At 44.8% G+C, this 72,089-nt stretch overlaps 1 long non-coding RNA gene across 3 annotated transcripts; it reads left to right on the plus strand.

Moving 5' to 3' along the window:
- Positions 1-10,889: 10,889 nt before the first annotated feature.
- Positions 10,890-45,419, plus strand: LOC109283651 (uncharacterized). Of its 3 annotated transcripts, none has more exons than XR_009461726.1 (3): positions 10,890-11,012; positions 37,609-37,817; positions 40,786-45,419. It is a non-coding gene; the product is annotated as an uncharacterized LOC109283651 (long non-coding RNA). The 3 variants fall into 3 exon arrangements; XR_002090914.2 differs by having other exon boundaries at positions 43,630-45,419; XR_009461727.1 differs by lacking the exon at positions 10,890-11,012 and adding an exon at positions 16,689-18,584.
- Positions 45,420-72,089: the final 26,670 nt, after the last annotated feature.

Genomic DNA, 72,089 nt, shown 5'->3' on the forward strand with positions numbered 1-72,089 from the left:
AGACCATTTAGTTCTAGCTGCTCTTAACATTGCCTGTTTTTTTGCTGCCCAGCATATAGATTGTGACCAAAGGAAGAAAAGGAACGGCTATTAGGGCTGTGCAAAATGGCACCATTCCGTTTCCTTTCAAAGTTTTGATGAAACAGCATTTCATTTTGAATTCTGTTTTGATTCAAAACTGCTTTTCCATTTTGTGTCATTGTCCCAGGGACAACGGGACTAGAGGGAGCCCCCGGCCCAGGGCCAGGGGAAACACTCACGTATGCTCCGCAGGAGAGCGGAGCAGTGACAGCGTGCAGGCCAGGGAACCACCCGTGCAGCTCGTTAGCCGCACTTTCATACGGCTGGGGCGGAGAGACGTCAGCGAGAGGCGCCGCTCAGGGGAAATAAAACGTGGCCCCGAAGGCAGAGGCGGTGTGCGGCGGGAGGATGTGGAGCCCGGGAGGAAGCCCGGGAGTGGAACCGGGCCCCCGCAAGGGGCCTTGGCCGTGGGCCGAACAGGCTGCAGCCGCGCCGGGAGCAACGGAGGCGGGGAGAGCCGCGCCACCGGGGAAGAGCGGCGAAACTGACGAGGAGCCGGCAGAAGCTCCAAGGCGGAGCCCAGAGAGAGGGCCAGCTGGAACCACCGGTGAGGTAACTGGGGACGTGCTGGCAGAGGCTCCGGGGAGCCGGCGGGAACCCCAGTGAGGGAACCGGACGGGAGCCGGCGGAAACCCCGGTGAGGGAACCGGGATAGAGCCGGTGGGAATCCCGGTGAGGGAACCAGGGAAGACCAGGCAGAGATGCCGGCAGGGCGTCGGGGAAGAGAGCCGCAAGGGGCAGAGAGGGTCCTCGACGTCCAGTCCTCATTCGGGGACAAGGGACAGAAGGTCCACAACCAAAGGTGGCGTTGGCCAGGGTGTAGGGGAGGTCGGAGCCCCATGTGAGCCCGCCCAGGGGTGCTTCAGCGCTGGAGGCCGCAGTGAGGGGGACCCCCCCTGCTGCGGGCCCAGCCGTGACCGCGGTCGGCGAGTTCCGGGGACTCCCCAGCGAAAGCGGGGCAGGCCCAGTTAGCCACCCACGCAAGAGCTGCCCGGGAGCACCTTCTGGAGCAGAGGCAGGCACAACGTGGTGGCAATGGTGGGATCATGGAGAACCCCAATCTGGCGACTTACGCCGACATGCAGGCCCCGGCTATGGGCCCCGTTGATATTCTCGGGCAGAACCTGCAACTGCTGACCCAGATTCTGGGCTCCCAGCAACAGATGTTGGACCAGCAACAAGAATGGCGCCAGCACAGCCTGGCATCCTTTAAGATGCCTAAGATGACTAAAGAGGATGACCCGGAGGCGTATATTGAGGCCTTTGAATGGCACGCCCTCGTGGTAGGGTTGGATAAGAGATACTGGGCCATCCAGCTGGGGGCCTTAGTAGTGGGCAAGGCCCAAGCCGTGTATCGGGCCCTGTCGAGGGAGGATGCCCTGGACTATGAGTCCGTAAAGGAAGCCATCTTATATTGCTTAGAGATCAACCCCGAGCACTACCGGCGCCGATTCCGAGCTAAGAAAGGCCACGAGATAAGACAGCCAAGAGTGTTGTTACAACAGTTGCGCGACTTGCTGGATAAGTGGGTGAGCCCAGAGGGGCATGACCAGGAGGCACTTGCCGACCAGATCGTCCTGGAGCAGTTCCAGAATGACTTAGAGGAGCGGACACAACGATGGGTCCGGCAGCGTACCCCACGGAATTGTGAGGAAGCTCTGAGGTTGGCCGAAGCTTTCTCTGCCTCGGAGGCGTACTACCCCAGGGAGAGAAGGAGCCAGGGAAACCTCGGTGGCGGCCCCACGAGAACCGGAACGCAGGCGTCCGCCCGACCGAGGGACTCCCAGGGATACGGTATGTTTCCGGTGCGGGCAGAAGGGCCATTTTTCCAGAGAATGCCTACGGCAGGCCACGGAATGGTGGGCCCTGGATAACCGAACAAGAGCCCCAGCGGAGCAGTGGCAAGGTCAAAACCTCGGCGAGCCTATGGACTGCAGTTATGCGGTCAGCAGAGGGAATGTGGCTTGGAAGCGCCCGGTTGTCACAGCGTGGGTGGAAGGCCGCCCCGTGCAAGCTACCTTGGATTCGGGATGTGCTCAATCCCTCGTCAGGGAAGATTTGATACCACCGCATGGTCGGAAGACAGCTTCCCCCGTGAGAATTGCCTGCCTCCATGGGGATGCGAAGCAGACCGAGCGCCAATGGGTCCGCCTACAGGTAATGGAGCATCAGGGAGAACTCCTGGTGGGCGCGATGCCCCGGTTAGCCTGTGAAATGCTCCTGGGGCGCGACTGGGCACCGATATACGATGTCCTAGACAGGGTAAGGGACGCAGAAGGGGCCCGGAAAAGGATCCAGAGCCGAGAGGGCTGGTTGGGCGAGCTGGAAGAAGACGAGGGGCCAACCGATGAGGCGAATATGTTGGACCTTGACAACCTCATGAGTAGTCTCCTGTTCCGTGACGCCCAGGAGAAGGATCTGGAGATTGGGGCGCTTTGAGAACAGGCCCAAGGTACCCAGAGGGCCTCTACGTCGACACCGGAAGGACGAGCCCACTTTGAGGTAAGGGATCGACTCCTGTACCGCCTACGGGGGGAGGAGGTTGAGGGTCCGCAGCTAGTGGTGCCCGCCCAATTCCGCCAGGCTATTTGGCAGTTGGCGCATGCGAGCCCCGTAGGGGGGCATCTGGGCCGAGACAAAACCCTCGCGAAGGTGAACAGATGGTTTTTTTGGCCCGGGATGAGGGAGGAAGTAGCCCGCCGGTGTGCGGCCTGCCCCATTTGTCAAAAGAGAAGAACCGAACGCCCTCCTCGGGCCCCCCTCCAATCCATGCCTGTTATTACCACCCCGTTTGCGAGGATTGCATTAGACGTCGTGGGCCCAGTGCCCCGCAGTAGCTCGGGTCACCGATATATTCTAGTTATCGTGGACTATGCCACCCGATACCCGGAGGCAATCCCCCTGCGAATGGTGATGGCACCGCGTATCGCGGAGGAACTAATAAATTGGATAGCCCGAGTGGGGATCCCACAAGAAATCCTGACAGACCAAGGGAAAAATTTCATGTCTGGGGTTTTAAGATCGGTATGCCGGACCCTTCAGATAAAGCAGCTCCGCACCTCGGTCTACCATCCCCAGACCAATGGGCTGGTAGAACGCCTTAACAGAACCATAAAACGGGCATTGCGCTGGTGCATACAGGGGGATCCCCGGAAATGGAACCTCCTCCTCCCCCTAATACTATTCACTCTCAGGGACACCCCCCAAGAATCCACAAAGTTCTCACCGTTCGAGCTGGTATTGGGGCATCGCCCGCGGAGCCTATTACAGGTCCTAAGAGAAGAATGGGAGCGAGGAGAAGGACTCTTCCAGGAGCCGAAGACATACCAGCAGATGTTCCAACAGAGGATCAGATTGGCCCAGGATCTGGCCCATGAGAACCTCAGGGAAGCCCAAGCCCGCCAAAAGGGCCAGTATGATCGCCGGGCCAAGGAGCGAGAATTCAAACTGGGGCAGAGGGTCCTGGTATTGCTCCCTACGTCCACCAGTAAGCTCCTAACGCAGTGGCAAGGGCCGTTTGAGATCCTCCGCTGGGTGGGGCCCGTAGATTATGAGGTTCACAGACCCGGACACCTCCGGGAGAAGCAGATCTATCACGTGAACCTCCTGCGGGAATGGCGGGATCCCGAGGGATGGGCAGCCTTTTCCGAGGCTGAGGACGAAGAACTAGGACCCCAAGGGCCAGAGAGAGGGATGGAGCCCGCTCCAGAAAATACCCTAGTCAGGCTGGGGGAGGAATTAACTCTGGCACAACAACAAGAGCCCCAAACCCTGATAGATGAATTCAGAGGGGTCTTTCGTGAAGAGCCCGGCTGGGTTCGGAATGCGTGCCACGCCATAAAAACACCCCCTGGGGCAATAGTGAGGGAGAGGTGGCGACCCATTCCCCACCATCTCCTGGGAACGATCCGCAAAGAGGTTGAGTCCAAGTTGCAGCTAGGAGTTATCCGGCCTTCCAGAAGTCCCTGGAGAAGCCCCTTGGTACCTGTGCGTAAGCCGGACGGATCATTAAGACTGTGCGTGGACTACCGGCGCTTGAATACCATGGCGGTCTTTGATGCATTCCCCATGCCCCACGTGGCAGAACTAGTAGAAAGGATAGGAGATGCACGGTATATATCGACCCTTGACATGGCCAAGGGATTTTGGCAGATTCCGGTAGCCAAGAGAGACCAGTGGAAAGCGGCATTTGGCACCCCGTAGGGGCTGTACAAATTTGTTAGGATGCCTTTTGGATTGCACGGCGCTGCCGCAACATTCCAACGTTTGATGGATCAAATCCTGGCGCCCCACACCGAATATGCAGCAGCGTATATAGATGACATCGTCATATACACCCGGACTTGGGAACAACACATGGGAGCCCTTTGGGCCGTCCTCGCAGAGTTGAGACGCGTCGGCCTAACCGCAAATCCTCGGAAGTGAGCTTTTACGCAGAAAGAAACAAAATATTTGGGATTCTTGGTCGGCAGGGGCACAATTAAACCTTTGGCCGACAAAGTAGAAATTATCCGAAACTTTACGGGCCCACAAGATTGTCGCCAGTTACGGTCCTTCCTGGGACTAACCAACTATTATAGGCGATTCGTACCCCATTTCGCAGAATTAGCAGCACCCCTGTCGGGGGCCCTCAAAGGGTGGAAAACGGGAGTAGTCAGGTGGCCGGAGGAGATGATACAAAGTTTTGAAAAGTTGAAGAGGGCATTATGCAAAGACTTCATAATTCATACCCCTGACTTCCAAAAACCCTTTATCTTGCAGACAGACGCCTCGGAGACGGCGGTGGGCACAGTCCTCACCCAAGAAGAGTGGGGGGGAGGGGGCAAAAGACCTGTGGCATACGCGAGCTGCAAGCTACTACCAGCAGAAAAAAGGTACGCCACTATTGAGTGCGAGTGCCTGGCAATTCGGTGGGCGGTGGATTACTTCAGGTACTACCTGATGGGCTGAGAATTTACACTAGTGATGGACCATGCCCCACTGAAGTGGCTAAGTATGGCCAAGTCCGATAATGCTCGGATCACCCGGTGGGCGCTAGCGCTCCAACCGTATAAGTTCCGCGTTACATACCGACCCGGGAAAACCAACACCGTGGCGGACTTCTTGTCTAGGTGTGGCAATGAAGACCAGGCTGGGGACCAAAAGGATCCAGGGAAAGGGTGGACCAACCCTACAGGTACGACCCGCAGGGGAAACAAAGCAGCGCCCCAAGGCATCTTAAGGGGGGGGTTATGTCCCAGGGACAACGGAACTAGAGGGAGCCCCCGGCCCAGGGCCAGGGGAAACACTCACGTATGCTCCGCAGGAGAGCAGAGCAGCGGCGGTGTGCAGGCCGGGGAACCACCCGCGCAGCTCGTTAGACGCGCTTTCATACGGCTGGGACGGAGCGATGTCAGCAAGAGGCGCCGCTCAGGGGAAATAAAATGTGGCCCCGAAGGCAGAGGTGGCGCGTGGCGGGAGGACGTGGAGCCCGGGAGGAAGCCTGGGAGTGGAACCGGGCCCCCGCAAGGGATCTTGGCCGTGGGCCAAACAGGCTGCAGCTGCGCCGGGAGCGACGGAGGCGGGGAGAGCCGCGCCACCGGGGAAGAGCGGCGAAACTGACGAGGGAGCCGGCAGAAGCTCCGAGGTGGAGCCCAGAGAGAGGGCCAGCTGGAACCACTGGTGAGGTAACTGGGGACGTGTTGGCAGAGGCTCCGGGGAGCCGGCGGGAACCCCAGTGAGGGAACCGGACGGGAGCCGGCGGAAACCCCGGTGAGGGAACCAGGGAAGACCTGGCAGAGACGCCGGTGGGGCGTCGGGGAAGAGAGCCGCAAGGGGCAGAGAGGGCCCTCGATGTCCAGTCCTTATTCGGGGACAAGGGACAGAAGGTCCACGACCAAAGGTGGCATTGGCTGGGGTGTAGGGGAGGTTGGAGCCCCGTGTGAGCCCGCAGTGAGGGGGACTTCCCTGCTGCAGGCCCAGCTGCGACCGCGGTCGGCGAGTTCCGGGGACTCCCCAGCGAGAGCGGGGCAGGCCCGGTTAGCCACCCGCACAAGAGCTGCCCGGGAGCACCTTCTGGAGCAGAGGCAGGCACAGTCATCAAAAGCGTGATGCTGTTTCGAGGCTGTTTGACTTTTCACCCATAGGCTATAATGGGGAGCTTGAAACAGCCTCTCTCATCTGGCAGGCAGATTGGGGCCCAACCCCAGGAGGGCTGCGGGGGCTGTGCCAGTCCTTCCAGGGCTGTGGGCCCCCATCTGCCTGCCAGATGAGGGAGGGATGCCAGCTGGGACCGGGGAGGGGAACTGAGCCCCATCACTCAGTTCCCCTCCTCAGTGCTGGAATCGATCGGGGAAAGGAATTGGGCTGAGCTGAGCACTACCATGGGGCTGAGGAAACAAACGCACGCCAGCTGGGCTGAGTTCCCCCCTCCCAGCGCAATGATCAGGCTGGGGAAATGAACACATCCCAGCTGGGCTGAGTTCCCTTTCTGAGCCCCATGGTTGTGTTGGAGAGGGGAACTCAGCCCAGCTGGGCTGAGTTTATTTCCCCAGCCCCATGGTTGCACTGGGGTTTGGAACTCAGCCCAGCTGGGCTGAGTTGCCTTCCCACCTGACTGTAAGGCTGGGGGGGCAAAATGAGCAATCGGGCTCAGTTCTGGCCCAGTTCCCCTCCCCAGTGCTGCAGTCGGGCTGGGGAGGGAAACTGAGCAATCAGGCTCAGTTCCCTTCTCCAGCCCGACTGCAGCACTGAGGAGGGGAACTGAGCCGGTGCTCAGTTCCCTTCCCCTGTGCTGTGATCATTTTCCCACAGCCCAGCTGCGGCAGGTGGGGAGAGCCTGGGCTGCGGTCCCTGCCTGGCTGAGCCTGGAGCCACTGGGAGCACAGCCATGGTTCTCCCTTGTCTCCCACCACCTGGATGCTGGCTGCTTCGAAACATTTTGAAATGTTTCAACTAGCCTCATTTTGTTTCAAGGCTGTGTCAAAGTCTTTTGTTTCATTTTGATTTTGCTGTTTTGAACTCCAAATGAGTTGAAACAGTGTCAAAACAAAACAGCTGGTGAAATTTCACACAGCCCTAATGGCCAGGTCATCACTGTCTTGGAGTGACTCAGCTACTAGAAAATGGGACACTGACAGACAGCATAGTTCAGAATCTGCTTAAATTTGTTCTGGGAAATTTGACTGAGGACTAAGTTAGAGGACTATAAAAAAGTGACATAAATTACCTCTACCAGAACCACCGCTGGTCTTGAGTTGAGTACTGCCTGGTCAGATGGGACAATCTGGCTCTAATAAATGATTTACCCAAGGCAGTAATGGGCGCTAGTGTCAGGCCTTCCAACTTTGATGCTTCTCTAAGCATTTTCATCCTAGCTCTTTCATATTACAGTATGTTCTTCATCACAGGTTAAGTTAAATGATCTCACTAAAGGGGAGGACTGCAAAACACAAGTGGACTTCTTACATCTGGAGTTTCTGAATTCTCATATTCCAATTAAAAAACTCAGATTTTGTGGCAGGAGGGCAGGGTAATGCATAGGAGATAGTAAAAACTATCTGATCCTGAGAAGCTGGTTTAACGAATGTCTCCAGCAAACACTGAGAAGTCTGGGGGACATTCTAACACATTCTGGCTGACTATGACCCTCAAGGTGTCATCTGTCAGCCAGGTCTAGCTAACATACACCACCATACTGGCACTGCTTTTTCCTTTCCACTGAAATAGCCTCAAAGTCAGGGACTATTGGAGTAAGTGGCACAAAGAGAGGTTGTTAAATCTCCATAATTGAAAGAACAGCTTATACAAACACTTGTCAAAGATGGTTTAGACAGGCATGATACTGCCTTGAACAGGGGTTTAGAATAGATGACCTCCTGAGGTTCTTTCCAGCCCTGTTTTTCTGTGACCCTAATAAAGCAACTGATAACATCAGTTCTATATCTACTGAAATCTCTGTAGATCAAGTGAAATCCCTAAGTAAGGAAGATCTAGCTTTGTTTTGGAGCACATTAGAGAATCTGGCCCTAAGAGTTTAAATTCACAAATAAAACATGAAAATAAATGTAGCAAGGGGAATAAATTCTCCACCTCAGCTGTGCATTAATTAACTGAGTGTTTGACTTGGGGGAATAAAGAGTTGCCCTTCGCTGTTCACAGCACTTTCCTTTAACCTACTCCTTTTGTATATCCTGAACTTGTTGAGCAACCAAAGCTTTAACTGCCTGCTAATTTTGTGTTGGGTCGAATTAATTTTGAAACCAAATTAATTAAAGCAGATGAAGCTTTGTTTATCCATTATTCATGAAGCTTGTTGGAACAGGAGGGAGTGCATTAGCTTTATTTAAGGTATTACTTTGCTTTAACGAACTCTTTTTTTTGTCCTTTAATGTGCCGTTTGCTCAAAAGTTCAGTTTTGGAGTGTGGGGGAGTTAGTGGTCTAGTGCAAATAATGTAATTAACAGATTTAGTTTGCTTTAAAAGGCTGCAACTAATAGGCACCAACAGTATCTGTATCAAACAATAGTGTTCAAATGGAGAACAAGTGTGGGTGTCAAGCTCTGGAGCAGATTTCATTCCCAGCTGGTGGAGCTGGAGGATGCAGGGCATAAATACACTAGCCAGAAAAACCACAAATCTCATAACAAGTTGCTCAAAGAGGAAAGAACTATAAAATTCTCAGGATTCAAATACCAACTTCACTGGCGCAGATGTCTACAGATGCCTAACTCTTGGCTCTCAAAACAAGTGCTCTACTCCCAGCTTAGTTGCGGCTTGAGATCTCGGGGTGGCCAGAGAAAAAATTGCAAGGATACACTGCAGGCAGACCTCAAGAAAACAGATACTGATATTGAGAACTGGGAGGAACTGGCTGCTAACGGGCTCCAGTGACACTGCAACCTCATCCAAGTGGCAGCTTGTTTTGAGGTAAAGCATCTTGCCCTCAAAGCAAATGAGAGAGAACAGAGGAAGGAAAAGGAGAGGAATCCCAGCCTAAATCCTACTCTCCTCTGTAACTTCTGCAAACAGATCTGCGGCTCAAGAATTGGACTCTTAAGTCACCTCAACGAGCTGTGGTAGAAAACATCCTTGAATCAAGGGATTGCCGATGCAACGGATGGCTCAGTAAAGGCCTCTGCTCCTTGTGCAGCAGTGGTTACAAACGCCAATGGAATATTTGGCTCCATAAATAATGGACTAGAAAATAATTGAGAGCACACTAATATCATTATATACATAGGTGGCACACCCTATTGTCACTGGGGACATTGCATTCTATTCTTGTTGCCCTGTCTAAACTAAATATAGTAAAAACAGAGTGCTTCAGAGATAAGAATAAATTGAAGCATAGAACATACTTATGAAGAGAGACCAAAAAAAGACTGAGCACCACAATGAACAGCCACAATCTTCTGGCCCTACAGACTAGATCCCACATTCAGGTGTGGTCAAAGGGCTGAACCTATCATGAGGGGAGGGGAAAGGTGAGGGGGTAGCTGTGTGCCAGATCTAGCTGTGTGCTGCCCTGACCCACGTGCAGCATCCGACATCAGAATGACCCCATGCCAGCACAGTCTAGCATGCAGAGCCATGTCATTTGTCCTGTGTTTCTCTCCAGTGGGGTCAGAAATTAGCAGCTGGGGACCAGTGGCAGCCATCCCACTAGGTTCCCATTGCACCTGAAAATTTGGCAGTAGGGGAGCGGCAATTAATGCTGCCATTTCTCCCTTACTGCCAGTTTCTGGACTCATGGGGAGAGCTACAGGCTGTTTGACATGGCTTTGTGGGCTGGATTTGGCCCATGGGTTGAAGTTTGAGCACTACTAGTTTGGAGTCATGATGAGTCAGGTCTTATTTACACTTTAACTTGTACTAACTTAATAAATAGAGTGGTTTTAAAATCAAATGAGTTAAGCAAGTGTAGACATTCCTGTTTTGGTTTAAAATGGATTGAAGTGTGAAACAAATAAACCACTTCTTAAAACTGAAACAAACTCATGTAAAGACATCCAAGTAAGTCCTTTTCCTTTTTTTCATAGTACAAAGAAAATTGGAGAGTCTCAAAAATGGAAAGGCAACACATTTAAAATTGATAAAAGGAAAAAAAAATATTTGAGTTCTGCAAGTTAACCATTGCCACAAGATTTTCCTGAGGCCAAAAGTAGGCTTTGTAAAAATATTAGACATTTCTACAAAGCATGAAAGGCACTTGACTATCTTACAGAGGACACAATTATAAGGGGTCTAAACCTCATGCTTCAGGGCATACACAAATCATTGTAACAAGGAATTAGGGGGAACCCCTTTTATGGGCAAGTCATTCCATTTCTGTTCACTGCAAGGTTTCATATACTTGCCCCTAAAACTACTGTTTTTGGACAATGCTAAAATGAGTTATTGGTTATCTACTGTACTTTTATGCCCTGCATGACTGTGATACTTGAGCATCCATGTGCAAAGTTCTCCACATTTTACAGATTGGGGAAACTGAGGTGCAGAAAGATTAAGGCCCAGATTCTCAAAGTGTTTTAGGTGCCAAAATGCTGTGAAGGATCTGGGCCTAAATGACTTGCCCAAAGTTAAACAGGAAGTTGTTTCCTGTTTAGCCACTTGAACACAGGTCTGTCAAGACCTGCTCTGTTCCCTAATAACTGCATCATTTTCCTTCCTGGGACTAGATATGCCTTTGTTCTGCTATAGTACTTCTTGGGTGCCTCCTCTGAGAACAATTCAGTCACAAGGTTGGGTGTTGCTGAGCAAAACAGAACACAGAGAGAATGTAAAGCATTAGAAAGTTCAAGGTAAAAAAGGGAGATGACAAGGAGAGAGTTACATTCCCTTTTCTTCTCTGTATTTTTACCAGCACTTCATTTTCAAACAGCTGAAGAACGGTTGTAAAGCGATGAGAAATCATCAGAACCAGGACAAGAGAAAAGAAGAGACAAGAGGCTGTAAGTACTGAACACTGGGGTGGTGTTTGCACCGAGGCCACAAGATAAAGACTTCTACAACTTAAAAACCATGAATCATTTAATGAGACTATACATCTGCTTTAGTTATCATTATGGTCAATGATATCCAATAACTTCTATTAAGGAGATTATTGCTGGAGGGTGCATGCTGTTTACGAGCCCGTAATTGCTGCATCTTGATCTAAATAAACTTGGGAACTGAAAGCTGAAGTTTTTATAGGGAATAAATTCCTTCAGCCTCAGAGTTTATTAGCTGAGGATATGGTTATAACCTGTAAACAGGAAGCGCTGAAGTTATCATCCTGTCTCACCCGTCTCAACCCCTTCTCACACCCCTGGCTTCTCATGGCTCTCACAAATGGTGTGACCCTAGCCCTTTGAAAGGTATTTGTTCTTTTTGAACAACTATTTCCCCATTTTGCAGCTTCTCCTCATCCCCACCTTTAGTCATAGTCCTCTCTCATCAGTTTACAGGATTTAGAAGTCAAAAGTCATAGCAAATTAGCTAATTCTCAACTTTGAAATAAAAGCGGTAGATGGGCTACATTCCCTGAGAGTGGCTGGGGGGGGCCGTGGGGGGGAGGGGATTTTCAACTGGCTTTAAAACGAGTTTGAGTAAATTAATCGTCAATTTGGTTTGGGATGCTAGTATAGAAACAAAGACGCTTCTCACACTACCTCACTTGGGGTGAAATCACAACTCCTTTTAAGTAAATTGGAGTTCTGCTACTGACCTCAGTGGAGCTGGATGTCATCTTTTGCCTCTGACTGGGAAGACAAGGAGTGTGTCAAGCCAAAGAACCGAGGTGGCCATACAGGTTCTCAACCAAAAGGATGAGGAGCTGAATAACTAGAGTACAATTATTTGCATAATCACAGGAGAAGTAAAAAAAAATCACCACACTGTCTACATGTAAATCCCTGCATGCCTTCTGGCTAAGGGCTATTAGTAGCCAATCAGGTTGCAGATATTTGCATATTGTGCTGCTATCAAATAGCCAGTCGACTGTGCCTAACTGTACAGAATACTTGCATTCTGGCCTGCTGAAAATATTCCACTGCAGCAGACTGTAATTGTTATTAGCTAGTGTTATATGTTAAGTAGGGGAATATTTTAATATAATAACTGTAAGCACTAAAATGGTGTGAATAATTCATAGCAAATTATTTATTCGATAAATTTAGCCTCTTTTACTCTTCAGTTTTCCAAATGCAAATTTACTATTTTCTCAAAATGTATTTATTATTCAGAATTACTCACTAAGCAGTTTCTGGGAATACTTGGTCTGCAGAGTCTTCTGGGTTTGCTAGTTTTGAATGAGCCCATAAGCTTCATGGCTTTATTTTTCTTTATTGCCTGAATGATCAAAACTTCTAGTTGGATGTTTCCATGAAGAGAACATATGCTTTAAGAGCAAGACAGAGTATTGCTTGTTTTCGGTACTACTCACAATGTACATGGTGCTGTACAAATCTGCAGGAAAGTACAGTCCCTGTTAGAAAGATCTTTCACAGGCTGGATGAAGAGAAAGATGGTCTTGAAGTTAGGACATTGGTCTAGGAACTAAAAAATATGAAAAATACAGATGATTCAGTTTCCCTACAATCCCCGCCCCCCCCTTTTTTTTTTATTCACTAGGAAATTAATTTAATCTAAATCTAGGATTTAATTTCTACATTGGGACAAGGCAATAAAAGGTTAGTGTTGATCATATAGGCTGTCCAATTTGGTGAGAATGTATTATCAGGAACTGTTCATGGTTGGATGGAATTTTCCTGGACACACAATGAAAGCATTAATGTTTAATGATCGGCCATCAGGGGAAGGAGAACAGGCAAAACCAACTTCGACTTCCAGCTGAAGCAAAAAACTTGGTGTCAGCAAACTGTCATGAGAATCTAGCTAGCCAGTAAAGATGGAAAAAGAAAAATCCTAGAGGCTTTGGACTAGAGAGATGGGTAACATGGCCAGAGTCAACCCTCATGGAGGCTTTGCTTTGCAGTGTCATAAATTTCATAGACATTAAGGCGGGAAGGGAGCTCGCAAGATCATCAGGTCCAGCCTCCTGCCCAAGGGGCAGGAAGTCAGCAGGGGTCAAATGATCCCAGCAAGATGGGCATCCAAGTGTTTTTTGAAAGTATCCAGAGTAGGTGCTTGCACCATCTCTGGGGGAGTCTATTTCAGGACTCAGACAGAAAAGAAGTTTTTCCTTATGTCCAGCCAAAACTGGTCTTCCAGGAGTCTGTGACCATTGGACCTTGTCTTCCCATGGGGTGCCCTGGGGAACAGACATTCTCCCAGTTCCTGATGAGCACCTCTTATGTACTTACAGACTGCCACCAAGTCCCCCCTGAGCCTTCGCTTCTCCAGGCTGAAGAGTCCCATGTCTCTCAGCCTCTCCTCATAAGACCTGCTCTCTTGTCCTCTAGTCATTTGCGTGGCTCTCCTCTGGACACTCTCAAGCTTCTCCACATCCTTTCTGAATTGCAGAGCCCAGAACTGGACACAGTATTCCAGCTGTGGTCTCACCAAGGCCATGTAAAGTGGGAGGATGACTTCCTGCGTATTGCTTGAGATGCATTGGTAGATGCAGGCCAGAGTTTGGTTAGCTTTGCCAGCTGTGGCATTGCATTGGTGGCTCATGTTCACCTTGTGGTCAATCATGACCCCCAAGTCTCTTTCGATCATGGTGCTAGCGAGAGTAGCACTGCCAAGCCTATAACATGTCACCCTGAGGACCCTAGCACTTCACATTCCCATTGGCTAAATAAGGCTCCCTTTGATTTGAAAAACCTTTCAGAGAGGCAGAAGAGTCAGCAGCTAGTTGCATTGCTCCCCAAAGGGACAAAGTCTCAAAGGAGTTCCAGTTCTTTAAGACTGGCTGGAAGAACCATAGTGAGGAACAGTTGTAGGGAAGCCAAGAGACCTAGTCCTAGCGTAGATGGGCTGTTGTCCTCACCCTTTGAAAAGTCCAAGGCCCAGCACAAAAAGAGGACCACTCCAGAGACATTATGTAATGGTCTGAGGTATACTTCTCCCTGAGAAAGAATAACAATGATTCAGAAATTCTGCAACCCTGGGCTTTTATCTTCCTGGGCTTCAGTTTCTGGTCTGTAAAATGGAAATAATAATGTCTTCTTGTCCATTAAGGCTATAAACTGAGATGGATACTGCCTCTTACTATGTGCTTGGACAGTGATTAACAGGGTGAGGCTGAAATACAAATAATAATGAAAGATGATAGGCAAGGGAAAATGGGTTCAGCATGTAAGTGGAGGGATTCAGTGACAGTTGATTCTATCCTGACAACAGGTTATTTTAACAGTTCAGTTCATTTTCCACCATTATAGAAATTCTCCCCATCTAAGTTCTCACTTTGCTCATGTCCTCTATTATAAATAAATGTCCTCTATTTATTATTGCTGTGGATGGTCCTCCCAACATGGTGGTAGGGTTCTGCTGAGTCATTTCCAAAGAGGTGCAGACATGGCTGTAGAGGAGAGTGGAATTTGAGGGAGTCTGGTTAGGTGCCATGTTGCTGGGGAAAGGGTTGGATGCTGTTGGACAGAGATGCTCCTAGCAAGGCTCTGCTGGGGTTGCTATTTGAAAGTTGTGGACTCTGTCAGGAGTGCTGAATGGGGAGCGAGCTGGGGTTTCTTCCTCTTCATTCCTATACCTCCCTCTGCTCCAGGGAACATCACCAAGCTGAGTAGCTGACTCAATGAGATGAATAGTGAAGACACTGTCAAGGCAGGTTGGTCCTTAACTAGGATGAGAGAAGCAGACTTGTAGCAAAGAAGGATGCAAGACATTGCAAACAATGGAAATGAGCAAAATCTCTCTTTCTTGTTAGCCCTAAACATGCTCCTCTGGCATCTTAACAGCTGCCAAGGCTGGGCAATTTTGCTTTGGCTGTCATCCCCCTTCACAATCCACCTGAGCTCCCCACCTCCATTTGGTGGAGGCTACTAGTGGTCTGTATGAAGGTGCTCTTGCTCTGGTATTTGAATATAACACTGCATCAGCTGCATGTTTCTAGGGGATCGCTCATCCACCTCTTCCACACAGGGCAGTACTCCAGTGACATGTAAACCTGAGTTTTAAACAGGAACTTACGGGGTAGTGAAGGACTATGTCATTTCTCCTCCCAATTGCTGAGTGATCCTCAGTACATCCCTACACAGACAGCACTGCTCTCCGTCAGCAGAGGGAGTCTGCTTTCTATGGGAAGCTGGGGGAGAAAGCAAATACACTGGCTAAGCTCCACTGACAGTAGAATACAACTCTATTTTGTAGAGTGCATTTCTTACAAATAGCATCCCAAGACACTTATCAGAGTTAAATAATACGTAATAGCAGAGGGAGAGAGAAATTAAGAGGTACGGGCAAAAGGAGAAGAGAGGTTTTCAGATGAGATTTGAAAATAGATGGAAAGTCGATGAGGCAGAAAGATACAAAAAGGCTGTTCCAGATGGTGGAAGTTACAAGGGAAAACAGGCTTTCACAGTAGTCGCTGCATGAACGTGTTTAGGAACAGGGAGATGACCCTGTGGTCCTGGGGCAGAAAAAATGAGGGAAAAGAGTGGAGGGAGGAGGTCTACAACTTAGGTCTCCGAGATCCCACGAGGGGCTAAATAAGGACACTGGCTGTGAGCTGGTTCCTGAAATGAACAGGGAGCCAATGGAGCCTGGGGAGGACAGGGACAATGTGGCTGTACTTCTTTGTATGCATGAGAAGGCAGGCACAGCAGCTTTCCACACAGACTGTAATCAAGGGAATTTAAAGAAGATGGAGGAAGTAATAAAGCAAGAAGATGAAACAGGTGAAGGGTGAGGAACCGGCATATGTAGAGGGGAATTTCCCCTGCTTCCGCTGCAGTCTCAAGGGGTCAGCTTGAGACATGTCAAATCCAGAAGGCACTGGGCATATACTCTGGTTTGCTGGCCCTTGCTGCTTTCTCCTTTTTGAACAGATGTTCCATTGCAAGCTGGTTGCAAAGTTTCTTCAGGGAAGCAGCCCTCCTTTAATCTGATAAGCAGTCAGATGCAAGAGCATGGACCAGGGGGTACTTGAAGGTCTGTGGCTTTCTGTAACAGAAGGAACAAAGTGCTATTATCTGTGGTTCTTTGTGTATTGAGGACTGGGATAAAAACTGAGCACAGCATGTGCATATAGTATTAATAAATGAAGATGTGAAGGAGAACAGAGGAAAAATACTTGGAGACTATGTTTTGTCTAGCCACAAAGGACTAAGAAGAATTCCCCAGGGGTGAAGCTGTAAGTGAAAGAGTGGGCATGTTCATGGGATTCTGGGAGCTCAGGGTTGCTCTGTTCCCCACAGGTAGCTCAGGGTTTCTCTGCCTTACAATGAAGACTAGTTCAGCCTTGGATCAACTCAGAATGGAGACGATACAAGGCTGTCTTACACCCATCCTTGCGCTCTCTTCTCTGGGGTTATGTCCTCTGTTCTATGCCTCCGAGGAGTTACAGCTCCAAGTCTGCCCCCTATTAAAACTTCTCTAACATCCAGCTGTGCCACCTCTTTTCTTTTAAAGGCAGCTGGACTAATCTCCAGTGACTTGTAAACCCATGGCACCATTGCAAAAAAAAAAAAAAAGTGGTTTTCCAACCAAACTGATGAATTTTAAAGGTGGGGATGGGGATAGGAAAGGAGCTGGTGAAGGCAAAAATATGAAGAAAGATGGTAGAGGGTGGGGAAAGGAGAGAATGTGCAAGAAAGACTCTGTGTTCAAAAGCTGACAAAGGAGGGATAAAATGTAAAGCTATGCCAAGGCCTGAAATTGCAGAGCAAGAAGAGCTGATAAAAAACAAACAAAACATTTTTAGTCATCAGGCTAAAAGCCATCAAGGTACTTCAGACATGGGGTAAGAAATAGCTGGCTTGAATTACTCACCCACACCCTTTCTTTCTTGGGCATATCTCAGAAAGTATTTGGTGCCCCAGCAGAAGCAGATGAGGAAAAGGCTCTACAAGAACCAGGTGCTAGATGGGAGAGTGAAGGCAGAACAGAAGACTCATGGTCAGAGATGGCCAAAATTCACCGGTGAGTCAAAGTGAGGAAGAACAGGGATCTTCAGTGAAGCATACAAGTGATTATTACCAGCTGGAAACTGGGGCATAAAGTAAGCTGTCTCACATATAACCTGATATAGAGTCCACAGAAGTCAGTGGGAACTTCTAAGGAAAAAAAAAAAGGTGACTCTGGAACAGGAGGGAGCAAGACAATAGTTCATCTACAGGGGTGTGAAAATCAAAAGGAGTGAGGCTTGGAGATTGTGTGCTGAAGGAACACCCAAAAGTTTTGATTAAGCCAGGTCCTTAACCTTACTCCTCATTGACAATGGAACTCCCTATGGGGCATGATTACAGGTTTGCCTTTGTTCTTTCAAAAGTTATTGACTTCTAGAAACCTGGAGGAAAATGTAATTCTGGAAATAAATATATGACTATAATTAATATTCTAATAATAAGAACCCCTTAAGTGTTCTTTCACAGAGAAAAGCTGCATAGAAGCCCCAGGCTCCTTCCGACATGAAAGACATGACATTGTCTTTTTAATTGTTTTTGTTTTTTTGATATTATGCATATTGAATCCACTTTGCCTGAAACCACTGGGTCAGGAAAAAGGCTATAAAAAATGAAGGTGATGGGTTTCATAGAGACAGAAACCTGAAAAAAACCTTTTTTTGCTATTATTAGACAAGGTTAGAGTCTTCTCCTAGCTAAATTCTGACTCAGAGAAGTATAATGACCCTAAAATCTCTCCGCTGCTTCACGGGACACTTAGGTCACGTCAGTGTGTGATATTAAAGAAGCACCCTATTTCATTCCAGAAGTGTTTGCAGTTTAAAAATGGAAGAAGAGATTTGCCGCATGGTTGGTATATCAATTCATAAACTGTTCTGAAATCCTTTGGGGGTGCAAGACGTTATAGAAATGCAAGATATCATCATCTTTGGGCCAGAGAGCTCCGATTGTTTGTGCAAGCAAGGAGGAATCAGATCTCGTCAAAATCCACTGGGTGTGCTGAAATGAGGGAAGATGGAAAATGCAACAATCTGGATCTTTAACCCAAGTCTGCCTGAAGCAGCTTTAACTCAGGCTGGATACAGGCAGCCCCTCCTCCCTTCTCATCGCCACAGAGGGCGGTTTTTAGACTAGTATCAGATGCCTTCCCACTGACAGAATAGTTTCTGAAGACAAGGAGAAGTGATCCCCCACTTTCTGTGGGTTCTGGCAATCTACTTATGTAGGACGCTGCACCTCGTACCCCTTCCAAGGACACCTTTCCCCCTGCCGACTTCGCCCCCACACCTTCTCAAATGAAGAATTTGAACCCTGCTAAAGGATCCCCAACAGGAAGAAAGAGTTTATTGTTTCTGTGAATTCATTTCCTTCCCGGATTTGAAGACTGATAGACTCCTAGTGTGGAAAGGAATATGCCAATAAAGCAATTGTCCTGATTATCAGAGGGATACACTTTGCTGGGAGATATTTACTTTTATTTAATTAAGCTGCTTTAATAAGGTAAGCACCACACAAAGCATTTAGCAAACTCCATTAAGGTAAGTTTGACTCATCATTTGGCAGCATGGAGAAACAACTGAAAGAGAGTACAGGGCTGCGTAGCAAGATATTTATCCCAGATGACAACAAATTATTACTTAGAGAGCCCATAGTGTGCTGTTAGCATGCTCTAGCAATTGCCACACCTGGACTTGCTTCCTCAGTGCAACCAACAGGGCATTCCTCCACCCTTCCTCCCCCTGTACCTCCACCAGCTGCATCTGAGGTTGTGCTTCTGCCCCTCTGCCTCTCCAGCAAGGCTTGGGCAGTGTTGTGTGCCTCAGTGTTTCCGCCTAGACAGTGGGAATGAACCCTGCCTCCCCAGGCTGCTGTGAGGATTAATGATGCCTCTCCAGCTACTAAGCCCTATTCATGCCTAAACCAGGGGCTTCCAACAGCCTAATCCATGCAGTTGAACAATATTTAAGGAGGCCAGCATGATCCCACATGCCAAGACCTGTGTGGGGGAAGAGAATAGCACAGCCACAACTCATTCCTGGAGAGAGGCATGATAGACTGTTCCGCTAGAATCAGGTACCCAAGAGATTGAAGCTGAAATAAGCTTTTTATAGCACTTAATAGAGCAATACAAATTGTTTATGAATAAGACAGTAAGACAAGTAGGTAAGGCTGATCAAACCAAATAAGCAGAGGTTCACTCATAATAGAATTTTAATATTTGAAACAGCATGAGATTCATCATAAATCTAAGTCCTAAAAGCCTATCATAGTGATTTTCAGCCCAGGTGCTGAGGTGCCATGAGATCTTTTAAAGGATGCCACAGGCTTCCACACAATATAAGTGTTGTTAGGTGTGCAAACACATACATGCGATGCCCAAAATAAACCTAGAGATTTCAAACTGGAATCCATAATGGCAAAAACATTCTGGTCTGTTGTAGTCTTCTTGAGTTCTTTGCAACAGAAGAATTGCTGTATCATTTTTCCATAGCCAAGAAACAAATGAAAGCTAAGAGCTAGTGTCTAATAAGGGGTGTTTTGAGTCTAAACAGGTTGAAAACCAGTGGTCTAATAGATGGCCAGCCAGTTTGGGAAAAGGAATTTTTACTTAGCCTCAAAAGGTAAGATTTAAAGGGGTGCTTATCTTGGTTTGCCTGCAGATGGGAACTTTAAATGACCTTTGGCAGACTTCTGACTTGTCTTTCTTATACCTTCTGAGCTCTTCTCACCTATGACATTCTCTCGCCTCTGCCTTTCCTTTGCTGATTCTTCTCTTACCCAGAATCTGTTTAAGTGGATGAAAGTGAATGCTATGCTATATAACCATTAAGCGACTTAGACCCTATTACAGTCTATGGGTTGCAAGCCCACCTGCATGTACACTGCAGAGGGGAACTAGTGCACTGGTCTCCTCCCTTTCCTATTCTTGGGGGGGGGGGGGGGGGTTTGCACTGCAAGGGGAGGGAGGGGGCAGGGACCAGCCACTGGCTTTCCAAGGGGGAAGGATTCTTGTGCATAGGCTCTACCTCTCCAAGAGGCTGCCCCTCTCAATAGGCTCCAATCATCTAGCCTATTGAGGATTAAGTTGTTTTCACCATCCCTTCACCAGCCTGTGCCCAAACTTTCCCCCTATGTTACTTCCTCCTCTGGCTTGGTCCAGCCTTAGATGTGTCCCCTGTAGGCATTTCTCTTTCCTTCTTTCTGGAGCAAGAGACAGGAGGCAAGCTCTCCACTTTGCCCATTTTCATTTCTTACCAGTAGCCCTGAATTTTTTTTTTTATTTTTTTTTGCTTTAACAAACCTCCTTTAAAAATACGCACTGTTGTCTCCATTCAGGCAGGGGCAGAAGACAGCAGCTGCCTGGCCCAGGGACACAATTACACTCCAGTTGTTAGAGCTGCAAGTCACCAGCACTCTCCTGTTCTCTGCTTATGTGATGGAAACTCATTTAATAACTCAGCATGGAGGGCCATGCAGCTTCCCTTCCCATTTCAGAAAGGAGCATGTGGAAATGCAGCAAGCTGAATATGCAGATGCATTGCAGCTGCTTCTCCCTTCAGTTATTGCTGTTTGACTTTCAGCATGACCTTTCCAAACAATCATTCATGCTGTCTTTCTTCCTGTGCCTGTGTGCACTCTTACTGCTGAGCACTCACAGGGCTGGCATGAAGCAGATGGAGAGAGGATCTTTTCTGCTATGACTTTTCTAGCTTTTATGTCCCTGTCATCTCTCATCTTGCTTGGTTATTTTGTTTTTTCCCCCCCTTCTACTTCACAGTCTGGTTTCTAGGAGCTGTGAGATTTACAGCACAGGGGAAGAGCAGTGCTATAGGACACAAAAGGGTGTGAATGAGCCACAGAGTTCTGTATCCTGCACAAAGTGTTGTTCAGGAGTCACTCAGAGCCAGCCAGCTCTAACAGATCTGCGGCATTCAGTGTCTGAACTCTGCACAGCACCGTGTAATATGCACGATACAACAACCAGGCCTGGCTGCCTTGTGCCAGAACTTCTTGAAAAAGTTGCAATTCCCCTCATCTTCCTTTTCCAGGCAAACACTGCCACAATTATCAATAGCATCATCATTCACATGTCAAGTAATTCTAAACAATTACCTAACCCACATAGCAACATCCAACTTTTTTCTCAGGTGTCTAATGCTGTCACATGGACCAGCAGGTCCCCTCCGTACCACTGCTGTCAAACTGTGGTAAAAATCTAATAATTCTGACTTAGCTGAGCCCCAGGACATGACAGTCTCGGCCTGCTGTGACTGCTGTCTGTCTGAGACCTTTGCAGGCAAAGGCTGACTTGCTGCTCCTTGTTTTCCTCCTTCATGGGATTTGGAAAACATGTCATCTGTTTCTCCATTGTATCTGATGTGATGGCGCATACAGCTTCACATTGGGGTCTCTTCTGACCCCAATGTGATCATCATGATCATGGTTTTTCATACTAGAGGTATATGCCTTCTCATGAAGTGGTGTCAGGTCTTGGATCCTAAATTACACTGAGATTTTTGTTCTGCTTGACTTGACTCTCTACATATTTTCAAGTCCTTAGTGACTCTGACATTGATTTCAAACAGTAGAGGCATTCTGGTCTTCAGAGGTCCGTTGAATAAAGTGTCATCAAGTGACAACCCATACTTTGGTTTTTCTGTACTCCCACTTGCCTGGTTCATCAAAGATGACACTAGGCACTTGGACAGCATTAAAGAAAAGTACATTTCATGTTGCAAATTGGTATGACTTCTTTTGAATCTGGTGAGAGCTAAAAACAGAGCTAAAAAAAGTGCAAGGTGCTTTCTGGTATGTGCCAGCAACACAGTCCTGCGTACATGTACATCCTAGTATTTCTCCTCATTGTGTAGTGGGGCTGAAAGAAAGGAGGATTGCTGGAGTGTACATTGACTCCCTTGGCATTTTGAAAAAGGAGTTATCTAGGTGTTGTGGCTGCCAGAGTGTAGATTGTTGGATGTTTTGCTGCATAACACTTTGAAGCCCTGGCGTTCATTGTCTAAGAAGCTGCAGGATGCTATTGCATATCCTGATAGATCCCCTGGGTCTATCATCCTTTCTTCCAGTTTGCCCCTTGCTCCCTGGTGTCACAGGTGCGGATGGGGTATGGTGGCAGAGAAGTTAGTAAGGTGCCTTACTAGAGATCTAGAGGTGGACGTTCAAGCCTTTCTCTGGGATTATGCCAAAGTTTATGCCCAAATTGATCCAGCTGTAAATGGGTACCCAGTCAATCAGACTGGGGAATCAATGGTATCCAGATGGGATGCTGACCACACCACTGTTTTGTGTGATTTGCTGTATAAAAGCAGGCTTGCCTTGATCATACCAGTCCTATGAGCCACTATACTTGATCTTAACAAGCTCTGGGCAGGCAGCTCTTGAAAAGCTCTGAGAAGTGCATATTCCACTATCCATCTTTTATTCTTCTTTATCTTGGCTACTCTTTCAACAGGTGTGGAAGCAGTGAGTCTGAAGGATAACCCAGCCAAGGTCATTGATCAACCAGCCATTGTTAGATAGCAGACATGAAAAGATAAGTCTCATAACTACCTCAATTTTGCCATATAGATCTACATTAGGAACATGAACAGGGGCAGGCACTGTCTAATTTTCCCCCTCGGGATAATGCAACAGCACATAACATGTACATAGAGGGATACTTTTTCAAAACCTTCTATTTCTGCATGGCTAGGCACAGAGGTTTGGGAGAGGTGCAGAGACATTGGCAGAAGTGTGGCTAAAAGTGGTGATCCTGGAGACATATTACTCAAAGAGTGCAAAAGACCCAAGAAGGGAGATGCTCGAGATGGCTCAAGCTTGCACAAGACCATATTTTCCCAGACCATTAATGGTGATGATCCTCCACAGAGCTTACTGCAAAGTGGCTTGAGAAGGTGTGTAACCATGGTGGGGGAACAAAGCTGCTCTGTGTAGAAATGCATGGGGGAAGACAAATAGTATTTGCCTAAACATTTTAGTAGAAGCTGTTTAGGCCAAGATAGCGGCAAAAGTCTGCAAACTGAAAAGTCATATTGCCTGACTAGTCCCATGTGCCCATTCAAACCTCCCTCCTTCTCTTCCCCCTCAAATCAGCAGCAGTCCCTTTCCCGAATCTATGCACAGTAGTCAGGAATTTTGTCTTGTACTTGAAAATCTACATCCAATAAAGTTTGCATCGGACACAGGGTTGGGAGGGACCTTCAGAATCAATGCATCACAGTGCTGCAAAATCATGCCATCTGAATGACCCGTTACTTGATTACTCTCAAGTCTTCTTTTTAATTATGATTGTTTTAAATATATTTAATTCAAATGCTCAGATATTGTTTAATATGCATTTCTTTTCCAGTTTCAAATGTGCTGAATTAGATTTGCATTGTTTTTACTAGAAGGTTTTTTCTTGCGAAAGTTTTTACTTTGAAAACATCAAAGGCTTCTGCTAAAGCGTGTATTTGGCAATGCTTTTTTTGGTTGCTTAAAGAATTTTTCCCCCCCACTTTGTCTCTCATTACCAGTGCATGCTCTTACAATAAAATTGGCTTCTTTAAAACTGAATGCCTTTGTTCTCTGCCCATGGGCAATTTGTCACTATCTTGGGAGAAAGGGCAGAGGCAAGAGAGAAGGTCTTGAAACAGTAGCATAATGAAGGGACGGCAACTGGGGCACTAGCCCAAGGAACTGACCCTGGGGTGGGGCACAAAAATAGCAGCAGTTGTGCTGCTGGCCCAAACACCACTACACTGCCAGTGACACTGCCCTGTTTGTCACAGCTGCTCAGGCTTCCCATTATGCCTCCAGGTTCACGTCAGGGGATCTGAAAAAAGTTTTAAAAGGGCATTAAAAATGGGACCAGTAAATCGCTTAGGAGTGCCAGGCCCCACCTGAAATCTTTTTCGATTTTGGCTGGGTCTTAAAGAGATCCCATCAATGAGCATCTTGTTACTCTGCAGTTCTGGGATGTCTTCCTCTTGGTGTCAAAAGGTGTCTGCTACCATTTACAGGTGGATGGGGTTTCTGATCATTTGGGTATCTAAACTTTGTAATGCAGCAACAGCTCTGGGGGCCCCACCCAAATTTTTGCTGCCCTCCAGCTCCAGTTCTATCCCCTTCGTTTGGCATTGCTGCTTCTCTGTTCACCCCAGCATCTGTATCACCACTGCAGTGTTTGAATATGCATCTGTGAAACCCAAACAGGCTTGTACTGCTCTGCCTCCCACAGCCCAAGCAAATCCAGGACCAGGACTCCTTTCCTGGAACAGGCAACAGCATGAGAGTAAGCTGGAGCTTTAGCTGTGGGTTTCTACAAAACAATATCTGAGCGCTTGCAGACATGAGCTAGCAGGAAGAGAGGCATTCCAAAACACATTGGGGATTTTAACAGGGGAGAGAGATAGATTTTCAAGGCATTGTGATCCCCTGGGCACTCAAAATATAACTAGAGCAGCCATTGCAGTTGAAACAGTAGCATTAAGAGATTGTTACCAGAGGCTGGCTGTACCAGTACGGGTAATGCAACATCCAGCGATTGTGCTGTCAAAGAGAACCAAGAAAGGACTTAAATCCCTTGAAAAGTAAGTTTAGTTTACCCCAAAGTTCACTGTTTTGTCCTTAGGACACAAAATTGAGTGTGGATGCATGCAACGATGGGCCAGCGGAGGGCAGGGTTTTCCCAAGTTTTCGTAGTCTAAACCAGGTTCTACTGTGTATTTGTACAGTAGAGCTCTGTTGCTGTCTGGCACCTTTAGGAATTAGAGAGCAATAATGGCCTCGGTCACTGGATTGAATGAGATCTTTTTCTCTCCCCCTTATTCATATTGTACAAACGCAAACACCCTGATCCTAAACTCCAATCTGCCCAGCCAACCTTAGTTTGTCATGGAATCCCACTGAAATAAAAGGGGCTATGAGTGGTCTTGGTAGTGGGAGCCAGGTTGCAGGTCTGTGACCTTAGTCATTAGGGCTACTTCTTAATTCCTGACCTAACTTCATCATCTCCCTATGGATGCTTTTCTTTTCTTTTAGTCCACTTCAGTTAGACCCTTACTAGAAACCACTAATAAAGGAGGGACATCCTGTGCCCATCAGATAATGGTTCCAACTAGAGAACCTCTGCAATATTACAACGTAATACACAGATCTTGTGCATGTACTTAATCTTATTAGGCCACTGATATCAATCCTGTGGCCTCACTGAAAATTTCTACGGACAAGTGAGATACCTGCTGTCAGTCATGATGGGAGGTGCAATATAGTTGCATCATAGCAGAATAGTGATTGGTCCATGTTCAAGTTTATGCATAGAATAAGAATCGGGTGGACAAGCAATGCCCTTGTCAGGTCTATTATAAAGAGCACTTCCATGTCCCAGGAGGCTGCCTGTGCAATGTACCTCTTGTGATCAGGGATATATAATTGGTAATGGAGCTGTTTCTTTACAGGGATGATGACACCTTGCAGGTATCCAGTAAATTTACCTCCTTCTCAAGTGTAGAAGTGAACTGTCCCCGTGTCCTATGTTAGTCCCTACTATAAAACCCAGAATCCCCCACAGCCCTGACTAAGCTGATACAAGCTTGATAAAATGTAGGGTTGTGGTCAATACCCTGCCACAAGCCTTATAGCATAATAGTGCTTTACATCTTTACATCTAAAATAGTGCTTTAAAATAATAGTGCTTTACATCAGACCTGCTCTATTTTGTTTATACTCTTTAATCCTCTCTAAGTGGAAGTTCTACCATTCACATTTAAAAAGTTATACCAGTTTAGCTCCACTTCATTGGCATAGGAGTAGACAGACAACAAAAATCACATTGTCTCAGGTGACACGTCTTCCAGAGCACTAAGTCTCCTCTTCCTTTTTGAAACAGTGTAATATTACATCTATCCACAGCCCTAGAAAGACTTTCTTTTAGGGGTACATGGCTTACTTGATAGTATACAATAAGGGACTTAAGGAGAAAGGGTGACTGCAACTCTTGGTGCTCTGCTAAACCAGAGAATTCCCATCTCTTTGGTTTGGATAAGCTCCTAGTTTCCTGACCTTAATCACTGTATCATTCCTGATGTTCTCACTCTGGGACTCAGAACAACATGGGGAAGACGCTCTGTGGGTAGACTCCAGTCTTTTTTTCATATACAGGCAGCTTTGTCAGTCTGCATTGCAGATCCTAACACTAAAGTACATACAGACACTTCCTGTACATCTGAATTGCTAGGGACAGAGGGGTTATACACATAATATTCGAGAGGACATTGCACCCCATCTTACAGAGAATGCTTCTTAGGATAACTGCAATCCTCTGCAGATAAGCAAGAATACAATATGCTTACACCCAAGTATAGTGAACCACCCTCCAGATGAGAACACACTCTTCAAAATAAAGTCAGTGGTTGTTTCATTACCAAGTTTAACCAAACAACAGCAACTTGAGCTCTTAGATTGTAAACTCTTTTTCAGGACCATATCTTCATCTGGACAAGACAGAGAGACTGGTGAACACTTATTAGTGTTTAACAGATAACAGTAATGAGTAACCCCTTCAGGGCAAAACACCATGCTACATGTCTCCTGTCCTACTTACACACACACACACACACACACACACACACACACACACACACACACAGCTTCAGTTCACTTGGGATAATTTTAGATTCCTGACAAAAAGATAGGAGGGTAGGATTTGGATAAAATAAAAAATAAAAAAATCAGCAAATATATCTATATTACAATTTTATGCTATTACCCGTTCCTGGAACATCCAAGTATCTAATTCAGGTTATTAACACTTTGTTGCCAGCCCATTTTCACAGGCTGGGCACTCAGGGTGGGTTTGACAAAATCTATCAAATCTTTACCCATTATGTGAACCCCTTCAGGAGGTGCTTTCCAAAAATCTGTTTTGATAGCTGAATTCAGTTGGATGAGTGAAACTACAGCTTCCCGTGAAGAATGGCTAACATGTGATGCATAATATAAAACCATGTTACAGTTAACGGGACAGATACTAAATAAAGCAAAACTTGTAAGAATCGTTTGTTATACAATGCTAAGAGATCAAGTTATTGTATTAAACTTAAGAGTAGGAGAAACAGTACTGTATAAAATAAATCTTAAACAGCGAACACTTTTATATGCAATCTCAGCAGCTGTAAAGTTAGTAAAAAAAGTTTCTGTTCAGATAACTGAGGATGTACCATAATACAGTTTCACTTTTCAGTAGGCAAGCTTTCCCTAAGTTGTCCTTTTCCCAGACCTGAATCAATGCATCTAGAAGCAGCAACAGCAATACAATATTAAACCACCTGAAGATCAAAGGAAATTGTCATTTGCTTTGACCAAATACTAAGGCATTGAAATATAGCGCTAAAAGAGCCAGCTGCTACCTCATCTGGCAGTTGCTAGGACAAAGCGGGGTTTTTGAACACTTTCTGGTTGCTCTCCACTTAAACCCAACACATATTTGGTCTTCTTTATACAAGGCAGCCAAAGACTGTTTGATTTACCTTCTATCTTTTTAGTTCCATCTTTTAAGTGTTGTATAATGAGCACAGTGTAGCTCTGTAGTCTAAGAACAGACAATTAATTTTCTAACAACTTGTGAAGTAATACACATGTAGGTTCAAACATCTTTCAGATTCTCCTAGGCAGAAGCAAAAAATATAATCCTTTACTTCTGTTCCTCCTACTCTGGCATTTTTTTTATGTCTGTCTTAATTAGATCATGCCAGTTCTAATTTGAAGATGCAGATCTTTGCGGGGGGCTGGAATGGACAACACAATATACTAATTTTGGACAGGGATGAATATGTCCATTTCCATTAGAAAAAGAAGGAATGAAGTAAAGTGAAGGCTAAAAAGGAACCAATACCTGCAGAGAAATTATATTTCACAGCTGGGATGGTCATTCTATCAATGTGCATTTAGGATTTCAATTAGAGACATATTGGCATGAGGTGTGCAGCTGTATTACCTTGATTATAGGGACTAATTGAACCTAATTCTAGTTCAAGGAGTGGCTGGGAGTAGCCAGTGTACATCCATTTAATAGAAGGGAAAAATGCTATAATACATATATCAAAATGAATATGAAAACCATATATATTTTGCCCATATACTCCCTTCCCTGGCCTCTTACTTTCTAATTCTGCAAAGTTCTATGCAAGTTTCCCTGTGAATGATCCTACTGAAGACAATAGTTGTGTAAACTTAGGTACCTGCATAGGAGTTGTTAGGTTAAGTGCACAAAGATCATTTCCTCAGACTGTAAATTGTCTGGGGTAGGGATTATCTGCCTAGGTAGACAGTGCCTACCTAGCACATTGGTTCATACTACCATGCATACATACACTTCAGCATGGAGTGATGGAAAATGGTCTTACTATGAGGAACTAGGCCTTAAAACTGGTTTTGAATAAGCCTATTTTGTGACTGTATGGGTGCATCTACATGTTGCCCTACAGTGATGTAGCAACACACTACGGTGACATAGCAATCACGTGGGTCTACATGTGATTGATAGCTACAGCGCCGTAGTGGCATGCTTCCCGCTTATAGTACACTGCTACAGCAACATAGAGGGGAAATCTAAGCACGTCAGCCGCTTGGTTCAGTATGGGTGGTTACTGTATGCTGCTTTAGTACTTCCAAAAGGAAGTACTAAAGCACAGTGCCATAGCAATGTCGTCATATAGTGATGTGTGGATGTGCCCTATGAGGAGGTTTTTAGATTAACACTGATCTTTGGTTATTGCCATATATCATTTACCTCCCTTATTACTGCAAGTTATTCACATATGGAATTCTGACTTGAGAAACAAATTATAATTTAGCACCCTCTCCCCCCTCCCAGCCCCCTCCAAAAAATAAAAAAAGAATCCCTTTTCAAATTAAGTTTGCACTGCTTTGGTCTCCCTTAAGGAACTAGTAGCTCTGAGCAAGTACATGGTTTACTGAAAGCCCATGCATGCATGACCAGGTAAAGGTTTACTTCATTTTTTTTTAATCCAGGATTTTTTATGGGATCTCTCCTAAGCATCCTCTTACCTGACTTCATCTTTGTAAGTATCCATTATATACAGATCCCTTGCCACAGATGGAGAGAAGAAAGATAGCCAGAATGCTGGTAGCAGGAGTCTCATTCCAAGTGATGTTTCTTCAGTCCCTTCTCAGCTTCTGCAAAGACATGAGCAACAGAAGTGGATCTAAGTAACTGAAGCCTGGACTGATCTAGATTGTCTCCATAAACATAGTAGTTACATTTTTACAGAAAGGTGTAGATGAGCTTATCTGATCTTGAGTTTTCTTTGGCCTTCTTCAATTTCATTTCAGGCCTTATTCTAGAAGAGAAAAACACTGCTCATGTTAGCTGGTGACCTCCTCCTAGCTATGGGTGAAGGTCAAGCATCCCTCACTATTGTTTTAGATTTGACTGTGCCTTTAATACTTTGAATAAAGGATGTTAGTACATCTATGATGGTGGCTTTTTGGGGGTCTAGTGTAAAACTATTTCACTGGCTGTACAGTGCTTGGGGAATTACTTGCTACTGGAGGTATTGTTTGGGGCCAGTACTGCTGGAGCACTACAGAGCAGAGAGCAAAATCCATTCCCAGGTGCATACCTGCCTTTTCTTGCACTATCTTCAGTTGAGTTGCTTTGCTAGACCCCCAGCTGTTCTCAGATGCCCAAGGAACAATAATAAGGATTGCTTCTTTTTATCTGCAGCAGGTAAGAAATGTGTGACCTTTCCTCCCAGAGGTAGACCTTGCTCCAATCATCTAGGCCTTTTTTCACCTCAAGACTAGATCAGTATAATGTGTTCTACATGGGACTTCACCTTTTGGTCAATCCAATACTTAAACTGTCTGCTTACTGAGCAGAGCTACACACAAATGGCATGTTACAGGGATGCGGGTTAGGGTTTTATAGAGAAGCCTAGTAGAGAAAGCTCTACTTTCTATCCCTGTGAGTTTTGTAGTGAATTGATATTTTGGTGTGTTCATTTGAGGCTTGTTATACAAGGGGTAGGGAATGAGAGTAATTTTGAGACCGTGGAAAGTTCTAGACCTAAGATATGCTACTTAAATTAGAGAGGTTTGGGGGTTTGTTTTTTTTTTACATTTTTTCTTGTCATTTTTCAGCCTACTTGTTCCACTCGGCAACAGGTTTGCAGAATTGCAAACCTCCCTGTCTCATGCATACTCATACAGAAGCAGTATCTTTTTACATCCTCAGGAATAAGACATAGCTTTGAGTCATAGGCCATTTCCCACACAAATATATATTTAGAGATCATCTTATTTACAGACTGGGGCCATTGAATGAGGAAAGGATTGAGCTAAACAAGTAAAGTTCATTATCATGGTATATATCATGACCATTTCCTACAATTGTCTGTGATTTTAGGTCTTTAATAGTTCTTCAGGATCAGAATATGAGAACGAGGGATCAAAACCAGAAGAGAAGCTAGAAGGCAAGTAAATGGAGGGCTAAGTCAAAACAGAGGGTCCTAGTACAGGCAGTCCTCAGACTTATGACACAATTGGTTCCTGAAAACCGTGTCTTAAGTTGAAACATTGCAACTTGGAACCAATTTTCTCATAAGAAACAATGTTATAAATGGGGGATTGGTTCCTGAACTAAGGCCCGATACCGTATGTTCACCAAAAATACCCCAGAATTTTGTACTCAATCAATTATAGATAAGTAATATAGCAACATTAATGTATTTATATTGTAAATAGCAATCATATTGATTTGGAAGGACTTCTTTGAGGAGACTGCTGGACTTTTTGAAAGGCTCTTGGTTGGACTTTTTGAAGGATTCTTGGCTGGAGACTTCTCAGGAGTCTTGGCTACAGATTTTTCTGGAGTCTTGCCTGCTTTCTTAAAGCAAGTGTCCAAGGAAGTTAGGACAGATGTTCTCCAGGGAGAAGAGCGAGGCAGTGAACTTGTTCACTGGTGTGGCATTGCATCAGATCTAGCATTGCAAAGTCGAAACTGACATCAGAAAGTTAAAACAGGTTGTCAATTTATAAACATTGTAAGTGTGAAACATTGTAACTCGAAACAGTGTAAGTTGAGGGCTGCCTGTATTTGGGTTAATGGAAGAATGTGAGAAGGGTCTTGAGGAAAAATTAAGGTTTATGTTAACATTAAAGCTCCTGATACGTAATCTTTATCTAAACACCTTGTTTTTCTGCAAAATACATCTTTGCTTATGTGATTCAAGGTTGACCTATGGGGAAAAAGCCCTAAAATGATTTGGCACTCAGATCCTATTCTCCCTACTAATTAAGCCTACGCTACTAAACATCTCACTTCAGGAGAGCAATTTAGTCCATTCAAAGCTCACAGCCCTCCCATTCTCTCAAATGGACAGTCTTATGAACCTCTGGAGTATGCAAGGGCCTTGTCACATGTTTATTTGCAAGAGTTGCACATCATTGGAATGAGGCGAGCTGTTACAGTAAGGGCATGTTAAGGAGATAATCCTTACTTGGAAGGGAACAATTTTGTTACACATGAACCATACTAAATCTGTGGAACATTAAGCAGTATTAAGGTTAGAAAGTGCTGGAAGCAGCTGCATGTTAAGGTTTAATACCGTTTCTTGGCTGCACAGCTCTTGAGTTGCTACTAGAGGGCTGGTGATCAGCGGTGTGGACAAGAGCCAAGACATCTAGGCTCTATCCCTGCTCTGGTTGTGGGCTATGGCTGGGAATGGTACATTGTGGGATGCTGGAGGACTGCACGTGGCTAGTTTTCTCTCTATGGAGCAGACTGAAGTTAAATTAATACAAGCTAGGTAACACGGCCCAGAGTTAACCCTCACCTGAAGTGGCGTAACTTTGAAATGCTCGGAAGGCGTTTGGCATGAGTTAACAAGCTTTAATGTACGCACTTGCCTTTTAAATGGCCTTAGTATGGTTAAAGTATAATATATAACTTTGCCCTGATGGCAGTTAACATATTCTAGACTGCTTGAATGTATAACTGCTTGAGTTTAACTGCACTTAATAAGTGTCAAGTTGAACTTGTGACAACATCCTAAGTACTGAGCAGAGAGTTGCCCACAGGCAAGCAGTAGGAAGTGGCAGGCACATGGATGTACCTGAACTCCCACACTGAATAAGGGCTGTGGAAAAGCATTTCTGTCATGTTGAGGTCCAGCTTGTTGAACCATACTCCCATCATTACGTGGCAGTGTCTTCAATGTACAAGCACATATTGCAAAGAGGGTGAGTTACCCACCTTTTGCCCAGTAGCCTTAGATTAGTGTTCGTATCCAAAAACCGAGCATATATGTATTCAGAATCCTCAGATTGAGGGATGCCTATAACCCAGGTCACCTGCTTTCCAAGAAGGTGCTGTAAGCATCAGTTGATCGCCTAGGCAGGGCTGACCATATTCTCATTCCCAGTCCAATGAATCTGGACTACCAGGTGGAAAAGAACATGAAAAGCTCTGTGGCCAGAAGGAGACCAAGCAAGATGGAGCCTGACTATGTAGGCCAGTGAGAAAGATACTGTCTGGAATGGAGGGAGCCCTTAGTTCTGCCTCTGGCTCTCAGTTCTATTTCTACATTTAAAGTTAAGTAATCACTGGATAAAAGGTTCCTGCCACGCATTCTCTATAAGGGTAGGTTGTATCTGTTAACTTTCAGGGCACCACCATTCTCCTGTTCAGCCTATTTCTGGCTGAAACCAGGTATGGAATATGGGCTATGGGGAAAGGAACCTTGTGTCAGTTTTATTGTTTTACAGGCACATTCTTTATGAATTTGTTAGGAATACTGAGCATGCTGGGTTCATTGTGTTCTCCGTTATTGTGTTATTATGTGGGCAATATTATACTGCATCCTGGCTGAAAGTCCCTGTACTTTAGCTGCATTAAGGATATTTATCCTTGTGGTGTTTTTAATTTTGCCTAGCACCTAGGGCACAGAGAGGCACTATATTAAATTAAAAAAAAAATACATTTAATAGGACTATAGTGCCTTTTGTTTTCAAGCTGGAAAGTACCCTGGTATTATATCCTGTCTTCCCACAACTCCTACCCCATCCCCTTAAGTAGAAAGCTTTAGAACCAGCTTCAGGCTTTCTTCCTTTGAGCTGCACTGAAATCTGTTGCCCTGTTAATGAGCAGCCTTTAGATTCTTCTAAACACACCACAGCTTGGCCCCTGTTTTCCTTGACTCTCTGCCAAGCCTATTACACGTGTCGGAGCAGCCAGGGAAATGGAAGAATTATGATTTCCATTTGGCTTCTGCTGCCGCTTAGTCTAATTTTCACTGGCTTTGAAATATAGCAATTGCTTTTTTGTTGTTGTTTTGGTTTTCCTTGTCATTTTGCCTTTTTTCCTTGTCTTCCTCTCAAAGGAGGGGAAAAAGACACAATAGACATGCTAAGATAGCCCCCTCCCTTTTTTTCTTTTGTAAAAAAGGGACTTACTTGTTCCAGAACAAAAATTCATTATCAGAAGAGTTTTGTTGTAAGAGGAAGCGGGTTAATGAGGTTATATCTAATCAGAATATATGGAATGCATTGCCATTAGCTTTGTTTCACTACTTCAGAAGAAGCAGGGTAGTGGGGGGAGGGGGAAGCTATAAGCTAGAGGTGCTGGAGTATTCCTGTGCTAGGCAAATAGGAGAGTAAAGGACAAGAGGTGGTCATGAGAGGATACTTACCTCCATCTCTATGGCATTTGTAGCACACCTGTTGGCATAGGGTCTTTGTGCTACTGCCATCTCACAATACAACAATGGAGGGTAAAAGTTGCTCAGTGGGGTGGAATGATGGCTAATGAGGGACTGAAGTTCTTGTCTTCCTGATCCTTGGGGAATAGACCAGGAAACAGATGTTGCAGGGTGGTGAGACAGAGGCAGTCAACTTCTAAGTGAGGGTCATTATAATTCATAAGTATGTTTATTGTGAACTGGCTTAATTTGGATAGAGGAAAGAAAAAAAATAGGATCTCTTAAAAAATAAGAAGGTCAGACAACACAGATTCAGATTTAGTTTCAGTGATGAAAAGTCTGTCACAGCAAGCTATCACATGCTCTTGACCTCACAGTTAGGATGACTTTCCAAAGCTTAGCATCTGTCTTTCAGACCTGAGAGAATGTATTGTATCCAAAAGTTTGTCAAACTTTATCCCAACTACACAGCTGGTCCAATAAAAGATATTGCCCTAAGAAATTTTTGCCTCACACAATTTCTCAACCATCATGGCTACAACATCTCTCTTACACTACCGTATTGGTCTTTTGAGAATTCAGGCTAAAAGTCTCCAGTTCAGGCCATAATTTTTAAACCATCTATTCTCCATTTTCTTTTATAGAGGTAGGGTTCTCATTTGTTACCATTGCCCCTAGAGCCTTTGCGATGGCCTCTCAAGCCCTGACCATATCCAGATAGTTCTGACTTGATGGGGATGAGAGTTTGCACTGGGTTGTGCTGCTGGATGTCAGCTGATGAGCAGGTAAAGCGGAAGTTCTCCTTTATATTATGTCACTGAACTTTCCAATAAAATCTTCATGGATCCCAAGCTCCCCTCCTATGTGTTTGCCATTTCCACTGAGGCAGTTGTAGCTCATATAGATCACTTTCAGAGGCTGGAGGGCATCCAACCTAGGTAAGGATGGGCCTAGCTAAGGATGATATGGAGGCAGCTCATCTTCTTCCTTCTCTGACTTTCCCAGATTGAAAATTGGAGCCTTCTGAGTTACTCTTCCTTTAGGCTCATGTGAAGAAAAGTCCTTTGCCCATTTGTCCATTGATGACTTCTAGCTTATTCGGTAGCCTCTGTCAAATGGTTGATTTTTTTTTTTCTTCATGCAATGCACTCATCACATTAAAGGCCCTTTCTAGTCTATGCTGGATCCCAGAGCTCTAATGACTGGTTGATATCAGTCGTTAGATTGGATAGATCCCTAGTAACATCTCTCCTGGAGGCCCTTACTACACAGGCAGTGGTTGCATTCTGGTCAATGAGGACTATCATTGCTTCATCCAAATCATGTCTCATATGACCCTCGTTCTCAGCAAAATTTGTTCATTAGTTCATCAAAAAATAAGGGATAATTACAGCTAAAAAAATTGACAAAGCACAAGAGGAGAGAGTTCCTGAGCTGAGGAGCAACTACTAAGACTGACATCCCACCTGTTTTTGTTACATGAACTTAGTGCACAGATGATACCTGCAGGTCAAGTGAAGATTATATGATGTTCTGAAGCCCTGTAGGATAGAAGGATGGTCCTGCCATGGAAGGTCAGTAAATTAGCAATTCAGGCCTTGACACCCTGTGTCCCAGTAGGCCTGGATCTTATCTCCTTGTGAGCCACAGCCTCAAAAGGGTTTGGAGGACTAATTGAAACATTTGAATGTGCCTCTATATTGGCACTGGGTCCCTCAGAGCCGTCAGGAAAAAAAAAGTAATCTGCACTTGTGTATCTGGAACTTGCTAAATATGCATTTCCACTTCCTCTTGGTTCAGCATCTCCTCCCATTTCACTATTCTTGGGCAGTAGTTCTGCCAGCAGAAGTATCTGTAATTTTACATATAATGTGGGTCTCTCAGATATTGTATCTTTCCTTGAATCTGATGCAATATTGCCTCTGTAGAGGGCATTCATTATGGACCTTGGGCTTAATGAAACCTGTGCTCTCTAGCTTGTGGGTAGGAAGACAGGAGAACAGGAAAGACCATGTGGACAATATTTTCTATATAATAGTGTATACGCAAGAAATGAATCACAGCAGAAAATGGGTTCTCAGCAAGCAGAGTCCCTTTAAGGAGGGTACAAAGGGCTCTGAATTTCAGACCCTGGAATAAGGTTGCATAGCTTTTTCAGTTCTACCAAAGGCTCAGTGGAGAAGTGAAGGGTGGGTAGGGGCCCCGCTTGGGTAGCGCTCTCCCTTGGGCAGAGGCCCCGCTTATTTGAACTATGCATGCAGGTTGACTACAAGTCTCTCTGAACAGAGACTGGAGAAGACAAGAGCCCCAAAGGGGGGGTGCTTGGGTTGTGATTCTTGCTCATCATTTTCTATGGGAGAGCCATCAGAGGAGAAAGTCAATGCAGATCAATGGTGGGCAACCCCCTTGTCCAGGGTGGCAAGCCTGAGCACTTCTCAGCTGCTTGCCACAGAAAAACCTGCCATAGGGCTCCAAGCTGGGACAGCCCCTGGCTCACTAGCAGCCTGCCTGAGCTGCCCTGGAGGGCACTGCTGCCACAGAGGGAGGACTGGGCCCATGACTGTGCAGGGCCTGCATGGCCCACTGGCAGCTTACATGGACAGGCTGTGCTGGAAAAAAGAAAAAAGGAGCGTTGAGGGACTCAATTCCTTTTTCAGAACCCACCCACCTCTCCCACAGCTGGGGGGAAAGCTGGCAACAGCCCTGAGCTGTGAGGGGCCCTGGTCCTTTCCTCTGCAGTAGTGGTGCCCTCCGGGGTTGCCCGGGTGGGTGGCTAGTGGACAGATGCTGCCCCTGCTCAGAGGCAACATCCAGCCCAATCCAATTGCTCCCCAAGCCTGAGTGGGGGCAGGATACGGCCTGCTAGCAGCCCACATGGAGGGAAGGACTGGGGCTCCCCACACCTCAGGGGTTGCTCAGCTCACCAGCAGCTCATGCCCCTCCTCCCCCAGCTGTGGGAGATGCAGGCAGTCTCTGCAAGAAAAACCAAACAAAACTAATTGAGCCCCTCACAACTTCTGCCTTTAACCTGCATCTTCTACAAGGAAGGGGGGTGGGGTGGTGATGAGCTGTCAAAAGACCGCAACAGTATAAAAAAACGACGTTGCAGACTAAACCACATGTAGATGTGGTTTAGTTAGCAATGTAACAGACTCATTTAAATCGTGAAAGCCCACACATGTACAGCATGATGCAATTAAACTGAAAAAAATGGGCAGTTTTCATCACATGTACAAGCGCCCTTACTCCCTCCATTGCTGCCTTGTATTGTGCTGAACAGCAACAAGCATCTATCTTGTGGAGCTGAGTGGGTGGGGATGGGGGTGGGGTGTGGTTTGATGTTACATATTTCAGTTGTTACCAAACTTACATCTCTTTTTAGCTGAAGAGTCTCAAATGAATTTTGTCATAAGCAATTGGCACCTTGTTAGAAGAAAAAGCCTATTTGGCTCTTCAAAAAGGGAAGAAGAGGGAATCAAAAAAACATAAGACATGGTGAAGTTTGAAAAAAACTGAAAGGCAGGCAAACAGGAAAGTCAATTGAAATTTCTAAGAAATGTTCATTTTTAGTCACTGTAATGAATAGCTTCCAACTGGCACAACAAGAGCTTTGACACCAGATTCTGACATCAGAATCTCACTCCTCTGCAGCTGCTCCTGGCAGTGTGGACCTGGAAAAGTAGAGCTATTCTCAAAGCTATAGACCTTCCCCACCCAGAGCCAACCTGTCTGCCATTTTACCCAATACTATTTTTTGTGGGATTTCTAAAGCTTTCCATTTTCCCTTTTTTTTTTTTTTTTTACAGAAGATGAGTGAGTCTATGCTGTGTCACGTGTTACATAGTCCAGCAGTGGCCTCCCAATCCTGCAGGGAGAGGAAGAGCCTCTCCGCAGCCTATTTGTCAACTTCACCTTCCCACGAGCTGTTCTTTTGAAATTCCCCCATCCTGTATCAAGAGAATCAAGAGAGAATGCTTCACCAGCATGCAGGGTGATAAGAGGAAGGGAAGCCCAGGTAAGCAACAATTTCTGGTGAGCAGGGGGCCACAACTGTCCTGGGAGTGGGAGGGAGGCACATGCACCCTCAGGAGGCCTCAGGCATCTCTACAGTAATGCTCGTAGTATGGGAAGTAAGCAGAAGGAACTGTGCCTCCTGATTGCGAGTAAGAACCCAGACTTAGTAGGGCTCGCAGAAACCTGGTGGGACCCTACCTACGACTGGGCGGTGGGGATATTCGGGGATATACCCTATATAGAAGAGACAGGACAGAGAGGAAAGGTGCAGGGGTTGTGCTGTATGTCAAAGAGCACCTCACATCATCAAGGATTAGCTTTGGGTTAGAGGAGGGTTGGGCAGAGGCACTATGGGTCAAACTACAAGGGGGGCATGGCAAAAGGGACCTTACAGTGGATGTCTACTACAGACCACCCAACCAAGGGGAACAGCTGGACCAGGACTTCTCCAGTCAGCTTACGGAGGCGGTTAGGTCAAGGGATGTTATTGTCATGGGTGACCTAAACTACCCAGGCATTTGCTGGGAGGAACAGACAGCCAGGTCTGACCGCTCGCGTAGGTTCCTGGCTGTATTACAGGACCTTCACCTTATCCAGGAAGTGCACAGCCCCACTGGGGGTAATGCCTTGCTGGACCTGGTCCTGGCCACGGGGGATGACCTGGTGAGGGGACTGCAGGTCCTTGACCACCTGGGCAATAGTGATCATCACCTGCTGGACTTCATTATCCAACGCAGGGCGTCAAGGGCTCACACTAAGGCTAAAGCCCTTGACTTCAGAAGGGCTAACTTCAATGAGCTTAGGAGCTGGTGGGGGAGGCACTGAGGGCCCAGAAAGTAGAAAAGATGGCAGTCCACAAGGGATGGTCGTACCTTAAGGGAGCGATCCTCCAGGCCCAAACGTTAACAGTCCCTGAGAGAAGCAATTGCGATAAGAGTGCTCAGAGACTCCCTTGGCTCAGCAAGGGCATTCAGCAATGCCTGAGGACTGAAAGGGGGGTGTACAACCAGTGGAAGGGAGGAGCTATCACCAAGGAGGAGTACTCCTCCTTGGCCCGGGAGTGTAGGAGGGCTATTAGGAAGGCCAAAGTAGAGATGGAACTCAGGCTAGTGACCAGGATTAAGGACAACAAAAGTCCCTTTTGAAGTAATTGGTAGCAAGAAGAGGGCACCAGGCAATGTAGGCCCCCTGCAAGATGCAAACAATAATCTTGTGGCCACGTCAGACAAGAAAGCTGATATTTTTAACAGTTTCTTTGCCTCTGTTTTCTTGAACAGTGACCGGGATATCCCACCTACCAGAGGTAGGGACAATCTTGAGGATAGCTCTGTCAGGCCTTGGGTCAGCACAGATGTAGTTAGGGATCTTCTGGAAGGGCTAGACACTTTTAAATCTGCAGGTCCCGATGCCCTCCACCCAAGGGTGCTGAGGGAGCTGGCAGGGGTCATCGCAGAGCCCTTGGCCCGGCTGTATGAGCATTCGTGGTCATCTGGCCAGGTGCCGGGGGATTGGAAACTGGCTAATGTGGTCCCTATTTTCAAGAAAGGGAGGAAGGAGGACCCAAGTAACTATAGGCCTGTAAGCTTCACCTTGGTGCTCAGGAAGATCTTGGAGAGAATCATCAAGGAGCACATCTGTGGGGGGCCAGCACGGGAGATCATGCTCAGAGGCAATCAGCATGGGTTCATCAAAGGCAGGTCCTGACTGACCAACCTGATTGCCTTTTATGACCAAGTAACTAAATCCTTGGATGATGATGTCGCCGTAGACGTAGTTTTTCTAGACTTTAAGAAGGCCTTTGACACTGTCTCTCACCCCACAGTTGGGTGGGTAAAAAATTGGTTGGTGGGGCACACCCAGAAAGTAGTGGTGTACGGGTTGTACTCAACCTGGTGAGATGTAAGCAGTGGGGTACCCCAGGGCTCGGTCCTTGGGCCCGCACTGTTTAACATCATCAGTGACTTGGACAAGGGGGTGGAAAGCACGCTGTCCAAGTTTGCTGATGACACTAAGATGTGGGGCGAGGTGGACACACTTGAAAGGAGAGAGAGGCTGCCACTAGATTTAGACAGACTACAAAAGTGGGCAGATGAGAATAGGATGGGGTTCAACATAGACAAATGCAGGGTGCTGCACCTTGGGAGAAGGAATCCACAGCATACATACAAGCTGGGGAGTTCCCCTCTTGAAAGCACAGAGGCAGAGAGGGATCTTGGAGTCATTATTGACTCCAAGATGAACATGAGCTGCCAATGCCAGACCGCAGCCAGCAAGGCCAGCCATACCTTGTCATGCATCCAAAGGTGCATCTCAAGATGGTTCAGAGAGGTGATACTCCCCCTCTATGCAACTTTGGTCAGGCCGCAGTTGGAGTACTGCATCCAGTATTGGGCGCCGCACTTCAAAAGGGATGTGGCCAGCCTGGAGAGGGTTCAGAGGAGGGCCACCTGCTTGGTGAAAGGGCAGCAGGACAGGCCCTACGAGGAGAGACTGAGGGACCTGAACCTGTTCAGCCTCAGCAAGAGGAGGCTGAGGGGGGACCTGGTGGCTGTCTATAAACTCATCAGGAGAGATCAAAAGCAAATAGGTAAAGCCCTTTTCTCCCCAGAACCACCTGGGGTGACAAGGAACAATGTTAATAAGCTGATAGAGAATAGGTTTAGGTTAGAGATCAGAAGGCAATATTTTACAGTTGGGGTGGCCAAAATCTGGAACCAACTTCCCAGGGAAGTGGTCCTCGCCCCTACCTTGGGCAAATTCAAGAGGAGGTTGGACGATCACCTGTCTGGGGTCTTGTGAACCCAGCATTCATTCCTGCCTGTGGCAGGGGGTCAGGCTAGGTGATCTGTTCAGGTCCCTCCTGACCCTAGCTACTGTGAAACTATAATTCTCCTTTGCTTAAGCAGCATAATCTTAAAAGGGCCAGCCCAAATAGGCCTAATGTTCATTCTCTTAATACCTCTCCACAGAAGTAGTTCTCCCACTTAGCAAACACTTAAACCTGACCATGAAGCTCCTCAGCATAAGTTGCCAAGAACCCAGCAAGTTTCAAATTTCTATGGACAAAAGGTAAACATCCTGGCTGATGCAGATGACCTAATTCTTCTTGCAAGCCAGCTTAATGAATTCTAGAAGATGGTGGATGTCAATTACAAAGTGTCTGGCTACATCTCAGTTTCAATACATTGAATTGTGCCTCACAACATACTTACTGCCTAAAGAGAAGATCCAACATAGCCACCACCATCATAATCCAGGGTGAAACCATGAGGTTCATTAGAAACAAGACAATTCATAAGAAAGTGGACAGTGAGATTCTGCAGAGCCTTAAGAAGTGGATGTCTCTATTGCTGTGGGACAGCAATGAGGTCCTGCACATCCCCTACAGGCAGGGGTTACCAACATCCCTCACATGGGAGAGCTGTGACATTGTCATACTGACCCATGCCTTCTGCCTCCTAACCTGCCCAAGTGAGCTGGTAAGCAGTATTGGCACAAATACTCTAAGGGAAACCACCAAGAGGAGGATTTCTAGGCCACCATCCAGTGATGACTTGGCCATGTTCCCAAGTAGGTTGCAGAGGGATCAGTTCAGTCAAGACAGCAGAAATTTTGCCTCACTGTGGCCACATGCCTGCAATGCCACACACCACTTCAGGAAGCACATCAGCTGCCACTGGACACCATGCAAGTAGCAGCAGGAGGTATGGAGGGATGGGGAGATGTCAGTGTATCCAACCCCAACCACCAACCAGATTGTGGCCACTCCTCAAGTGAGGACCTGTGGAGAGGGTCCTGAAAGGCCTAAGGCCCACCTGGCTAACTAGTAGCCCCTATTGTATGGGGGCTAATTAATGGGTGAATGCTACAACAAAATGCTTTGGACAACTAATGAAAAAAACAGGATAGGAGTGTCATGTGGGTCAAAGGGTCAAAACGTGAAAATAAGTGTGCCTCAGGGAGACACTGAGCAGAGCCCCCTGGGCCACACCCACCAGTCCTCAAAGGCATCCAAGGACCCAGTGGACATTGCTCATTGGTGCTCTGCTCAGAAATGTGCACGGATTGAAAGGAAAGTGGCCCTGCAGTCTCCAGGCACCTTCCTGGCCAGAGCCTCCTTCCTAGTTATGTACAGGGCCCACTTGGCCAGGGCCAGGAGGAGGTTGACCAGGAAGTCCCAGGACTTGGTGGGAGCATGGATGGGGTGACCAAAACCAAAAAGTTGGGGGGTGAGATTCAACCAGAATCTCAGGAGGAGGTTCTGGAGGTAGAGGGGCTGCAGCCTGGTGCACTTGAGGGTCATGTGCACCGAGGTCTCCCTCTGCCCACAGAAGAGGCAGGAGACCGGGATGTCCATAAAGCTTGCCTGTGGTGCTGGCTCCATGGCGGAGCCACCACCTGAGGTCCCCAGTGGCTTGTGGGATGAGGGTGGAGAGTACAGACTCAGCCACTGGGGTGTGAAGGGGAAACCTGACCAGGCCAAAGTCTTTGAGATCACCTTGAAGTGGGATGCCAGAAATTACTCCTGGCCTTAAGGCAATTTCACTTGCTTTGTGGACTGTGGTTTCATCAACTGAGCATGCATCAACTGCCTCCACTCAACAGCACTATCTGCTATGGCAACTAGGACAAGAAATGTCAGAGATGTGGCTACAAGAATGAAACCCTGCCCAAGTCCTGTGTGGCTACAAGGGCATGGCAACTTTGCCATAATACCACACAGGACTGGCTGATCAGGGCCATCTTAGCATCAGTTGCAGCAGTGGCCATGTACCAAACCATCCCAGCCTGTGGCAGCCCATTAAAGTCAGACATTGTTGTGACCAATAAGATCAGTAAGAAAATCATGATTATCAGTGTGACCATCTCCTTTTAGAACCAGTGGCAGGTTTTCACTTAAGCCCATGAGCAAGAACTAGTGAAGGGCAGCCCACCTTGAGGGAGAAGAGGAATGACGTAACAGTGCAAGTTTTGAATTTTGGTGCACTCAGCCCATGGGACCTGAATGATAAGAGTGTCCTGAGTACTTGCAGAATACCCCAACAATACTTCAAAGCTGATGGGTGCCTCATGGTATCACATACCATCAGAGAGTCCAGAGACATTTATATAGAAGGCATCATTGACCATCACTAGCACAAGGAGAATCATCCAGGAATACCTACCAGAAGTGAGGTCGCAGGGGCAAGGGGAATGGACTGAAAGTGACACTTCTTATGCTATGGACTCTCTGAAAGACTCAAACATTACATATAGCACTTTACCTTGGGCAAATGTAGCCTGCATGGTAAATGCACTGCCTAAAAACACTCTACTAATCCCTCAACTTTGCACCAATATGATTACCATGCACAAGCTCTTGTAACTATATCATACCCTATAAAAAAATAACATTTTCTTAATAGAGATGACATTTGAGCAAGAGGGTGTGGTGTAGTTCCAGGTATGATAAAGTCAGAAGAAGTCACTGCCTGTTTTACTAAATACAGATGGACCTCTCAGGACTCTCAAGGGACTGGTGATCTAGGATGACAGACTAGGTTGTTTATTGTTTTTTTCATGATCCATACTCTTGTACTTTGCCTTTTAAATAAAAAGCAATGGTGTATTTAGGAACTCTGTGCAACCCCCCCCCCCCCCCCCCCCCGATCTGTATTTGTCTGTGGGCTTCTATTTGGCTTTAGTGTAAATTACTAAGGAAATCTTGCAGACCTGGCTTGAAGATTAATGCAAATAACATCTGGTTTCCTGCCAGGTGGTCTCAGGGGGAATATTGGCTCTTGAGAACTTATTTTTTTTATGTCCTTCTGTAGATCTCTCTAAACAGAAGAAAAGAGCTGTTTTGTGCCAGTCATAATCGGGAAACTTTAAATAGCAACGTGAAAAGAACAAAGTTTGACTGTAATTTGGAAGATAATGAAAAAAAAAGATGTAAAGCAGTAAATGAGCTTGGAAACAGTTTCATGTTTAAAAAAGCAATAAACAGAGTGGCTGTATCTATTAAGCAGTTAATTTCTATATACAGAGATGGATGTCACAGTGGGCAAACAAACAAATGCCATTTATGCTATAAGGCAACATTTTCCAAAGTGGTGGGACATTCCCCTATGGGAGCAAGGCAAAACACAAGGACTAGCAGAAGGTGTAAACAGACAACTTAGTTGTTCTCTTGTGGCTCGGTTTTAATTAAAAGGGGAAAAGTGTTTACTATGACTGTGATGCAAATGGAAGTGAGATTTGCTCATGAAAGCTTATGTATTTCTGATTCAGTTAGTCTAGATAAGGTGCCTCTCTACTCCTACTTGGATATTCAGGACAGAGTTCTGAGTTAGCATGACTGAAATGAACAGGACAGTTTAATGCAGATATCAATAAAATTTTAACTTTAAGTGTTTACTACTCAAAGCCTATAAGAAAGGACAGGAAGTTCCATATGAAGATCTACTGCCATGTTTTTTTAGGAGCTGGGTGTTGGGGGTGAGTAGAAAACACCATATGGTTCAGATAGGTGTAAATAAATATGTGTAGGTGTTTATCAAAATGTGATATGATGTACGTGTGTGTGTGTGTGGGGGGGATTATATTTAATATTTGGAAACAGGACTGTACTCTTGTGAAAATACATTATTGCAAACCTCAGGTATTCAAAAAAAGAGGATGAAGACACCTCCACCCTCAAATCATATTGGACTTCTCCTTCTCCCCCCTAAAAAAACAATCAGGTTTTGAGAATTAAGTTCTTTTTGATTGCCTTCTGGGTTTTGAACTGTTGGGGGCAGGGTCACATAGTCAAGCTTTTCTCTTCAACCATGAAGTCTGCAAAATAAAAACTGCAGTTCTCATAAAATAAAATATCTCCCAAGAGAAACCTCAGGGGATCATGTAATAAAATCATGAGCGTTGGCGATTCTAAGACTTTTAGTTCCTATCAATGGTTCCCCTTCCTTCACACTGAGAAACATCTAAACGTAGAGCCAAGAAAAGAAAAAAAAGAAAAAAGCTAAAGGTATGGGTTATGTTAGTAGTTTTGGAAGGCTGTATACAATAAGATGCACTGGAGGAGTTATTAGAACCACTTCTTCAGCTCAGCAGGCAAGACCTTTACACAGACATCTGGCTGTCTCTCCCCTGTATTTATGTTGGTAGAACTAGTCTATTATCTGGTATGTTTGTTTCTATATTTCCTGGAGTGTGGGGTGTAAGGCCATACATCCACAAAAGCCTGGATTAGAGCTTTCTGGATTATATATTGCCCTAGATGTAAGAGTATTTGGGAGTTCTGAATTCAAATGAACATTGCTATGGAAAGAGTTGATGAAAAGGGACTACCTTATGGGCTATTTCACTTATTATAAAACAGAATTATTGGATGCTACTACTGAATCTTCTTTATGCAAGGACAAATCCTAAATCTTCAGTGCAATTTGGCTGGCATGATACAGGCCTCTCCCATTTTTTCCCCCTACAATTGATCAGAAATCAAGCTTTCATGTAGTCTACAGCCTAGTTTAAAAGCATTTAGGACCAGATCCAGATTGATCCTGTTGATGCCAAAATGGGACTTTGGTAGAATTAGCCATCTAAGTTCCAGACTGGCCCTATACCAGCAGCCATAAAGCATGCTAAGTACCTAAGTTTATTCAGAGCCTCCATTCTGGACTGCAGAGTTCCCCAGGCATATGTAAGTTGGGTTTTGGTACAGACTTAGAAATTATTTGTTTTGAGCAGACTAAATTGTGTTGTGATCCTGACAGGTAGAATGTTGGTGCCTTCCAGCACCAAAGTTCCCAGAGAGGCCTGATCTGTTAGTTCTCCTCAGGCAACAGATAAAACTTCTCTGGTGACCACAGTAAATACCATCATCCTGCATGAACATCATACAGGACCACTATAAACAGCATGTGGAATGGCCAGACAAGCATAGACTGATATGGAAAGTATGAGCCAGAGAGAATGACTGTGGGAGGCCAGCAGCTATCCCTGATAAATATAGGTGGTTAGGTTATCCAGATAAGGATGGGGAAAAGGGAATGGGTCAAGGGAGCATAACTTATAGGAGAAATTAGAGAGGTATATGGCTATACCTGAGAGAGCCAAACAGGGCAGAGGCAGAGAACCATAGGTAGCTTGAACTGGGAGGAAGTTCTTGGAGAATAAGTGAATAGGCTAGGGGTGAAGTTACACATTACACTTAGACCATACTAAGGGTACTTAAAATGCAAACATCCACAGGTAAAAGCTCATTAACTCATGCTACGTGCCCTCTGAGCATCTCAAAGTTACACCACTTTATGTGAAGGTTAACCCTGCGCCATGCTACCTAGCTCATTTAGGGGAATTTCAGTCTGGGCCATGGAAATAAAATAAGCCACGTGCAGTCCTCCAGCATCCCAGGATACACTGCTTCCAGCCCCTTCTCCCACACCCAGAACAGGGATAGAGACCAGGTGTCCTGGCTCCAAGCCATGCCCGTGCTCACCAGCCCTCCAATGGCAGGTCAGAGCTGTGCAGGCAAAAAAATATTAACCCATAACATGATCACAGCACATTGTAACTTTAATGCTGCTTAACATCCCACAGATTTAGTATGGTTTAAGTGTAATGTGCTAGGGGTCAAGTTGCACAGGGGCAGGCAGGGTGATCATTGATGGAGAGATAAGAAATAGTATTTGTGTGTTCCAGCAAACTATGATGTGCCAGGAAGGAGAGCTCCAGCACTAGGAGTCAGTTTACTATGCATATTTCTGTTCTTTTCAGCTCCACTTAAGCTTTATGGGATTCCCAGCAGATGCGTCTACACATTCATTAATGTGCCGTAATTATGGTTTATTAAGTTTAGTATCTCTAATAACAGTACCTAACTTAATGCACCATAATCGGCACTAGTGGGCATTAGCACGAACAAATGCTTTTTTGTGATGCTAAATGCTCATCGAACTAATCTACTGCACATTAGCATGGTTTTTGCCAGCCATGCTAATGCACAGTAGAATTAGTCCAATGGGCATTAAGTGTCTCGTGTAGACAGAGGCTCTGTTTGTAGAGTCCATAAGGATCATCAGGAAGTCCAGAACAAGTGTCCACCTCTTTGTTGACTGTCATTGAGGCCATGTCATGACCACCATGGTGAAAGTCCACAATGCGCACAAACATTTTGGTCATAGTAACCAAGAATTCGGGGTTCTAAGGTAACGTACATTTGGTCACAGTGAGTTTTGCAGCCAGTTCTATAGGCTATTAGTTCTCCATGTGTATCCCAGTGGACTCTAATCCCAACTTGACCTTCCATTCCTTCTATAGGTGACTGAGGTTACCCCCACCAACCCAATTTCTTCACTCCCTACAATGTACCCGCCTGTTTAAGTGGGGGAATATTAGAATAGGATACATAGAAGTGTGCGGAAGTTGTGGTGGATGTTTATGCAGGTAGAAAAAGATTAAACAGGACCTTCCTGGTATTCTCTAGTCTCCAAAACACAGTCCTGAAACAAGGAACACGTTTGCATAAGAATTACATATATTCTAGATCTTGTGGCCATCTACAAATTCACTGGGGGGAGGGGGCAGCAAAGAATATGAGATACTCTGTTTACCAGGGCACCCCTTGGGGTAACTAGAAGCAACAGCCACAAACTGACAGACAGCAGATTTATATCAGGCATCAGGAAGAACTTCTTTATGGTAAGGGTTACCAGAATCTGGAATACGCTTCCAAGGGAGGTGGTGCTCTCCCCTGCCTTGGAGGTCTTTAAGAGGAGACTGGACAAGCACCTGAATAGGGTCATCTGACCCCAGCGCTGTTTCCTGCCCAGGGCAGGGGGTTGGACTCGATCTACTGAGGTCCCTTCTGACCTCAAAAATGTATGAAATCTATATGAAAAAGGCAACTGAAGAAGAGAGGGGGAAGTCGCAGATACCAAGATGTTGATCTCAGTGAGGCTCCAAAATGGTGTCCACAGGTGGCTGATATGCTCAGAACCATGACTGCTTTTATCCATGGTAGGAGAATAGGAACTTGGCTTGTATGCAGAGCTTTTTGGGTAGTGCTATTTGGTTTTGTAGATTGTGAGAGTTAATAACAAAAGACAAACTTCAAGGTGAGAGTCATAAACCTTTATGATGCAAAGTAATTGTGCACGGGGGGAAATAACCAAAAGTAATGCACAAAGAGAAAATAAAGCTATGCAGAATGGAAAGAAAAGGTAGCCAGCATTTGACTTTGAGCATTTGAGTCATTGTAAGTTACTCCCACTGTTCCCCCTTTATGTCTGAACTTGGCATGAAGCCCTAGATTGTGAGGAAAGAAAAAGAAAAACAAATTTGTTTTCTTGTGACTTTGAGTCTTTTTGCCAAAGAACCAGAAGTTCACTGAGAGGCCCTGGGCATGAGTTTAACATTTTTGTTGCAGTCACATTTTTAGTGGGACAAGGACTCATTCAAGTACCCAGTGTCCATAAGGAGCTGACCCAGGTTGTTACTATGGAGTGATCACAGAGTCCAGGTCCTCCCTACCAACTAGACATGCTATACTAGGGGGACTGTGAGAAACGCTGGACAGTCTCTGAGGGCAGCAAGATTACAACCCACACTATAGCTGCATATGTCTTCGTCTCCCTCGTGCCACAGTTACCATTGCTTCCACCTTGCCCAGCATGGTATAGAAACACAAGGAACACCCCATGTGGGGAGAGTGATGGTTAGGCCCTGGCTGCTTGGAAGGACTAAGCAGACCTCTTTGAGATGCCTCTGCACTCCCCTGCACTACCACAGCTCTCCAAAAGGTAGCCCTTGACCCTTGTTGAGCACATGAACCAATCCTGTGCATGGGTGGGGAAGTCTGTAAGGCTGCTTGACCAGAAATGGTAGAGAGGTTGGATGAGTCTGGGCCTGTGATGGACCTGCGAGTAAGGAGAGTCTGGAGGTATCCTAGACAACCTCTGCCTTCTTCGAGTCATGCACACTGGGGAGATATGGCAGAACATATGACTGGCAGCCATGGAGCAGGAGAGGAATAACAAGCAGTTATCTATGAGCCAAAGCGTAATTATCTGAGGGGGAAGGGACTGCATAACAGCAGGAACTGGCTAGAAAAATGTGGAAAAGGGACAGACCTATGAGCACTGGAATGAGGGCAGCAGGGCAGAGAGTAGTGTGGGTTATATAGTTTCCATTATATTATATGTTGCAATGTAGTGTAGCTAGGGAAGTGGCAGAGGAAGCATAGAGCCTGTTGATAATAGGTGAGGGGCAAAGCTTCTGGTGGAGAGAGGTGAAGTGGGGGGTACGGCTGTTCCAGTAGGGATGAGAGAACAGTCTGTTGCCTCTGGCCAGTAACTGGCATCCTGAATACTTGGTCTTGATAATAATTCCCATTGATACCCCCTACTGTCTTCATACTTCTGTGTGCACGCACTGCTTGGAGAAAGCATGCTTGTCATGATATCAAAGCTGTCATGAAAGAAACAGTCCCAGTAATCTGACCAGATAGTGATTTATAGTCTTGAAGACACCATACAGCTGGCACTATACCCCTTAACTCAAATGCTACCTTTTCCTTGTCCAAGCACTGTGTTAAAGAGGCAACACCAATGGCACACAACTTACTCTGGCATCCCAGAATTATCTGCACAGCAGAATGATCTGTCATGGAGCAGTGGAACAGGTGGGATTATCCCAGGGTCCAAGAGAAAGCAGAATGTCCAACTGTGGTGACTCCGGGAGAATATCAAAAGGACAGCCATGACTTGTGTGTAATGACAAGACATGGTTACTAGTAATGGACTCTCCAGCTGTTGATCAAGCCAGGGTACCATGAATCAAAGATGAACGCTGAAAGCTCATATGTTTCTTCAAAGGCCGACAGTGGCAAGATGTTCCTTAGAAGGGCAAGATAGTGTGCATTGCTGCAGAGAGACCCTTTTAGGAATATGAAGCCCACTAAGAGACCCTATTTTTCCTTGCTACATGAAGCCCCAAACAAGGACGATGTCTGGAATGAAGTAAAGGTAGACGTTCCTTCTAAACAAAAGGGCTGGAGGTTCAAGAATCGCTATTTCACTTTCAACAGCATACATCACAAACAACAAAACAGTGCATGGACCTGTCAGCTGTTGCCCCTCATTACACTAATCTCCCCCTACATACTGATGAATGTCACCAGTGCTAGTTGAACCTAGCTCTTGGGTCTTGGAAAATGAGCAAAGAAGTGGCTTGTTGGGGTATACATTTGATTGCTGGTATAGATGTGTCTAAGATATATTTATAAGAATTCAGTCCACCTTTTTTTCTTAAAGGCTGGTTCTCTCTGGTCACGGTATGTTGTCAGTTGCAGCCTTCTTCTATTTGCAGTTTTTTGTGGGGAGCTGTACTTCAGTGTCCCAATTTATGTGGAATCTCATCTATCCCAGCGTGTTGCATTCTTTCCAACATCTACAGTCTTAACACACATTTTTACCATAATGGAAAATCTTTGATATCTCATGCTCAGAAGTAACATGAGGAGCTTAGGGACACCATATCCCACAAATAGCCTCTTTAAGGAGATATGTACATATGTATTCATGGAAAGCCAGCAATGAACTTAGCATCTCTTCCCAGTTTGTCCATCTCTGCAGACTACATTTATTCCCTGCATCTCCCATCCAGCTGAATAGTGAAATCTCAGGTTTTCCATCTCCATTAATTTCCATTCTTGTTGTGAGAACCAGTTCAGTTCAGCCCCAGTGTTTCTTTACCTCAGGAGATTGATGGTGATGATCTGGTAGTTATAAAATCTCATCTCTTTGATATACTTCATGTCCAATATTCGGTGCTTAACTGCACCAAGCAGATGGATATTTACATCAAACTGCTATTAAAGCTGAAATATTATTTAAAGTAAATGTTAAAGGGTCTGTTCACCAATTGCTCCCTGCTCCCCTCCCTCTCATCAGTGCCTTATCTCCATTATTTCTGCTGCACATTTTGCACAACTATGACAAGTAAAAAAAAAAAAAAGGAAAAAAGAAACCCCCCTACACATTCTTGAAATGAATTTACAGAGTGACTGACAAGCAAACACCATGTAACTGTTTCAGGTAAAAAGTGAAATTTTAAAGTGATTTCACCACTTATTTTTGCACAGCTGAAGTTATTTACAGAATGCAGTGTAATTTACCAAAGAAATTAATTTAGACCCCAGAACAAGCCTGATAAATCTTTGAAACAGCATCTTCCACTAATAGCACCATTAAGGGTCTGAACTTGAAAAGAGCTGCTGCAATGTGTTCAAAATATGTTCTACATTTTGAAAAATCACAGACACTTTTGAAATACGTTCCATTTCTCAAGCTCTTCATTTTTTTTTTCTTTAACAAGCTTGTATGGTGTATTCTGTCCTTATCTTGAAAAACAAACTCATATCTTTTCATTTCTCTGGGTGTTTTATTAGCCAGAAACTTATTAAGTTTATAAAGACACATTGGATGCTCATTATGTTGCTGTCAGATGAAAATAATAATGGTACTTTATAGCAGCAAAGCACCAAACCAACATTAACTAATTAACTAACATTAATCCTCACTACATCCCTTTTTAGTAGATAAGTATCATCCTCCTCCTCCTTCCCCCACCCGTTTTGTAGATGAGAAAATGGTAATATACATAGAAGTTAAAAAGTAGTGGCTTGAGGTCACAAAACAAAATCAATGGTACAATTTGGATTACAATCCAGGAGCTGCTGGCTGCATTCTATACACCTAACTTTAGGCCACACAATCGCTCAGAAAAAGAAAAAAAAGAAATAGAAACAGTGCTTCTCAGTCTGTAAAGCAACAATGAAAATGCTGGCTGACACCGTCTAAACACCGTAAAATGAAGGACGCTAGATAGATACGTACCGAACATTTCATTTCTGGGTCATAAGCTTGATTTTCAATTTGGTCAGCTTGTTAACAAGAAAAAGTCATTTCATCTAACCACTTGGTGATCTCTGTGAAACAAAATTGGTGAGCTCAGGCTTACATGGAGCATGGATTGAATTAGGTAACTATTAGGAGGTAAGAAAATAATTCATGCTGATTTATGGACTCAGTGACTTAAGGCTTTTTCCTGTTTGCAAAAGTCAGGGCTCAAACTGAGCAGTGAGGCTTGGGGGTGGAGATCATATCCATAACTCCTTCCAAGACAAAATCTTGTGCTTAAGAATCCTAGTGTGCATTTTTAGAAGTCAGTCTTTAGCTTCTACGGATGTTAAAAAAACCCTCCAAAGAGTGACCCAGGCCTAATCAAGGCAGTGATGTCAGGCACTTTTGACGCAGCTCCTCGATAAATCAACTTTGAGTAGTCATTACAATATGCTCTTTCAAAGTGTGATCTTCAATACAGACAAGTGATCAGAAGGGAAATATTTTAAATGTGGTATAACTGTCACTACAAATAATCAGTCTAACAATTTACAAAAATTCTAATACATTTCTTTTAAGAGGCAGCTGTGTTGGGTAGGAGACCTTTAGTCTAAAAGAATCTAAGGTTATCTGAATTCACTTATTTACCTTGTTTAAAATGTGATAAATTAAGATGTAAATGTATCAAAAGATGCTAAATGTTGATGGCCATGTCTACCCAAAGAGAGAAGAGCTGTCAATTAGCCAATTTATATTCTGTCTTTACTAATCAGCAGCATATAATGAAGAAAGAGAAGTAGTCAAAGCACATGATGGAGAAATTTGTCCATCTGCCAGACACATTGAGGCCCTAGGCACATACATTACTTGCAGGGGTGAGGCCCTGGGTTTACAGCAGAAAAAGTCAGTAGTTATAACCTGCCACTTCCACTATCCATGAAATCTCTGGTGACTACACTTCAAAAAAAAGACACTGACAAATTGGAAAGGGTGCAGAAATGGGCTACAAGTGAGATTCAAAGAGTTGAAGGACTCGCTTCCAGTAAGTAAGTAACATAAGCTGATACGGTGATGGTCTGGAACTATCTGTATGGGAGATAGAGTTCCAAGAGAAGAGGCCTCTAATCTAGAGAGCAAATGCCTTAAAATAAATAAATAAGTAAATAAATAATTCAAGCACTACAAGCCTGAACAGGTTCAGACTATAAATAAAGGCACATGTTTTAACACGATAATAAGCCAATGCAACAACTTGTTAATGAGCTAATGGACTCTTCATCATTTAAAGACTAGATATATTTCTAAAGGGTATACCATAACTGAGCTAGAAGTTATGGGTTTGATACACAAATGTCTGGGTGGAATACCATGACCTGTGTTGAACAGGTGATCTTACTGGATTTAGACTAGGTCCTTATCATCATAATGGTCTCTTCTGGCCTTAAAAAAAAACCCTGTTAATCTATATGCAAGCTAGATTCACTCCCCACAAGCAGATGAGTAAATAAAACATCATCTTTGAAATGGGATCAAACAAGAACAACCCAGACAAAACTCATTCTTTTATACATTTGAACCAATGCCTATGAACGTTTGTAGTATTTATGGGTAGCCATCAATGGCTCAATGTCTAGTTGGGAAGAGGTATCCACTTGGGGTCCCTAGAGGTCTCTCCTGAGTCTTGTATTGTTTAATATCTTCACCAACAACTTGGATGATGGGATTGAGTGCATACTTGGCAAATTTGTGGACAACGCTGAGTTGGGTAGAGTTGTAGGCACTGGAGGGTAGGGCTATGATCATGACTGACCTAGATAGACTGGAGAAATGGTCCACAAATCGATTAGATGAGTTTCAACAAGGACAAGTGCAAAGTCTTGCATTTGGAATGAAATAATTGCATGCACAGATGCAGACTGGGGAATGACTGACTAGGCTGCAATACTGCAGAGAAGGACCTGGGGGTTATGGTGAATCATAAGGTGAATATGAGCCAACAGCATACTCTTCTTGCAAAAAAAAATCCAACAGCACTCCGATTTGTATTAACAGGAGTGTCACATGCAAATCAATGAAAGTGATTCTTCTACTTCATTCAGGACAGCTAAGGTCTCACCTGGAGTATTGATATCCAGTTTTGGGTTCCTCACTTCAAGACACCAGTGGACTGTTTGGGAAAGAGTCCAGCTCAGTGCAACAAAAATGATCAGGGTCCTGGCAGACTAGACCTATGAGGAAAGCCTGCAAGAGCTAGTGTTATTTAGTATGGAGAGGAGAAGACTGCGGGGGAAGTTGATGCCAGTCTTCAAATACCTGCAGGGTAATTACAGAGAGGATGGAGATAACCTTTTCCCTGTGGCCATAGGGAAATTTAAGTTAGAGATAGAGAGGAAATGCCTATGAGACCGGAGCTGAGATCACCCTCTTCCATCCTCTATGGATTCACTAATGCCTTCCATATTTACTGGAAGACTGTCATTCTTGCATCAAGAGAATACCACTGACTTTGGGACAAGAACCTCATCTTATTCTGCTTACACTGCATTTGGGCCAAATGGGTCCTTGATCCCCCCTAGAGCTTCTGACATAATGAAACTATAAGGTTTAAATAAATAATAATGTTTGCCTTCTAGTTGTGTGGAATTGGACTGGTAATAGTGGCACATTTGCTATTGGATGTGTAATGAAGTATTGTTATCATCTTTCAAACCATCACCCTTCCTGGTATGAAGACTCTATTCAGTTCTCTTAATTTTTCTGACATTCACCTGCATTATTTCCATTCCTTCAAATGCCCTCACTCTTGCCTCTCCATCTTACCTCTTCGTCTTCCTTTGGACACAGTACACCATCTGCTGTCAGTTTTTTTTCCACTGTTCCCCTACTTAAACTTTTCTTATTCTGCAAGTGATCCATTGCCATGCATGCATAATATTAAAAAAATCTGAATAACCTGTAAACAGACAGACAACTAATCTAAACCAAATATGGTATGTAAATTTCTGCACTTTTGTTTTACAGAGAGGCAATATTTCTTTCCTTTCTTCACAATCTGTAAGATCCCATTGCTTGCTGAGTCTTCAAAACAATAAGGGATGGAACCCCACCCCCAGCAATGGAGCTTTTTGAACTTTGTCAAAGTAATGTACAGATGAAAGTAAAACACAGCCCCCTCCTGCATCATTGATGTAATGTTAATGGACAGTTAATAATTAATGTTTCAAACTACAAATTTTCCTTGGAACTTGAGCCAGTATTTGTACGTTAAGGAGAAACATGGTGTTGGTTGCTCAAAACAGCAAGAGATTTTGCAGCAAGATGTTCTGCAGCTGGAAGGTCACAGCTTTTCCATCTATGTGGGTTTCTGGAGGTTTGACATGATTTGGGTGCAGTCACACATTCTAATTTTACTACTGAGTTTTGGGAGAGCTTGAGCCTCAACAGGGCCTGACTTCAGCCAAACTGCTAGGCCCCTCTCTGGAATCATACCTTTCTCATCAGACGTACATGGATGGGCAAATTCACTTGTATCACATTTAGTAATTCCACAGCTATACAATTTGCTTTGGTATATAGCCCTGTTACAGAATCTACGCTTGTACAATGAAGTTGTACTCAGAGCAGTTAAGTGGTCATGAAAATGCTATATGAATTGTGTATAAACAATTGCAGAGTTGCCTCTGTAGTCAGCCTGAAGCAGTAGCTTGGAAACGTGTGAACTGCTAGCTTTCATGTCAAGTGCTTGTTAACTCTGAAATTTAGAAAAAGGTTATTTCATTGCCATCTTTCCTAACTGTTTCACCATTGAGAAATGTAAGTGGAAATAGCCAGCAAAGGTGTCTATCCCATTATCCTGAACTGTAGCGCACATCTTCTTAAGTCCCAATTTCCCCCTCCTTGGCTGGCAAAACCTCCAGCTTCCTCCTGACAGTTTCCACAAGGCAGTTCTACATTGCAAAAACAAACATCTGCAGCATATGGAGCTGTGGGGACAGCATACAAATAAATTGAATTTAGTATCAAAATAAACACAAAAGCTACTGCACTGAGTGGATTATTCATTTTCCTATTTAATTCATTATATCCATCATTTTTAATTTAAATAAACCTCATGCAGGATGACTTCCTGCCTACTGCAGCATAACGTTTCATGCAAACCAGGTACCAGACTTGCATAGAACTTACGCTCAGTTTGCCCATGTATGCACCGGTCCTTGAAATGACACGTGACGCCTCTCTCTCTCTCTCTCTCACAGGGATGCAAAGTATTTTCCCCTTTATTCATTTTAGTTATTTTCATTTTTCTTATTACACTTGTTCTTTCCCACCAATGTGCACTTGCAATATCCTTTTTACTATCTTTTTTCTTTCTTCATTTTACCGTCTTCTCTTTAATATAGATTATGATTTGCAGCATGTTTTTCATCTTCAAGACATTAAAAAAGTTCAATTTCTCCCCTTTCAGTCACTCCTCCCCCCAACACACCGTATCCCAGCCCTTGTTTTTTCCCCTCCCTTTCTCTACTTTCCCCTGCCCTGCGACTCTCCATATTTCCAGTGTTTTCTTCCTGGTTCTCTTTTCATTCTCACTTAGAAGCTTTAAGGTGTTTTACCTATGCATTTATAAGGCACTCATTACCCGAGCATATAGGGGTCACATATCACAAAAAAATCTCTTGGTATTCAGTAATGGTAACTATAATACATCTCTCCATGAGATTAGTGTCTGGGGTGCAGGAAGAATCACACAGTGGACAATAATCCATCACTGGACGTGGACGTTATTGTTGCAGGAGAAGATATAGAAGCGGAGTTGTACAGCATTCCCTCATGATAGAAAAAGTGCAGAAACAAAGATGTTTCTTAGAGCACTTGTACACACAATGAAAATCGGCCATTTTTTGCAGTTTCACTGCATCACGGGGTCCTAACTGTGCAGGTGCTGTCCCAGCTCACAGGCAGCCCCCACTGGATCCAACTCTTCCCCGAGCCCACACGGAAAACCGTGTCCAGCAGGCTTCCGGCATGTGGGCTTGGGGAAGAGTTAGATCTGGTGGGCACAGCTGCGAGCTGCGACCTGTGCAGCTAGCATTTGGCCTGAGTGGCTCCAGGGGCACTGCCCTGAAGCTCAGGGGCTGTATGGCCTGGCAGCAGCTCGCACAGACAGGCTCTGCTGGCGGGGGGAGTGCTGCTGCTGCAGAGGGAAGGACCAGGGCCCCCACAATTCAGGGGCTGCTTGGCCCACTGGCCGCTCACTCCCCAGCCACAGGAAATGCAGGCAGGCTCCATGAAAAAACAAACAAACAAAAAAAGCATCAGGCCCCTCACTGTAATAGTGATGGAACCCCTAAACCATCACAATTAAATTCCACCATTTCAATTTAGGGGGCTCAACCCCCATCACATGTACAAGAGGCTTTAAATGCTACTTACATAGACTCTGAAGATTCCCTAGCTGCAGCTAGAGGGCTAGAGAGACCGAAGACCTCCTCTTGCGCTGCAAAGTTTAAGCACACAGACCCTACTCAAATCACATTCCCACATTCATATTGTCTTGGAATGGATTTTTGACCACACTTAAAAATGAGAATATGGAAGAGATTGAGAAAACTTGATTACAGCAGAAAACTGAATTAATTATTGAATGCCAGGAGTTTTTAAACATGTCATGGTGCAGACTACATTTTATCAAATAGACAAATCTCACGGACCACCTTACTTCCATCCATTTGGGACATGTAGGACATTGTAGACCTCCCAGTTTGTGATTGGACAAATCATCTCCCCTCCTCACTGTTGCAAACACAGGCCATCACACTTCCCTTCAGAGGTGTGCAAGATGCCTGGGGCAAATGCAGAAACTGGTTATATGGGAGAACTATTGGGGAAATTTAATATTTTTAGCTGTGCTTTAAAGGAGAGCTAGCACTGAGTCTAGGTAGTTTTCCATACATTATCCCCAGGGAGTTACATGGGCCAGATCCATAGTACAACAATAGCTGGAACCACATACTTCAGTGGAAGAAGATACAATTCTACCTTGCCTTCTGTCCTCATCAGAAGATGTATGAAATGGAGCAGTAGGCAGATATTGGATGATCTGCCTCAATGAAAGCCTTCTTCTGATTCCTTATAGCTGGACATCAATCTAAAACTTTTAGCCTTGACGTTCAATATCCCGCCTAATACTTTATTTCTTTTTTAAACCACAAACTACTATAACCGGATCTATTAGAAAGGTAGACAGGTTGAAATGGCTGGCATTGCAATCTAGACAGACATAGCGCAAGGGAAATCCTTGATTCTCACACTTCTGACTCTATGCAATTCCTACCAGTCTAAATAGCAAATAAGGATCCTTTATAGGTTACTCCTGTTGAAAATATTTAACCAGGCTATATATGCATTCAATAACCACACAGACTTAACTGTCCCTCTTTCACCACAAATGAGACAGATGACACATTTTTCCTTCCTCCTTCAGCAGTCTCAGGGCCCTAGCAAGGACTCAGCTAGCAGCCTGGAGGTGAATACTGAGAGTAAAAAGAGAATTGGAAATCTTGTGACAGAACACTAAAGAGAAAGAGAAAGAAAACAGGGCCATGGTCTCTCTATGTATTTATTGCTGGCACATTGCTTCTCTGACTTAAAGAAGTGGTTTTAATGAGTGAACTGCCAAATGCGAAATACCCCCTGCTTGCTTCCTCACTGCTACTAGCTCAAGGGGACGGGTCCCAGTGGTGCTGAGGAGCTAGCAAAGAGCGAAATGCAGAGCTGAAAGATGTATCCTGATCTGGCAGAAGGGGAAGAATGCAGAATGAACGCTGTGAATCCGAACACAGCATCCACCCTCCAATTTGCTCCCAGACCTCTGATCCCAGCACTGCTGGGAAGTAGCTATGAGCTGAAAGTGCACTCTGGATAATAACATGCAAATAAGCCCAGCAAGTTTCTTCTACTGCTTACACTACTCCTATAGCTAGCACTGTCACAGCTTCTGACATAGCAGCAGCATTAAATCAGAGCCTGGTAAGCAACCAAGGACATCTTTTTTTCCCCCCCCATATGGGGCTCACAGTCCATAGGCTATTGATGCCTTGATGCACAGGCAAGTATATACAAATCACATCAGCGCTCAAGTAAAGGACTAGCAGCTGCAAGAGGGGAAAGTTTTCCACAGTTGCACTTCCAAGTGTTGTGTGTGTACATTAATGTAACAGATGCTGCAATTGATTCCCCTCACCCCCCAGTCCTTCCTTCCCACCCAGTAGTTTTAAACATAAGGAGGTTTTCTGCATGTGCATATAAGGCTGGGGCTGTGCTGCCTGACAATTTAAAATACAGGATCTGGGAGACTGACAGGCATACTCTGCTTAGAAGAGAGAGACCTGGAGACATGAAGTACCTGCCTGACTCTGAGCCCTCAGTCTACCATTTTTTTCTTAGTTCAAGTCACTTCATAGACCTCATTTCTTTAATGAGGACCAGGAGGAGAAAAATACTGCTTAAAGTAGAATCATCTACATTTAGTAGATACATAGTTCCACAGCTGTAAATCCCACTGTTCACCTCTCAGCTCCTCTCTTTGCCACATCTAAAACTTAAGAGGGTGCAATACATTTACTAGTAGCATATTATCCCATCTCTATGTCCCTGTGTGGAATTTCTGGCAGGATTTAGACCCAAATACAAATTAGATTGTTTGTATCAATAACTTTCCTTAAAAAGACAAACACAACAAATGCCTCTGCTTTAAAGTGAATTGCAATTCTAGATATCCATAGGGATACTATAGACTACAGGATCTCATCTTTCTTTTTCTTCTGTAAAGCACCTAGCTTACTTTTGAGTATATTAAAGTAATAAGGGAATTCTCTTTCCCATTATTTATTTTCCCTTTAATCAGGGAGGCAAGTAACTTGGCTTCCTAAGCCCTGATTACCTCCTAGCATCTGGGAAGCATAAAAAAAAAAAAAAGCTTGCAGAGGTAAATCATAATTTAGCTCATAGGTCAGGGTTGGAGAGGTTTTTCCTTACTTTTACTGGCTTGTGCTTTTACTCAAATTTATTGTTACTTACAGACTCACTAATTAACTAGAGGAGAGAAAAATCCAGCTACATAGCTACTTGAGCAATTGTGTTTTTCTCATACTAAGTAACTAGCAAAATAAACTATCTGAAGCAAACCCTACCAAAAGAAGAGTTTTCTTCTCTAAGAATATTTTCTCCCCTCTTTTCCCCTCAGCATACCAGCCCCTGTAGCTCTTAACCACAACCCCCCCCCCCATCAGCCAAAAGCTGTTTGCTAGGGCCCAGGAAGCTGCTTTTACATTGTACCCTGGCTTTCCTAATTAGGCCTTTAGTCACCAGCCTTGGCTCATTACCTGACCCACTACGCCTGATGCAGGGAGTTAACTCCTTGCCTGCTGGTGCACAGGCAGGGCCTCCGCTTCCTGCTGTGTCTGCCTATCTAAATTACTCTGTCAGAACCTGGGATTTTATTTACCACAGTCCTATCTCTAGTCTGGTTATAAGTGGATATTGAATAGAGGTAGACATGTTACATTGAAGGGGAGGGGAAGGGGAGTGTAATCTAGTGGATAGATCATCAGGCTAGGACTTGAAGACCTGGGCTCTTTTCTCAGCTCTGGCCGACTAAGTGACTTTGGACAAGTTGCTTCCCTTCTCCATGTCTCAGTTACCTTATCTGTGAAACGGGGCTGATAATACTTACCTCATTTATAAAGTGCTTTGAGATGTACTGATCAAACTCCTCTGTGTAAAAGCTAGGTATTATTAAAACAGAGGAAATTTTAAACATTCAAGGGATTCCCATAAGCATCTGTGTGCTAGACAATACTGATGTAATTGTTTGCTCTGATGGGAAAGAAGGAGGTAATGAAGAGGAGTAAAAAGGCAATGAGCAATGGCTTGGGCTGTATAAGTGATGTTTGGGATAGGACCCCAAACATCACTTATACCTCCCCCTGTGTTTTTCAGATAGCATGGAGGATACTGAGACAGACTTAGGCACGTGCAAGGCACTTAAGAGCTCAAGCAGATATATTCCAGTGCCCACAGGTAGAAGTGATCTCCAACAGACAGCCATCTGCTGGACTACCTGCAACACTTCCAGAGAGGCCTACTGGTGCACAGCGTCCTTTGATTGCTTACATTGCCTATGATTGCTTAATAATAAAAGAAGACCATAGATGGTTTCTGACCCAGTATAAAATCTTCAGTAGTGCCTAATGGCCAGATTTTGAAAGGTATGTAGGTGCCTAACATAACACATAGACACCTATGGGATTCTCAAAAATGCTTATATGGGTTAGATGCTAAAATCCCAATGAAACCACGTGCTCTGTATAGGTGTTTAGGAAAATCCCATTAAGCATCTATTTGCACCTTTGCATTGAAAATCTGGTCTTAAGTGACTTGGGAACCTCTATCCCATGGAGAGTTAAAGGCTTTCACATATCTAAGTCTCTTTTTAAAATGGGATTTAGTATTTATGTGGGGAAATTTCCTGGTGTAGCTATTCTGATATAATTCCCTTTGTGGACACTCTAGTCTAAAATTAAATTGATTTTATTTGGAACAGTTATTCTTCTATGGCTCTGCAGGAAAATTTCCCTGTGTAGTCAAGCCTTTAGGCTGTATCACTTAAGTGCATTTGAAAACATGATGGGTTCTTGCCAAGTCAGCCATTGGTTTCTCATCTTGGCTGATTCGATAATGTGGAGTTGTCTTGTCTCCACCACTGCCTTGTCCAAGTATCTCCAAGGTATTTAAAACAGCAATAACAATCTTTGTCCTACTTCCTTTTGGTCTGTAGGAGAAATAACTTGATAAAGTTCATAGCTTACCCTGTGTATGTATAAAGGACTCTACGCAGGGAAAGCTTCGTTGAAAGTATCCATGGTGCTTTTTAGCTTTAAGTGTGAAATAAGCCATCCTTCTTATCATTACTGGTTTGGGATTAATAAGAAGGTCCTTGTGAAGAAATGAAGGAAGATAAATTTATTTCCTCACTTCTAAACATGGTACTTCTCAGGTGTTTTTTTTTTCTTTGCTGATGCAATAAATCTTTGGAGGGACATCCTGTGACTGGAGCCATTGCAATGAATTCTAAGCTTTCTATTAAGTCCTTTGCTGCTCAGATGCATTCAGATGTAATCAATTTCTCATACTCCAGACAAGCTCTTCTATTTCTTGCTCCTCATTTTGGAAGAAAGGAAGCAGAAGCCTCCATGCTCTGCAAACTCCTGAAGATTCAATGCGGTAGAGACCAACAGCGTCAGACATGGCATCTTGCTAATTAATGGGTTGAATTTTCAAGCAACCTTACGCTCTCCATGGGTTAGCCAGCTCCATTAATCAGCTCGGCCCTGCATGGGTCTCCTTTAATGCTGTTGCTAGTGCCATACTGAATTAATCATAAAAACTCAGATGGCAGAAATGCTTTTCGGTTTGAAAGTCCTCATTACCAATGTGCTAACGAAAGCTGAAATCATAGTAAGTGTTGGCTCTTTTGTAGATTTTTGTGGTGGTGCTTCTTTCATGCCAGTTTTGGAGATTATCCCATGAAGAGGGGTTTTTGTTTCCTCAAAATCTAATTACAAGACATAATGTGCAGCAACACCACCGTGCACTTGTTCTGTTGTTTTATTCTGTCCTTTATTTAAAAAAGGAAACAATTAGACACCATCCTTAATTTGGTCTAGTGTTTGAAAGTATGAAACCTTAGTAGATCTTATGAGGGATGGAGGGAATGAGCCCAGGGCTGCTTTGAGCCTGCACCCTAATTTGATTAAACATCTGACCTGTGTTTACCAGTCTGGAACACAACTTAAAAACCAGGCTGGTTTGCTGTGGGTTCTGATTTTGCTGAGAACATTTGATGGTTTTCCACAGGATGTTTTGGTGTCTAATAGCATGAGTGGGTTCAGAAAGGAATTAGACACAATTAGGGAGAATATGTTCATCAGGAATAAACACAGCAGTCAGAGATGTAACCTCAGGCTCAGGGTATCCATAAAGACATAACTGATGGTAACTATGAGGGCATCTCAGAGGATGGAACACCCTACATGCTCTTTTTCTCGACCTCTTCCTCAAAAGCATTTAACGCTTGCCACTGTCACAGGTAGGCAAGGAGAGGAAAAAACCTTTTAATGACACATGTGGCACTGGGAGGTCTTGAACTATCCTCTTCAGCTTTAGTGGGACAAGCACGTTACCACAAGACTAGATATAACTTATTGAGCCAGAGAGACCTTGGGCCTGATCTGATATAGCAGTTCTTATTTTTATGTTTCTTATGATGAAGCCCATATTCAAGGGCTAGGTTATAGTATAAGGTAGACCAGTCCTAGAATCTGAAACAGCGAAATAGCTTGCATCCAGATTTAATAAATATAGTTATTTTCCCATTAATTAATGTTATTTTCATAGATTTTTAAAAAGCTTTTTTATTTTATGTTCTCTCTCCCTTATCCTTTAGCTGGTTGTCTGCCTCCCCTGAGTAAGCTCTCTGGGGTTGAGATTGTATCTGTGTTCTCATACAGCATCAGAGAAGTTGCCAAAGGGTCTAATTGGAAATGCAGCAGGAAACCTGGGTCCTAAAGGCTGAGGTTTCTGGGAATCATGGGGATTTTCAAAGATGAAGGCGGGAAGTGCTAGATGTTTGGCTCCTTTTCTGGACATGGAAGCTACCTGGGCATTTGGCTATAGCTTTTTGTTCAGCCACTGGGCTTTTCAGAAGCCAGCTTTCACATGATGTTATGATAGCCACCAGACACTGTACCTGGTCTTCCCCACATGTCATAGTACTCTTTCTCCTGGTCCAGAGCAGAGCAAAAATCCATCCATGCATCTATCTTATACAGTGATCAAGGGGAAATAAAAAACTTGCACAGAGCCAGGAAACATAAAAGACATCAGAAATGAAAGTCATGTGCCAGTGAGTATAATCAGTCTCTTGTATTGGTCACATTGGGCTTAACCCTGTGCTCAGGGGAATCAGTGATAACGCTCCTACTGTTTTCAGTGATGTAGGATGGCACACATATATAACCACTCAAACTAAGCAAGTGGAAATTGTTCCATAAACAGAATGTACATAAGTTAAGGGAGATCAGCAACACAGTTTTATATAATAAAACCATATTTTGCCTCCTATACTCAAGGAGACTTCACTCTCCGCTAATCCAAGGGAACATACTCATGGGATTGGTCAGTTCCCCTTTCAACTCTATGATCTGCAGAAGAGAAATTGGATAGGTAGGAAGTGGGGAATATGCTCAATTGTAGGCATACAGACATAGGAACTGTAGGAGCAGAGGAGTCACCTCTGGAAAACTCTCCTTAAGGCTTATATGACAACAAAAAATTGACTGTGTACTTTGTGTAGCAAAGGCCTGATCCAAAGACCACTGAAGTTGTTGACCAGCAAATGTGGTTTCAAACCCAAATCACTTTTGTTCTTACATTCTTCAAACAGTTATAAGACCAGACAGTGATCATCAAGTCTGATCTACTGTGTGATGCAAGACATGGGTATTCCCTGGATTAATACCTGTTTGAACTCTTTAAAAAAATCCAGACTTGATTTAAAAGGGGGATGGGCATCATAAACAAATTTAATCAGAGCACTAGCTCCAAAGGAGAAGGAGAAAAATAGTAAAGATTAATATGGTTTACTCACTGTGCACCCAATTTTCATGTAGAGTAAGCCAGAATATTTCAGCTGAAGTCAACAGAGCTACATCTATTTGTGTCAGCAAAGGAACTAGCTTGGGTATGCCTACTCAGTCTCCATTCAAAACTCCTTTGGGCAGCAGGGCTGACACACTCTGTGAGGATTTAACAGACTATGGATACACAGAGAAGTAGATGGAGATTAGAGGAAGAGGGATCTCAATGGGCAATTTATATTCAAGTCATGTTAATTTACTGTAAGCAGTGTGATGGAAGTGGATCATTAAGGGAGATGTAACTGTGCTCAGGACAAAGGCCTTGCAGAAGAGCTTCGTGGATACAGGCTACATCATTTGAAAAATCATTTTCTGTAGAAGTCAAGTGGCTTTCATTTTTTCAAACCAATTGGCAACCAGCTGGTGTGACAGACAGGCCATGTGGATTTCTTAGAAAGAGAAATGTGTGTTCACCTTGCACAGTTCACCTGGAGCACAGATTTCCACAGGAAAGTCATAGACAGGATATGCACATACTTATTTCTTCATTCTCTTTTTATTTTTAAGCAGAAATGGTTAAAAAATAACTCCCACCACTACTCTTTGTCAGGGAAACAAATTTCAACCCAAATCACTCAGTATTGTTCTGGTCACCGAAATACAGAAATATGGCTTGATATGCAGGAAGATCACAAGTCATGATTATACTCCATCATATAATGGGTTCCTGGATACATGCATGATGTGAACTTCAGCGGATGTATATTGGTGTAGCCTGGTGACACTTTATTGGGCCTGATTCTCATTAATGTGATAACTGGCTTATATCACCTTCATTATATAAAGCAGTGGTGCCCAACCTTCCAGCTCTGCTGTTGGCTGGACCCTCTCCCAACTTGGGAGGGTCCATGGCTGCACTCAGCAGCCATGGGAGGTAACCTGGAGTGAGTCTGGAAGTGCTTGAAGCTCAGGTCTGGAGATTTTCTAGCTATAGGGAGTCAGATGGGGAAAGGAGTCAAAGGCGATTGGACATCACAGGAACTGACCCATTGAAAAATATGAGGGAAGAGGCCCACTCTGCCCCAGAGAGGGGACAGAGAGCACTACCTCCTAGCCAGGAGTGGTGTGAACCTGTGCAGAGGCACAGAGGTAGGCATGGTAGCAGTGAATTAGAACCGCTGGGCTGTGTGGCTTGAGGACTAAAATTAATCAGAGATAGATGTCAGGCTAATGAAACATCAGGGTCAGGATTGCAGCCAACTGGTGGAGGATAGCCAGTATAAGTAACCTTGACCATTAGAATCAGGTTCAAAATGCTGGGCTTGTGGTGAGACTGTTTATAAGATATGGTCCTGGGGACCCTATGAAGGACTTTCCTAGGGTTGACTGGGAGAAAGAGGGTGCTGACCTGGAGAGTCACATCCAAGAAGTTACCTGGAATTTCAATTGAGAGAGAGAGTGTGAGACCTGAGAGGGCACAAGGCTAGCTGGCCAGGATCCTCTCCTGAGCTGATCACTCAGGGTGTGGGCATTGGAAAGATCTTACATGCACCATACAGGGTGGCGAGGATAAGGTATAGGGGAGGTGGTACCCTGTGAAGAGGACCTATCTGTGGGAAGTAGTTGCAGCCCCATGTGATTTTGGTTCCAACAATCAGCTTCCCTGTTCCATTCCATCAAGGTGCAGTGGGAAAATATAAGGAAGCAGCTTGTGACTCAGACCCAGAAACATGGGACAAGAATCTCCTGCAACAGTGGGGATTTCACTACTACCAGTTAAGTTTGTTTCAGTCTCATAAAGATTTCCATTATAATATCCTATTTTCAGTCACTCATAACTTCCTGAAAAATTCAACTATCAGGATTATATATATATATATATATATATATATATATATATATATAATCATATATGTAACACCCACACACACACTGGGTTGTATATTGTGTTTTTTTGTGTGTATGTTTTTATATGATGGGCAAGATGGCCCTTATTGTTCTAGCCATGTGCTGAGCACATGGCAAGCTGGGGCCTGTATCGGGGAAAAATATGTAAAACCATCTGGCCTCATTGGCCAGAGGAAGCAGGGGCTTCTTCAGGCTTACTGGTTGGGAGAAAGACTAAGATGTGTCCCTCCCAGATTGGACAAGCCTTAGGTGATGTCACACCAGGTATATAAGAACCACTCACTAAGGTTCTCTCTTTTCTCCTGGGGTTCTTATTCATATGCCTGCTGAGAGCTGCATAGCTACTTTGGGAGCCAGAAACCTGCTCCCCATGTGGGGGTCTCCTCGCCACCCCACCTTCACTGGAGAGGCAAGCAAACACTTTTTAAAGGGAAAGCCTCAGGTAGAGGGAGAGACAACCTTAGTGAGTAGTTCTTATATGCCTGGTGTGACATCACCCAAGCTGTATCCAATTAGGGAGGGACACATTTTAGTCTTTCTCCCAACCAGTCTGCTTCAAGAATCGCTTGCTTCCTCTGGCTAATGAGGCCAGAGTGTTTGATATATTTTTTCCAGATACAGGCCCCAGCTTGCCATGTGCTGAGCACATGGCCAGAACAACAGGGGCCATCTTACCCATATAACAACATACACAAAAAAACCCCACAATACACAACCCAGTGTGTGTGTGTGTGTGGGTGGGTGGGTGGGTGTTACATATCTATACACACACACGCACGTGCGTGCACACACGCACCATTTATTGGAATGGTAAAATCCATAGTTAACTCAATCAGAATTATAGGTATATTTGGTTACCTTAATTAAATGGGTTGCCGTGCAGTATGTGGGCATTAAAACACACTTCTCTACTCCATGTGCACTCTGACTCTCATCTAGTATATCTATGATAGCTTTCTATTATTTATATCATTGCCAATCACTTCCCAACAACACCAAGGCATGTTGCATAATATGTACTTACCAACACCGAGTTATTTCCCCAGAAGCACTATTTCTCTAAAAGTGCTGCCTATTAGAGATGTTCCTCAAGATTACAACATATTCTAGTGACACAAAGGAAATCCTTTGGTAATCTACAACACCACAGTAGGTAGTAATTCAGAGGACAGAAGTGGCTTGGAAAGAAACCTAGCTATGTTTGATGAAACTTAAAAGAACTCCACTGATGCTGAAGCAATACCGCCCACTCTGTAATCCTGCAGGGACCTCAAAGATATATTTATGAGAGATTTATTCACTGGAGAAGAGCCTGCTCCACTGATGTCAACATGAGCTTTTTTACTCACTTTGTTGGGTTCAGGATCAGGCCTGCTTTGTGTGTTTCTTGGACTTCTGCCCCTCTGACAGACCAATTTCTCCTCCTCACCTGGCCACCCAAACACTTGGAATCATGTCAGAGCCTCAATCTGTTTTGACTCTGCTGCCATTCACATCCTACTTTCTCACCAGTGGCAAAACCTGGAGTAGGGAATGGATTTAAAGAAATCAAAGCAGTCTTTTAGAGCATGTAAAATAGGGTGAGGTGTGCATTAAATATGCAATAATTGTACCAGAGGCTTGGATTTTGTCTACAGTTGACTGGGGTCTTGTTGTAGTTATTATCCACTTTGGGGCTGCATTGCCCTCGAGTGATGAGGTCATTCCTATTCCTCAAAGAGAAATTCTAGCATCCTATCCAAGTACAGCTGGCCAGGTTTGGTGTGTAATAATTGAAGCTGTTGTATGGGTTAGACAAGGTGACTACATGCTTAAAAAGTTCCTAGCCAGACACGAACTAGAGACAGTGAGCAAGAAATGAGGAAGATAATCTTGTCTGTACAAGAGCCTCCTCATCCACAAAGGGGAGTCCTTGAAACCACCATGTTGCAGAACCCTTCGTCAGACATACAACTTCAGTTAACAGCCAAGCACTGCTACCTGCAAATGAAAAATCCATGAGACGTGCAGAGAGGAAAAGTTAATGTAATATTAAAACTAGAAATATCCATTCTGTCAAATGGAAATGCCCTGCTGTTTGATCCCATTTACTGGAGTAAGGCTTTATATCAAGGCATCTTGGGTTTTAAATTACATGTCAGATATAATTTTGCACTGTGCACATGAAATGTGGGACTGTCCTTTAAGGGAAGAAAATAACAGCTCAGCTTCATATGTCTGACTAATAGTGAGTTCACTTTTGTAATGGATCTGGACTTGGCAGCCTGCCACAACTATGCAAGTTGGGTTGGCCAGTATCCATGGGCATTAAAGGTAACGTCTCATCCTGACTCTGTTACCTCTCCCCCATTTGGAAGGTGCTGTTGCCTCCTATTGGAATTTGCCTGCAGAACTCAAAAATAAAGAGCAATTCAAGGTTCTCTTCCAGCACATGTAGCTGGCAGGATCAGTCCTACTGAAGTGTGAGTTCATATCAGGAAAGAAGTGCAATCTGATGTGGTGAAGGCACAGGAGATAGGAATCAAGAGACCATGATCCTGTTCCTGGCACTATCACAGATTCCTGGGTGATCTCACAAGTCATTTAGGGCCTCTGTGCATGAGTAGAGCTGTGTTTGCTTTACCTGCTTCTGGGATGGTATGGTGCCGTGAAGGTGGATTCATAATGTTTATTAAAATAAAACTCTGACCACCTTCAAGGGAAGGCACAACAGAACCACAAATTATTATTGTTTCATCTATTATCATTTGTTATTTATATATGAATTGTCCCCAGAGGCCTCTACAAAAATCTGGGCTCCATTATGCTATGCTCTGTACGGACACATTGTGAGAGAGAACCCCTGCTTACAGCCTGCTTTCAGTGAAAGCAGAGAAGACAAAGGGAGGTAATCCATATGTGTCAGGGAAGTAGTGGGGCATTGTCAGGGATTCCTTAGAGAGGCTCTTAATAAGGCCTTAACACAGCCTTTGAAGCCAGCCCCAAGCATAGATTCTAGAGTAGATGGGACCCTGGCTCCTTGGACACTGAATCTAGGCCTTCTGGCCCCTGCACCCACTGGCTATCTCCATGCCTCTCTCAGTGAGCTACCTTCTGTCTCAACTCCTGATGAAGGTTTTTACATCTTTAAGAATGACTGCAAAGTTACATAGGCGACACATAGGAGGGGCACGGGGTGCGGGGGTCACATGCCTCCCCCAAACAAGTCCATTCCTGCCACTGACACCACCAGCGGTGTCTGTGGGAACTCAATGTGCCCACCCCCCCAGCATCTGCGGATGCTTTCCAGCTCTGCCCCTGCTGTTGATACTGCCAGCGGTTTCTCAGGAGACACCAGTCACCCACGCCTGACTTTAAAACCTGATGCTCTGTCCAGTAGATTACACAGCTTATTTGCTTACCTCAATATAAGAAACTTTTCTAAAGTAGATATCCTTTATACCCATTCTAAGACTTTTTTTTAATGCTGCCCACAATGCAGTTGCCAAAATCAGCTCCCCACCCCATTTTATCAGAATTTTATATCTGTACCAACACACCATGTTTTAGAGCCCTTCCAGGCTTTTTATAACCAGAGCACAGTCCAGCCAGGCTGGTCTCCTGTTGCACTTCTTAGTCTTCCATCTCATTAAAATAGCCTGTTTCTGTGCCTTTAAAAGGGCCCCCTTAAAGTACATCCAGCTCTCCTGGACTCCATTCTCCATTCTGCCCGCTAGTTCCTTAAGTTCGTTCAAGTCTCCTGGTTTGGTGGCCTGCAGCAGATGTCATTGCCCACCATGACATCCCTCATAGATTCATAGATTCATAGATGTTAGGGTCAGAAGGGACCTCAATAGATCATCAAGTCCAACCCCCTGCATAGGCTGGAAAGAGTGCTGGGTCTAGATGACCCCAGCTAGATGCTTATCTAACCTCCTCTTGAAGACCCCCAGGGTAGGGGAGAGCACCACCTCCCTTGGGAGCCCGTTCCAGACCTTGGCCACTCGAACTGTGAAGAAGTTCTTCCTAATGTCCAATCTAAATCTGCTCTCTGATAGCTTGTGGCCATTATTTCTTGTAACCCCTGGGGGCGCCTTGGTGAATAAAACCTCACCAATTCCCTTCTGTGCCCCCCATGATGAACTTATAGGCAGCTACAAGGTCACCTCTCAACCTTCTCTTGCGGAGGCTGAAAAGGTCCAGTTTCTCTAGTCTCTCCTCGTAGGGCTTGGTCTGCAGGCCCTTGACCATACGAGTGGCCCTTCTCTGGACCCTCTCCAGGTTATCCGCATCCCTCTTGAATTGCGGTGCCCAGAATTGCACGCAGTACTCCAACTGCGGTCTGACCAGCGCCCGATAGAGGGGAAGTATCACCTCCTTGGACCTATTCGTCATGCATCTGCTGATGCACGATAAAGTGCCATTGGCTTTTCTGATGGCTTCGTCACACTGCCGGCTCATGTTCATCTTGGAGTCCACTAGGACTCCAAGATCCCTTTCCACTTCCGTGCTACCCAGCAGGTCATTCCCTAGGCTGTAGGTGTGCTGGACATTTTTCCTCCCTAGGTGCAGCACTTTGCATTTCTCCTTGTTGAACTGCATCCTGTTGTTTTCTGCCCACTTGTCCAACCTATCCAGGTCTGCCTGCAGCTGTTCCCTGCCCTCCGGCGTGTCCACTTCTCCCCATAGCTTTGTGTCATCTGCAAACTTGGACAGAGTACATTTGACTCCCTCATCCAAGTCACTGATGAAGACATTAAAGAGTATCGGTCCAAGGACTGAGCCCTGCGGGACCCTACTACCCACACCCTTCCAGGTCGAAACGAACCCATCCACCACGACTCTCTGGGTGCAACCCTCCAGCCAATTCGCCACCCACCAGACTGCGTAGTCATCCAAGTCACAGCCTCTTAACTTGTTCACCAGTATGGTGAACATCCTGCTGCTCTCTCCTTTGACCGTTACCTAGAGGCTTTCAGTAGGCAGGCTTACCTTCCATTTTGTACTGCATCTCTAATCACACATACATAGCCATTATGTGTAGGGCAATACCACCTTCCCCCCCACCCACCACCTATTCTTCCTGAACAAGCTATATCCATCTACGATGGTACTCTAACCATGTGAACTATCTCACCGCATCTCTGTAATCCTAATTACATCATGATCCTATGTTTCTACTAGGATTTCCAGTTTTTCCTGTTTGTTCCCCACACTTCTCATATTAATACATACATTTCAGGTATCTAAATAACTATCCTTTCCCTGAGAACATTTACTGCGTAGAGATGAGTTGAGCACAATGAATGATTTTTATTTTCAAAGAATTCTGGCTCTTTCTTTCTATTTATGGATTGTCTGGGAATAGATTAGGACTTTCTCAAATGTACTTGGTGTTTGAAATGATTCACACATTTCTTCAGTAAATAATTCTTCATCTGTAGACTCTTCGCCAGCAATGTGTTGAGAATACTTGGAATGCACAATGTGTTGGTTAGATACATAATTCACATGGCATTGTTGCTGTGCCCTGATTGTATAATTTATATAACAAAATACAGTGCAAATTATGAATTTTACAATTGCTTGCACAATAAGAAATTTACTCTCAGTGAATATTTGCAGAACCAGTCTCAACATTCATTTTTCATGAGTATTCATCTTAGTAAAGATTGTTTGCCGAAATATTTCTGGAAAGTGAATACAAAACAGATCATAAACACCAACAAAAGGGGGTTGGGGGAATCAAACAGCCATCCCTAGAATATTTTTGCTGTATTCACTCAGGACTATTATAAAGCAGAA

The sequence above is a fragment of the Alligator mississippiensis genome, chromosome 4 (genome assembly GCF_030867095.1).
Source record: "Alligator mississippiensis isolate rAllMis1 chromosome 4, rAllMis1, whole genome shotgun sequence".
Taxonomy (NCBI): domain Eukaryota; kingdom Metazoa; phylum Chordata; order Crocodylia; family Alligatoridae; genus Alligator; species Alligator mississippiensis.